This window comes from Camellia sinensis, chromosome 11 (assembly GCF_055761805.1).
Source record: "Camellia sinensis isolate YWXY chromosome 11, ASM5576180v1, whole genome shotgun sequence".
NCBI lineage: Eukaryota > Viridiplantae > Streptophyta > Magnoliopsida > Ericales > Theaceae > Camellia > Camellia sinensis.
The window spans coordinates 176084383-176156050 of record NC_138971.1 but is presented as its reverse complement, the minus strand read 5'-3'; the positions used below and the strand labels follow the sequence as shown (position 1 = coordinate 176156050).

The window sequence follows — 71668 nt, the reverse complement described above, 5'->3', positions numbered from 1 at the left end:
TTCCCCACTCCACCTGAGGGTAGTTCAAGTCAGTCAGAAAATCGGGATAGACCCCGTCATGCCATAACAGTTCCTCCTATTCCCAGCTCTGCACCTAGGAATGATCAGAAAGCCAAGGTGGCGCCTGCCAACCCTTTTGCTTGTGCGTCTAGTAAGAGCGCTCAGACTTCAAAATACCTGCCCCGAGGGCGCAGGGTCTTTCATGCTCTCCACATGCCTCTTTCTAAGGCACTTCAGATCCTTACCGAGAGGGGGCACCTTAAACCCTTGGAGCCTCGGCCTCTCCCGAAGAATCTCCCTGCCACACATGATGCTGCCCAGTACTGCGCGTACCACCAGTAGACAGGCCATGCAACTGACAATTGTTTCTGCCTCCGTCATGAGGTGCAAGATTTGATCGACAACGGGGTTATCCTCCCGCCCACCTCAGCCAAGTCCGTTACCACCCAGTTATTGGATTTTGAAGACACAGATACTGCAAGTATGTAATCAGAAAATGAACCACCTGCGGGCGGCATTCAGTATATTTTGGATGTGGCGTCTGGCACGCATTTTTGAGCATCGGTGAAACCAAGTTTTGTAAATTCTGGCTTGGGTATCGAGTCAGTCTTTTGTTTTGAGTCTGTCTCTTTGTCTTGAAGTCAGTCTTTTTACTTAAGGGTCTGTCTTGTTGTATCGAGTCAGTCCCCTTTTGTACAGAATACCAGGTGATTCTGGGGTTGTTGCCTCGAACACCGTTTTGTCTCGTAATTACCCGTTTTTGTTTTTTAGTCTGTTTCTGCCGAGGGGCCAGTTATACCAATAGATCTGAATGAAACAGCTGTGGTTATCTCATTTTCATGCTTGCTTCCAGTGTAAGTTAGTTGTGCTAGAAGATTTGAATGGACTGACAGTACATCTCGCCTACTCTCCTGCGTGCCAAATTCATTGCATTAGCCTAAGTTTTTCAAAAACCCTTTTTAAACACTGCGGTGATAAAAACAAAGAGGAAGGAATTCCTCGGGTTTTGCAAAATTTTGATCATTTTGAGAGAAAGAGAAGCATGCTAAGCCTTTTTAATGAATGAAACCATGCTTGTCAGCGTGAGTACTGGGAAGGACCCTGGGTTGATCCAGATTGGTTCCACACTATCTTCGGCATGAGCGATTCGTCGCTTTCTTAAAAACTTTCAAAAACAAATGTTTTACACGGCCCTGTGAAGACCTGTGTGGAACCGCTCTTGAGATTGTGCAGCCTAGGATCGCTCTCAGCCTCAAGATTCGATCTGTTTGTTTTGAACCTCGAACTCATCCGGAACATTCAATGGTCAACTGTCGGAGGAGGCCCGCGTGGCCAGTTCTGAAGCAGCCCTTGAGCAAGAGGCACCAAAGCCGAATCAGAAGGACTAGATCTCGCCGGAAGGAGCTTGTGGGGCAACCGGGACGGATTCTTCTACAAATCATTGCAACAGCCGTTCTCCTAGATACAGAGAGGCTTCAACTTCAGAAACCATATGACATGGACTTGTTACACTTTTACCCTTTGAGAGGCTCGCTGTGCCGAAAACCCGGAAGGGCAACCCAGACAAAAGTTAGAGCAAGAGAAAAATACAAAAAAAAAAAGCAAAAATACAAAAAAAAGAAAAGAAAAGAAAAAGCAAAAAATGCAAAAAAGAAAAGAAAAAGAAATGAACAAAAGAAAACGAATTGAAGCTCGCAAGGTCGAAAACCCGCATCGGGCACCTTGGCAAAAGTTAGAGCCTGAGAAAGTGAAGGTTAAAATACCCGAATGTACCTTAACCGGAACTACGTAAGGCTTGATTCCCATGTTTGGGATACGTAGGCAACTTCATCCTGAAGTCCAGCCCCCAACGCTTTCATAGCGTCTCGGTCCATGCAATGGTTTCGACTTCATCCCAAAGTCTAGTCGCCAACACCTTCCAAGGTGATTATGTCCATATATCTGTTATGACCGTCTTCGTCATCTCTGTGTCCAAGAGTTCGACCACCACCAACGAAGACTGTTTGCGGACTGCTGCGGCACCATCCAAACAAGGGGCAACTTTCCGTTGCCACGAGTCGCCGTGAGCCGACATTCAAACCAGGGGCAACTTTCCGTTGCTGTGCGGCGTTCTTCAAGCCAGGGGCAATTTTCCATTGCCTCCGATCCGAGGTTGCGCATCTCGAAAAGTAAGTTCCATGCTCGTTGAGCATCAGCCGTTTGCAAAAATAGTTTTTAAATTTTTTTACTGAGGTTGACTATTTTCTCGAAAACTATTTCGTTTTCCAAAACTGGACCATTTTCTTGGACCCAAAAAGGAAAATTTTCAGTGCTTGCAGCCTGACTTGCATGGTTTTCAAATCAAAAATCGAGCAAGTACATTAATCCGACTCTTATCTTGATCGAAACTGTTTTAGTTAAAAACCAAAACGAAAAATGGTCAAAGTGATGAACTAGGGGCACAGCTGAGCCAGACGTTCTGTCTTTCCCCCGTCGTCAACGTATTTGCTAGGAGGGCACTCTATCCACCAGAAGAAATAGCTGTGGGCTAATGGCATCGGGCATGAACCCGCAACTTCTTATTCATCCATTAATCACCTTGGGGAGGGACGAAAAATGAGAGAATAGAATAGAGAGGTGTAAATTGAGAGAAAAAGCGAGCCAAAGGGTTTTGAGAAAAGAACCGAGCTTGAGTGCCAGAGTGATGTGAGAATCACAAATGAGAAAAGGGTGGGAAACAATGCCCAGAGAAACTAGCTCCTCGTGATCTGAGGTCCCCCGTCTTCGTTAACGCGTCTGTAAGTCGTGTCTTTTGTTTTGTTTACCTCGACCTTTGTTCTAGGTCTCTTCCGAGCGTGTCTCGTTGTGTTTAGGTCGTGTACCTTTGTTGAGTCCCTTTCCGCTGCATCCAGTTGTAGGCTCGATACCCCGGTTAAGAAAACCCCTTTTCCGAAAGTTAATCGTTTATGCTCAGAGTGCTGTGCCATTCTCTACATTTGGGTGAACCAAAAGAAGGAAGGGAAAATTTGGGGCATCCCAGCATGTTTCAACCCTAGCTGGTTTCACCTTTGAAGGTCGTCCTGTCAGATTGGGCTGTTTTGTTTAAAGTTTGTCGTGTGGAGAATAAACCAAGTGTTGGGTTATGGGCTGTATACAGATTAATCCTCAGCAGAGTGTGGACCGTGTGTTCAGGTTAAGCAGTCGTTTGTATGGATTGCTTTGCTGTTACCTGGTTTGGTTATCTTGCTATTACAATGCAAGTGTTCAACATTCAGACCACAGATCAATTCCATTTACATTAAGGTGTAACATGATGTGATGCGATGCAATGCATGAGATATGTAAATGTAACACTAAAAAGTTTGTTCATTTCATAATCTTTTTTAAGTACAAAGTTTTGAGGAAAACAAAAATCTGCCTGCGGCAGTACAAGGTAATCTAACTACCAGCAAAAAAGAAGAAGAGAAAACAAAGGAAAAAGTACAAAAAAAGAAGAAAAGCAGCAATCTGGGTCATCCTCAGTAGTCTCGGGCCCGGGGATCTGCCCTCGCCCTCTTCCTGGACGAAGGTCTAGGAGCATCATCAGCATCGCCGTCTGAGCCTGAGTCTGAGTCATCTCCAGCCTCCTCAGATGACCCGGCCTCTGCCTCTGCCTCGGACTCATCATCGCCATCGTCATCATCATCAGGGGTCGGCGCCCGAGAACTTCTCCCGGTATGAGTACGCCCTCCCCTAGTACAGGGACGTGCAGTGTCTCCACGTCCTCCCCGAGCAGGAATAGAAGGCCTAGCTGGAGCGCCGCCCACCGGAGGGATCTGGAAGGGAGGCTGAAAATCACAAAAGGCAAATGCATCAGTATACTGTGGACAGCTTATCAGTGCAGAATGCAGTGTATGGGTACAATGTGAGAATGCTATGAGCAGTGTATCAGTGCAGAATGCAGTGTATGGGTACAGTGTGAGAATGCTGTGAGCAGTGTATCAGTGCAGAATACAGTGTATGGGTACAGTGTGAGAATGCCGTGAGCAGTTTATCAGTGCAGAATACAGTGTACAGTGTGTGAATGCCGTGGGTAGTTCATCATTACAGAGTATAGTGTATAAATGCAGTGTATCAAATACGGTGATATCAGTGTGTCAGGTGTTGTGTTATGCATCAAGTTACGTGAAGCAGTGTATGAATGGTTTGAGGCCATTGTCAGAAGAACATACCGGAATACTGTAAAGGGCCAAGAGGTCAAAGGTTCGCTGCAGCATCCCCATCATGGAGGCGTTCAACTCCACGGACTGCCGGGTGTACCCGGAGGACGCCTGCATGAGTATAAGATATATCAGTATTCCGCGAAATATCAAATAAACTGAAATAAAATGCTAGATGCAAGATGCAAAATGAAGTAATACATACCAGAGGCAAGTCGGGGATGCCGGCTAACTCATGACCAGCCGGGGGAGGAGCAAATGGGATCTGGTAGGTCGCCCCATCCTGCCCTCTATATGAAAGTACAGTGGGCAGGGTGGGCCAGCCAGTCCCCCGTCCCCCCCGAGCTCCGCTCCTGCCATGCCCTCGAGCCCTCTTTGATGTGCCCGCTCTAGCCCCAGCTCCTGCTCCGGCTACCGGCGCCGCTGGCCTCTCTCCCTCAGCTCGGCGACCACCGCTCAAGGGTCACATAATATAGGTCCGGACGTACTCTGTGTAGTCGCCCTCGCCTCTGTGATGCTCCTCACCCCAGCCGGTGGTGTACTCCCTCATCTCCCGGGCGGTGAATCTCTCTGTGTCTCTCATGTAGCCAAGAGGGGGACCCGGCACTATCTGTTCCGGTAAACCTAAGGTCTGACGTAAGAAGCGCTCACCCAGGTACCAAGCCCGACAGACCGGGCCCTCCAGCAAGATCCGACACCGGGCAGTCTCCCCTGAGCCCTCATAATGATCCCTCACCACGGCCGGCAACGGAGCCTAGGGCTGCCAGGTGATCTGAAAATGAAATGCAGTTTATTATCTATCTGTTATTGAAAACATATAGTGCTAAGCAAAGCCAAAAAAATAAACTCTAAAGTTGAACATACCTCTGCGGCGGTGATGGTGTCGAAGTATCGGCGAAAGAAAATGAGAGACTCCCGTGGTCTCCGCACGCATCGCACATCGAAGCGATGGGAGAAGGGGACGCCGAATGGGATCTCCTCATCAGGCACTGGGGCAAGCCTAGGAAAGTAGGCGTACACCCACAACTGCAGAACAGATGTCGGTATGACTATCAGATAAGGCGAAATACAGAATAAAGCAGAAATAGCAGAACCGTGTGTTGTGCAGTGTATTGTGCAGAGTGTGCAGTCAGTGTAAAGCAGAGTATATGTGTGCCGGGTGTGCAGTGTACAGTCAGTGTGGGGCAGTGTACAGTATGTGCAGTGTGCAGAATACAGAAAGCAGAAGACAGGAATGTAAAATGGGAAGAAGACGTACCTCCCAGGCTCGCCAGTAGCCACCGAGAAGCTGTCCGCTAAGGCGGGAGGAAGAACTCATGTAACCATATAATGTGGCCAGAGCGGCGCCGCCCCAGTCGTAATGGCGGATCTGCCTGACGTCCACCAGCGCGCTCAGCAGGCATAAAGGCACGGTGTTCGCCCGATCGACGAAGATAGTCGTCCCGAAGAGGAACATGATGAAGCCCCGAGCATACTGGTCCACCTCCTCTGGAGACATCTGCGCCTCCTCTGCCAAGGCCGGCTGGACCCGAAAGTGGCTCTCAAACCACGAGTACCTAACGAACCCCGCTCGAGTGAGAGGAGGCTGAGTACCGAGTAGGTACAGCTGGGCAGCGTCCCACTCGTCCATATCCGTGTCGAAGGGGATCGGATCACCCCCTACCCCAATGCCAGTAAGCATCGAGAAGTCGTAAGGGGTCATCGTCATGTCCCCTGCGACGGAGAAGTGGAAGGAATCGGTGGTATCCCACCACCTCTCTGCTAGAGCAGCGAGCAAGGGCCTACAGGTAGTCAGCCGAGAGAGCCCCCTGCAGAAGATGCCAAAGCCGGCCTCGTCGACAATGTCACGAACCGCATCTGGTAGCTCGAGGTACCAGTCCGAGCGCCGGTGTTCCCATACCCACGGATGGTATGGGAATCTCCCTGTAGTCAAAAACAACAGTTGCAAGGCAATATTCAAAATGCAATTCTAAGGAGCATATAGGTATACAGCATGTGTGCATGTTTTCAGACTCAAGTAAATACCGGGTGCCGGTGTGCTTACAGTGAACTACAACGTGTGATGTGCCAGCGTGTTTGGGTGGTTCAGGGCAGATATAGCATGCGTGCAAGTTTTAAACAGATTCAAATACCGGGTGCGGGTGTGCTTATAGTGAACTACGACGTGTGATCCGTCAGTGTATTCGAGTGGTCCAGGACAAATACGGCATGCGTACATGTTTTCAGACTCAAGCCAATACCGGGTACTAGTGTGTATGCAGTGAAATACAGTGTGCGCCGTGTGTTTGGGTGATTCGGGGCCAGTGCAGTGTATGTGCATGTGTCGGTCTCAAACAAATATCAGTTGCATGTATGTTTACAATCAACTACAGTATACAGCATATCAGGATTAAGCAGTTAGAGAGCATAACTAGCTACAGCAGTTTTGCATCCTACATTGCAGAAAGTAAAGCAGAGAAAGAAAGTTACCTCGGAAGCGCCGAAGGACAGGTGGGAGGTAGGCTCACGCAGTAGTAGCTCGGGAGGCACGTGCCTATCAAAGCTCCTGAACTGGCGTAGTCCGTCAGGGAGCATCTCGTGAACCGCGGGCCTGTAGGTCTCCGGATCGAACGGTCGGACGCGAAGTGGCAAGGGCTCGACCTCAGGGTCCATCTCGTGCTCGGGAGGGGCTCCGCCCTGTGGAAGATCATCCGCCATCTCGAAGAGGACGTGAAAATGGCCAGAAGATAAAAAACCGGGCAAGAAGCCAAAAAGTCAACAAAAAGTCAAACCCCGAGAGGGTCAGAAAAGGCCGGAAAAGCCGGAATACGAAAAAGGCACGCGAATTGAGAAAAACTCGAGGGAAACAAGCCCTGAGTGGCAAAAATCGAGAAAGAAACACCGAAACGAAGTTTCGTTCGGTTGAAAATGTCTGAAACGCGAAGGAGATCGCGAATCGAACGACAGAACGGGAGCTAGAACGCAAGAAATTGAGAGAATCAAGGGAGGAAAACACTCTAGAGAGAGAGAGGGGCAATTTTTGACCAAAGGAGAAGTGAAAAAATAGGGTTAGAAACCCTATTTTAAAAGACCCGTGCCGAAATGACAGAACTGCCCCGATACAGGAATTCTTTGCCGGTCGGCAACACTCTTTGCCGGTCGGCAAAATATTGTGCCGATGGAGTTGTATTATGGCCGGTGGACGGCTGGTGACTCATTCTGATGGCTAGTGGGAATTCGGTGGCCTCCTACAGTGATTTTGGACCCTCCTACACCCTTGTTTGAGTTATGTGTGGGGTCCAGGGCCTTTAGTGCTCAAAACAGTGCAAAGCAGTGCATTTCCGAAGCTCAACCGGCCTCTGTTTTGACCTCGGGTCGTGCCTTCTGTGCGTGGCACTCGAATTCGTGCAAGGTGTATCCTTTTCGTATCCTTTTGGCTTTTACAAAACTCAAAAGTTGCCCCATGCATATCGCATGTCAATCGCACTGTCCTGTGCGCTCGTGTAGTCTAAAACGCATCGCGCGGTTTTGCGTGTCTCATTGCATTTTGCATGCTCATTCAATTTCATAACCTGCGTAGACCACATGTTTTGCTTGTGTAGACCGCATGTTTTGATTGCGTAGACCGCATGTTTGTAATCAATTTCATTACCTGCGTAGACCGCATGTTTTGCTTGCGTAGATCGCATGTTTATTCAAATTCATTACTTGTGTAGACCGCATGTTTTGCTTGCGTAGACCGCATGATTATTCAAATTTCATTACCTGCGTAGACCACATGTTTTGCTTGCGTAGACCGCATGTTTATTCAAATTCATAACTTGCGTAGACCGCATGTTTTGATCGCGTAGACCGCATGTTTGTTCAAATTCATTACCTGCGTAGACCGCATGTTTTGCTTGCGTAGACCGCATGTTTGTTCAATTTCATAACTTGCGTAGACCGCATGTTTTGTTTGCGTAGACCGCATGCTTGTTCAATTTCATAACTTGCGTAGACCGCATGTTTTGCTTGCGTAGACCGCATTCTTACGTTCAATTTCATTACTTGCGTAGACCGCATGTATTGTTTGCGTAGACCGCATGTTTGTTCAAATTCATTGCTTGCGTAGACCGCATGTTTGCATTCAATTTCACTCGCGTAGACCGCATATTTTACTTGCGTAGACCGCATGTTCTACTTGCGTAGACCGCATGTTTGTTCAATTTCATTGCTTGCGTAGACCGCATCCTTATGATCAATTTTGTTGCTTGCGTAGACCGCGTGCTCCATTTACATATCTGTGCTTTCGCAGCATTGTTATGCTTCCCACTTGCTTCGCGTTGTCACGCATTTTCAAATACATCAATATGCATTGTACCTGTTAAGTTTGTTTTCTTTTCAGGCACGATATTGTATGTACGGTTCATTTGAGGCTGGTGCAACCAGATGAACCGGACAGGTATTGTACGGTCTAGGAGACCTTAAATCCTTGGAAGGTGTAAGACCTTTGACGGTCTAGGAGACCCTAAATCCTCTGAAGGTGCAAGTCCTTCGGTGTTTGTCGTGCCCGAACGACTGTTGGCAATGTCACGTACATTATCATGAAATCGGCGAGACCTCAAATACGCACGGTCTAGGAGACCCTAAATCCTCTGAAGGTGCAAGTCCTTCGGTGTTTGTCGTGCCCGAACGACTTTTGATAAGTTGCATCATACATGTATTTCAAGCGACTCGTGTCGTCGCATATTTCAAGTTCATGTGCATCTCAAAAGCCGCGTGTTGTCGCGCATTCCATGCATCATGCATCATCATCATTTGCATTTCAAAAAAAAAACATGCACTGTCATGCATCATCGTAAATAGTTGCATTGTCATGCATCATTGGAACATAGTGCATATTGCATTGTTATTTGCATGCATTCATTGCATCACCTTCCATCTATGGCTCACGTCTTTCCATGTTGAGCTTGGTCTGGTATGTGCCCTTACTTTTCACGTTAAAGCACAGTTCTGCATGTGTACGCGCCTATTCCAGGTTGGTATGTTGGTTTGAGGGTTGCGGCACCTTTTCTGTGTTAGACATGGCTTGTATGCGTACATGCCTTTCCTAGGCAAGATTTGGTTTGGCTTGCATGCCATGTCCATTGTATCCATTTCCATCCCATCGCATATTTGTAGATATTGCATTGTAGATTGCATGCATTCACTGCATCACCTCCGCCTATGGCTCGCGCCTTTCCATGATTGAGCTTAGTCTGGTATGCGCCCATACTTTTCACGTCGAAGCATAGTTCAGTGGACCGTTCTATGTTAGCCGCGGCTTATTTGTGTACATGCCTTTCCTAGGCGAGATTTGGTTTGGCCTGCATGCCATATCCATTGCATATTTGTAGATATTGCGTTGTAGCTTGCATGCATTCACTGCATCACCTCCGCCTATGGCTCGCGCCTTTCCATGTTGAGCTTGGTCTGGTATGTGCCCATACTTCTCGTGTCGAAGCATAGTTCAGTGGACCGTTCTATGTTAAACATGGCTTGTATGCGTGCATGCCTTGCCTAGGCAAGATTTGGTTTGGCCTGCGTGCCATATCCGTTGCCATTTCCCCAGCATTATATATTACATTGTAGTGTAATTGTCGCATCCAGCATTAGGATCGTAGTCCTTTCTCCAGCGGGTCATTTCCCCACTTATGTCATTCCCCCCCAATACTTGTTCTTGTGTCCGTCTACATTACTCATAGTTCAGTAGACCGTTCTATGGTAGACGGACTTGTTACCTCCATCAATTTATTTGACATAGGTGTGGTTTCGAACCGCTCGTGATTGGATCATGATTCAATTGCTTTGCATATAGTTTGCATTGTTTCAATTACATTGCATTTTTATTTGCATTGTTTATACATTGTTTTGTATATATTGCATATCATTTTGCATCCATTTTTGCATTGTCATGCATGTTGCTAATAACATCGTACCTGTTGAGTTGTTTTCTTTGTAGGCACGATATTGTATGTACGGTTCATTTGAGGCTGGTGAAACCAGACGAGCCGCACAGGTATTGTATCCTCCGAGTGAGACGTATCGAGAATTACAAAATTCTCTTACATCCTTTCTGCATTGTAGTGTAGTTTGATGTATGCTAGCTTAAAATCGTCGCATGTATGCTTCATTACAGCTTTCTTTGCATGATCATAAGTTATGTCCGGCTCTGTGCATTGTCTTGCATTTTGCCCCTGCCTTCGGGCGCATACCTTGTTTGTCTTGCATGTTTGTCTAAGTCTTCGGCCTTGTCAAAAATGGGTCGTCTCTGGGCTTTGACATTCACTCCCGTCATTGTTATGACTTTCGAGTTCTGTCAAAGAGGGGCAACTGTAGACACCCCATTTTTGACCGTTCTCAAGACTTGGACGTCACCGTTTGAACACCCGGTGATCATCCATGTTTGTGTTCGTTTGGAGTTCCCGGAGGTCTCGGCTACGCGCCTTACCTCAGGATCTCCGAACTCGATTGTTTAGTATCTGGTTTTTCACCAAACACTTGTGTTTTGCCTTGGAGGAGCAGAGAATGCCTTGTGAGGCATCCCTACACATCACCGGCCATGGCCATGGGCCACCGGCTGGTATTTTGTTGCCATCGGCAATGTATATTGCCGGTCGGCATTCTTTGTTGCTGGTCGGCAGTCCATTTTGCCAAAATGGCAATTTTGAGCAACCGACTATTGTTCATCTACTTTTTGTAGATATTTTGTGCCAGTTGTGATAGCTGGCACCTACTTTGCTTCGCTCCATACACGTGTATGGAGGGATTTCCCTCTAAGAAGCTTGTTTGGAAAACTTTGCAAAGGGGGACTTCTATAAGAGGAGGGCTCTTCTCCTTGTTCTAGGGTTAGACATTTTAGAGAGAAAAGTTGTGTGAGAGCTCTGGTTTTAGGTCTAGGGTTCCATACATATTCTATCTCTATACCTCTCTCTCATTTGGCCTTTGTGTGTGTCTAGGTGCATTTGTGTCTTACTATTGCACACAAACACATAGTGTTACACCTTCCCTTGGCTACTGAGGTTCCAAGAGGTTGTTCTTGAAGTCCTTGGGTGCTTTTGAGCTTGAAGAACCAGCTGGTCCACCATTTTTGAAGAAAGTTTTCAAGGGTAAGAAACTTGTCCTTTTATTCCCCATTTTTGCATTATTTTTTTGCCTATCTTAGAACTATTTTTGTACTTAGTGTATAACATAAAAAGTTCTATTTTTAGGCCCTCTAAACAGTTTGTTTAGAGTGTTTTGTGATTTGGAGGTGTTTGACCCCTCTTAGGCCTTGAAAGGCCCCATTTTGTGCTATTTTGAGTGAGCTCCGGGACCTTGGTGTTTGGGCCTCCTCACCACTGAAATCTTGAGGGATTTCAGAGGTGAGGATGGTGCCTTGAGGTCCTAGGAAGGAGAGGGCCACCCCCTCTCCTTGTTGTCCTTGAAAAGGACCATTTTTGGCCTCTTGAGGGAGCACCTAGCTAAGCTTCATGTTGACCATGCCTTAGTTATTTTTTGTGCTTATTATGTCATAATATGCCTCTGTTTTTTGTTGGTTTTGGTACACCATGCATGCTTAGCATACCTACCTTGTAATGCCATGTTTAGGCCTTAACATGCCTTAGGTTGTATACCATCGTTCGAGCATGTTTTAGGTCTAGTTTTGTGAAGCTTGTGTGCTTATTTTACCATGCTAAAGGTCTGTCCATAGTTGTTTGGGTCGGCCATGGCATGCATTGTATAGTCCCTTTGCATTTTGGCTTGTTGGCCTTAAGTGTGTGGGTGTGTAGCATGCATTACTTGCCTTATTTTAATGGTTTGGCACCATTTATAGCATCATTTCAGTCCCCTTTGCATGCTTGTATGTTTGCCTTGGATGCCCCTTTGATGCCTTATGAGCTTGTCTTGCATGCTCCATGTTTTGGTCATTGCGCATGCTTTTGAATTTGAGCCACTTAGATGCCATCTAGGTGTCCCTTGGGTGTTGTTTAGGTTTGCATTAGACCTATTTTAAGTCCTCTTAGCCTTGTGAGGCTTGGTTGATTTAGTCTTGGTTTAAGCCTCTTGGCTTGTCTTGGGTTTTTTGGCTTTGTTTGCATGCCTTGTTTGTCTTGTTTAATTGGCTTAACATCCTTTGTAACATGATTTTCAATGCTTACCTTACATGCCATTAGTCCATGTTGTGCCTCTTTCAAGTGTGCTTGAGAGTGGCCTTTTTATGCTTAAGTGTTGGTCCTTGTGTGCATGCATGTTTGCATGTCATTTAGCCCTCATTTTATAGCACTATGGCCACTGTTTTGGGCCTATTTAGAGCTGCCCAAATCATGTTTAAGTCCATCTCTTTGTTTGTTGCATGTACTCCTTGTATGTTGTAGCATATTGGTGAGTTGTTGCATAAGTGAACTTGCATGATTGAATGAAGTCACATGTTTGTTTACATGCTTAAACACCCACATTGTGCCTTGCATACTTGTTGGTTGCACTATCTCATGCCTTGCATGCTTATTTGCTTGTTTGCATAGTTTGTGTACCTAGTGTACATCACTTGCTCGTATGCTCATGTTGCATGCTAGCTCACATGATTAGGATTGCATTGTATTGGCATGCATGCTCTACCTCTTGACCAAGCCATGATGGAGGTCGAGTCCCTTTGGTTTGTTGGTTTGCATTTGCATTTGACATCAAGATGTGCACACTTGGTCCCTTGGGCCATCATGCATGGAAATGCGCGATTGGTGGTCCGAAAACCAAGGAGCATGTCCCTTTGACTCACTCACATGACAAGGAACATGTTTGGTGCATACATTGCTTGAACTGTATTGCCATGCTCTGCCTTGCCCTCTGTTGCTGTCAATTGCAGGTTCTGCAGGAACTCTTTGCCGACCGGCAGTTCTAAGTGCCGACCGGCAATTCTCCTTCGGCCGATGGCTTCACAAATGGCCGGTGACTACATACCACTGCCGGTGGCAATCCTATTCAGCCGGTGATGTCTCCCAATGCCCAGGGAAGCAATCCTGAGACTTTGGAAGCCTCCAGAGGAGTATATCAAGGAAAACAGAGGCAACCTAGGCATGGCAGTGCACTTCCGAGCAGGACTGAGCATGCATTGCATCGAGCTCTCCTCCCGAGGCGATTTATCTGTTTTCCCTAGATTAGTTAATTTGCTTAGCTAATTAGATGGTCTGCAATATTTAATTAGCTTGTAGGTTAATTATTTGTAATATTCTTTCGGTCCCTCCGAGCGAGGGCGAATCTGTAATAAGTGTGGGTGCACGTGTGTGTATGTCTTCCAACCCCCATTTCTTTCTTCCCTTTTATTTACCTGCGTATGATGGTAGATTAGGGCATATTTAAAATTAGCATACCTTATGCTATGCATGCGTGCATCCATACATTTGTCTTGCATGCACCGGGCTTGGTACATCATGCTAATTGCATTTGTACTTTAATTCCAAATTGAATACGTGCATCAATTGATTGCATTTCATATGCCACGTCTAGGTTAGCCGAGCCTACTCTAAATGCATTCTGTATGTGTTGCATTAGACATTCAAACATGGACTTGGATCATGCATTGATTGCTAACGAGTTCTTTACTTTGGCACGGAGTACGATGTAAGTATCTTCCTGCTTTAGCATATCGCATGCGTGTGAATGCTATCATGACAGTATGTTTACTATGTGGCTAGATGCTTATGTGTTAAATTGCTTGAATGCCTGTGGGTGAAGGTTGGATTGTTTGAGTTGGAAAAACCCATTAAAATCCGTATTTTAGCCTACTTGCGAGTAGTAAATTCCAAAGTGTTTTTCAAGACAAACGGATATGCAATGCTTATTTCCAAATTAGGCAATCTAGTCTATACTTATGTGCTGTGCGCATAACATAGTAATTCTAGGCTAATAAATGGAATAAGAACACATAACGTTTTCAAAACTGGATATCACGGTTAGCAGAGGCCGGTCTTCAGACCGAGCGAGAGGGGGTGCTCATAGCTGACCTTCCCCAATCGTACCCAAGCTCCCGAGCCGAGGCAACTTTGGCAATGACGGACACGTGGCCTTTGGCACCGAGTCAGAGTTTCCTAAATTCCCCCATTTTAAAATATTTAGGTAGCGACTCTATATCTGGTAAAGCAGTCCATGTTTGGCACTTCTTTTCAAAAAAATCTGTTTCTCAAAACGATTTGCCAGATTTGGACTCTTTGGTTCAGATTAAGAACCGTGACACAAATCGAGTCCGAACTGTAGCGAGGGCCCCACGCGGGGCGCGTCTACAAAATTGTTCTCAAAATTTCAACAAGTGTTAAACCAATTTTTCTTTCAAACTCCAACTCCTAAGCACCATTCTCCAGCCCTCTGCGCCCTAATGTGAACTTAAGTTCCACTTGGGTTCTCATTAAACATGTATCAATAATGTTGTCGCCGAGATCAGATTCAAACAGAGACTGGCCGAGGTCAACAATCTCAGCCTCCCTATTAATCTAACTGATATAGGTTAACTCAACTTAGTTCAACTCTATTATATGCAAGTAGAAACTCTGTCATATAATAAGTCTAAGTTATTCGTTATGTTTCAATTAGAAACATCACTAACTTAGTTCAACTCTATTATATGCAAGTAGAAACTCTGCCATATAATAAGTCTAAGTTATTCGTCATGTTTCAATTAGAAACATCGCTAACTTAGTTCAACTCTATTATATGTAAGTAGAAACTCTGCCATATAATAAGTCTAAGTTATTCGTCATGTTTCAATCAGAAACATCATCAAGTATCTGGTCAGTCATACTGCACAAGTTTTAAAAATCAAGCTAAGACTTTATTATTACTTCGGCTAATAACAAAAAACTTTAAAAACAAGAAAATCTAATGATAGAAAAACTTCAGATTGCATGTATTCCAGGGTCTTGGCACCTCTTTGCCTTCGCTGTCTTCAAGCCGATATGCCCCATTGCCTAGGACCAAGGTGATTCTATGAGGTCCCTCCCAATTCGGGCCAAGCTTACCCTCTCTGGGATCCTTCTTATTGCCGACGACCTTTCTCAGGACGAGGTCACCAACTTGGAATTCTCGTGGGTTGACCTTCTTATTATAAGCCCTGACAAGCTGTTGCTGGTATGCCCCCAGCTGAATTGTTGCTTTCTCCCTTCTTTCTTCTAGTAGATCCAGATCTCAGGCCAGGAATGTCTCATTGGTCCCATTCTCAACTCCCTGGGTTCTAATTCCTGGGATGCCGACCTCTAGTGGAATGATTGCTTCTGTGCCAAAAGCCATGGCAAATAGGGATTCCCCAGTTGATCTTCTCGGCATAGTCCGATATGTCCAGAGTACACTGGGCAATTCATCCACCCACTTTTCCTTTGTTGCTTGCAGCCTCTTCTTAATCCCATCCAAGATAACTTTGTTGGATGCTTCTGCTTGTCCATTGCTCTGAGGAAAACTTGGGATGGAATAATAATTCTTGATCTTGTATTTTGTACAGAAGTTCTTGATTAGCTTACTATCAAACTGTGTACCATTGTCAACTATCATTGCTCTTGGGATCCCAAACCTAGTGATGATGTTCTTCTATATGAAGTTCTTCACGTCAATGTCCTAAATTTTGGCAAGGGGTTCAGCTTCTACCCACTTGGTGAAGTAATCTGTTGCTACCAGCAGGTACTTCCTTTGTCCAGTTGCTTGAGGCAGTTGTCCAACAAGATCCATGCCCCATTGGGCAAATGGCCAAGGACTGGACACTGGGTTTAAGTTTGCTGCCGGTTGATGTATCAAAGGTGCAAACCTTTGGCACTTTTCACACTTCTTGACATAAGCTTCGGCATCTTTCTGCATGTAGGGCCAACAGTACTCCTGAGTAATTGCCCTATGAGCAAGTGATCTACTCCCAACGTGGCTTCCATATACTCCTTCATGTATCTCATACAGAAAGTCTTTAACCTGTGCAGGATGCACACACCTCAGAAGAGGTTCAATAAAAGATCTTCTGTAGAGATGTCCTTCTACTGTCAAACTGAATCTTGCCGCCTTCAGTCTGATCTTGTGTGCTTTTTTACAATCATCTGGCAGCTTCCCATCTCTAAGGAATACTATTATTGCATCCATCCAACTTGGTCTCATCTCCACACATATTGCTTCACGCTCTGTGTTCAGTGGGTCTATGTTTGGACCTGACAAGTAGTCAACCATTATTGTCCTTGCCTCTCTAGGCTTCATTGCACTAGCCAGGTTGGCCAGAGCATCAGCATGGCTGTTGTCATCTCGGCTAACCTGCTGTAGTCGGCAATTTTGAAATAAGGCTACCAGTCTGTCCACTTCCTTTACATAGGTCGACATCCTTTCATCTCGGGCTGCATATTTCCCTGTTGCCTGGTTGACGATAAGCTGGGAGTCACAGAAGACTATTACCTCATCAGCTTCCATTGTTACTGCCAGCTTTAATCCTGCGATCAGTGCTTCATATTCTGTCTCATTGTTTGAGGCTTTAAACCCGAAACGAATGGATTGTTCCAGTATCTGCCCATCTGGTAATACTAGCATTACTCCTGCCCCTGCTCCTTGTCGATTTGAACTCTCATAAACAAACAGCCGGAAGGAGTCGCCGATGTAAATACTGCATGGCTTGAGTTTCTCTTATTTCCTCTGTTTGGCAACCCCCAACTGGGCTTCTCCTTGTTCACCTCGGCTCAACAGAGCCTGATGAGTGATGACGCCTAGTGTGAACTCAACCACGAAGTCGGCTAAAACTTGGCTTTTGATTGATGTTCTGGGTCTGAATTCTAGGTCATATTGGCCTAACACCACTGCCCATCTGGCTATTCTGCCTGTCAGATCTCCCTGCTGCAACAGGGACTTCAAGGGGTGTTTAGTTAACACCGCAATTTTGTGGGCTTAAAAGTAATGATTCAGCTTCTTGGAAGCCATTACTAAAGCCAATGTTAACTTCTCCAAGGGTAAGTATCTGGCCTCTACCTCTGCAAGGGTTTTACTCACATAGTAAACAGCCCTCTGTTCTCCCTTTTTCTTCTCTGATTACGACTACACTTACTGCATGCTCTGAAACTGCCAAGTATAAAAACAGCTCCTCTCCAAGTACTGGATTTGAGAGAACTAGAGTCGTGGTCAAATACTTCTTCAAGTTGGCCAAGGCGACTTTGCATTCTTCAGTCCATAAGAAGTCTGTGGCTTTCTTCACTAGGCTGAAGAAAGGTTTACACTTGTCAAAGCTTCTGCTTATGAACCTATTCAGGGCTACAGCCCTTCTAGTCAACATCTGCACTTGTTTTCCTGATGTTGGGCTCTTTAATTCTAAGATGGCCTTAATCTGATCCGGGCTAGCCTCAATACCCCTTATAGTAACCAAATATCCTAAGAACTTAGCAGACCCAACTCCAAATGCACACTTCGATGCATTGAGTTGGAGCCGATATATTCTAAGGATGTTAAAACTGCCTTTAAGTCTTCTAGGTGATCCTCAGGTTCCTTGGTCTTCACGACCATGTCATTTAGGTATACCTCTACTGTTCTGCCAATTAGATGTTTGAACATCTTGGTTACCAATCTCTGGTAAGCTGCTCCTGCATTTTTTAGCCCGAAAGGCATCACTTTATAGCAATACAGTCTTTTTGGGGTGATAATGCAGCCTTTTCCTCAACTGGGAGGGTACATAGCTATCTGATGGTACCCCCTATAAGCGTCTAGGAAGCTCATCATTCCATGCCCTGAAATGGCATCCACCAATTGGTCACTGTTGGGTAATGGGAAGTTGTCTTTGGGACAAGCCTTGTTCAGGCTAGTAAAGTCCACATAGACCCTCCACTTCCCATTCTTTTTCTTCACCACCACTGTGTTTGATAACCATGTCGGGTAATTTACCTCTCAAATGGCTCTGGCCTCAAGAAGCCTATCCACTTCCTCCTCTACTGTCTCAACATGCATTAATGTCGGGCTCCTTGCTCGCTGGATGACAGGTTTGGCCGACCTATCCACATTCATTCTATGGCAAGTGACCTCGGGGTCGATGCCAGGCATCTCGTATGACGTCCATGCAAACACCTCCAGGTTTGCTCTCAAGAACGCCTCCAGTTCTTTTTCCTCTTCCTTGGCCAAGCCCGAGCCGAGAAGGAAGACGCGTTCTTCGTCCCCTTGTTGGACAAGGACTTTCTTTAGGGCGTCCTCACTCTTCTCGTCTGCCCTAGGTCTTTTTTGACGGACCTGGTACACATGCTGTAAGTGTTTTACTTTCTGAGTCTCCCCACGTATTTTGTTCTCATTGACCTTCGAGTGAATCACATTGATCACTCGAGGTTCGCCTGCCTACAGTTGTGGTGCTGGAGGAGGCGGTGCTGCCGATGCCGGAGGCGGTGCTGCCGATGCCTGAGGCAGTCTTGCCTGCTCTTCCCTTGTCTTGGGTTCGTCTACTAGGTCCCTTAAATGGCCCTGTCTTACCAGGTCTTCTAGATGTACTTTTAGGGCTCTGCACCCCTGAGTTAGATGTCCAGCTTCATTATGGTAAGCATAGTGCTTGCCAAGGCTTCTTCTCATAAATTCGCTAGGTACCCTTGTTGGTGCTCTGTAATAGGGCTGATTTCGGATTTTCTTCAAGACTTTGTAAACCGGGATCCGAAATACGGTTCTGACTGCTTGTGCAACCCTTAGTCCTGTCTCTTGCTTACTGTATCTACCATCACCTCGGCCTCGCTTCGGCGAGCCGCTTTTCTTCTCTTGTTTTGACGCCTTTGTCCCCGGTGTGTTCTCCTCGGCCTTGGCATACTTTTCTATCCTGGCCATAAGCTCCTCTATGCTTTTCGGCAATGTCTTTTTCAGTGATTTTCGAAATAGACAGTCATCTTTCAGGCCATTCTTAAACGACACAACCGCCACCTCTTGGTTGCATCCTGGTATTCGGTTGAAGGCCTCATAATACCTTTTGGCATAGGCCTTAAGGTTTTCGTCCTCGCCGATTTTCAGGGCCATCAGGGCGTCCACCCTTAATGGCTATAGCTTGTTTGTCACAAACCTGGCTACAAACATCTCGGCCAGGTCTTCCCAGGTTCTCACAGTTCCTTTTCGCAACTTGTGAAACTAGCAATTTTCCCGAAGGACGAGGGGAACACCTTGCAAATCAACGGCTCGTTTCCGGTGTATAGTGCCATAGAGTTCAGATACAAGCCGACATGAAAGTTGGGGTCCGACTTACAGTCGTATATCTGGAATCTCGGCATACTGAACCTTTTCGGGGCCTCAAATTTGTCCAACTCTATCGAGAACGGCGTTCTCGGCTTAACCGAGGAGGTTATCTCGGCATCGTGTTGCTTCCTTTGGAGGTAATCCCTTAGATCTTCCTTTGTCCGCCCAGGAGCTCGGCTATCTCCGGATTTCAGTCTTTTTGGCGCACTACTTGCGGTGTCATTGTGAGTCCTCTTAGACCTCTCTCTGTTAGTTGCGTCGAAACAGAGCTCCTTCCCTTGAATGTGCCGATGTTCTTTGGGGTCAACCTCCTTGGTACGATGCGTCCTCCGTGAATCTCCTTTCATTGACTCTCCTCGCCCGACCTCCCTTGAAAACCGGTGAGAGTGTTCCTTGGTCCTAACATGCTGGGGGGCTATAGGGACTGTTTTCTACCCTCCCTTCTGGGTATTGTTCTTGGCCGCTAGAATCGACGCGTCTTGTAACGGGAACGGTAGCTGCATGACGTTGTTCTGCATCATGAAATTGACGACCGTTTGTAGGTTCGCCAATTTGTCCGTCATTCCCTTCATCTCTTGGTCCCTCCGCAGGCATCTTTTTTTCCATACCTGGAAGTCGTCCTCGTTATAATACTCGCTTCGATCTGATTTCTTTGGGATGTCACCCTTCTAGCCGATGTCCTTTTCTCCGCGATTTTTATCACGAGTCTCTTTGTTGCAATTGTCTTCTTCGACGTCAAGGTCAATAGGTTTTCCACTCCTAGTAGGAGTGTCGTCCCCGACCTTCTCTTTCTGTCCGTTATTGGCAATTTATTCCTCTTTCCTTCCCACAGACGGCGCCAAATTGTGTGTGTCAATTTCTGACCACACTGCCAACCTAGTACTCAGCTGGTGAACACCGACAGAATAGATTGCGCTCGAACGACCTGCAACAGAAAGAAGAGATTTCGGCAGTATTTCATCCACCCGGGAGCACTCCAACGATCAAGCCAGTTATCTCTCAAAAATAGCAAAAGTGCTTAACTCATTATTCAGGATACAAAAAGCGTACCTTAGACCCATGAGTGTGCCTTTCTTTTATAGCCAACACTGACCTAATCCTATTAGAAGCCTAGCTTCAATGGACTTAGGATTACTACTAATCTTGGACTTCCAGTAGGATTAGGATAAACTTTTTAAGAGTCTTATCTTTACCCAAACTGAAGTCTCCTCCATTCTAGGACTCGTCTCTTTTCCGCTTATTCCGGATTCTAGTATTCTCGCAGATAACATCGGCCTAGCCGAGATTATCTCAACGTTATGTCCAAGACACGTGGCACATCGGCTGGCACTCCGGTACCACTTCGGCCACGTATTGTCATTCAAAAATTATATCCCCATAGTTAAAATTGCCCATTTTAAGAGTGATTCAATTTTATAATTGAGATATTTAATATAGGATTTTAAAATTAAAAAAAATAAATTAATAATATTTAGTGATCATGAGAGAATTAACGGCTTTGAAAGCTAGAAACTTTATTATGTTTGTATACTCTATTACATTTGGATGATTGTAACGTCGAAAAAAAACTGTCATGCTGTTGTGATTAACTTAACTGCCAATGTTAATCCCAATCTGTCAATTTAATTCATTAAATTTAGATAAAAGGAAAACTCAGTGAATAATGCTAGAAATCTCAAGAATTTTATCAAATATTTTATATGGGTATGGCACTCACACAATGTGGATTCCTCCGAACTCGCACAGCGGGGGAGTATAGAACCCACACCAAGTGCTGATTAGACAATTTGAGGTCCAACCTCCTAACCAACTGTGCTTCGCCCAGGAGATTGGCCCAAGGAGGAGGGAATTGAACTCATGACCTTGAGGCTTAAACCCCAAGACTTAACCACAATGCCACCCACCTTGGGTTAAAAATAGAATCTTATTATCATTAAAGTTGATCTTATTTAGATTTTAGTTTGAAATGTTTTTGTATGTATGGTACTCTAAAACTGTTATTAGGCAATCAAGTTAAACCCATAAAATTTAACATAAAACCTCCGACTCAACGACCAAAACTAACCTTGATACCCATTTTGGATGCAACTAGCTCCCTAGTTGCCATGATTGAAGCACCATGACCCAGAAAACAATTGTTGGTGGCAGACTGGTATTTCATTCTCAATTCAGCTATAATTCAGCTTGATAGTGGGGGTGTTTGGTGGAACTTTTTTAAGCCAACTTATGACTTCTGACTTTTAAAAAGTTATTTTGGACTGTTTACTTAAACTTATTTCAAACAGTTTCTGATTCTAACAACTTATTTTAAGTAAAAAAAGCTGATTCTGAGAAGTTGCTCACCCCTTGCTTCTGATTATCAATTTCTGCTGTGGACATGTTAATTCACGATTATACTCTTAGATTTTTTTATTTTTTATTTTTTTAAAAATAGAAAAAGACCCAAATGGACTATAAAATATTATTATTATTTTTTATGAAAAATGTAGACAAATAGTGAATAATAAAAAATAAAAATTAATTGAAAAAGTTACTTCACAGCTTATTTAACAAACACTGCTCACCAACTTAAATCTATAATCTAACAACTATACCAAACAGATTAACAGCTTCTGATTAAAGTCATAATCTATAATCTGTTAAACTATAATCTATAATCTGTTTTAACAGCTACACCAAACAACACCAGTCTATACAGTCATGTTTCAACTATTTCAGATCAAGTACAGAAAAACTGGTTCAACATTTTCCCTGTAATCATTTAATCAAATTCTTCCAAATTATCTTCACCATACAATAGCATATCTGCGTATTACATTTTGCACCCACAGCAAAAGATAGAACAATGAAATGTGGGTCTTGGTTACATTTACATAAGATAAAATATAGCATAGGCCAACTAGAACACCTTCAAATCTTTCTTGATAAGTTGGGAGGGAAGGCCGAAGGGAAACATGTTTCTTTTCTAATGCCAGGTAACAGCAACATATATTCGACATTCCAAGAAAGCAACTGGTTCCGTGTGATCTGTATTGAACTAGAAGTAACCAATAACTTTTGACAAAAAGTTACCTCTTGAATCTCCTTGGGCCTTGTGTTCTTCTTGCTGCAAAAATGACAAGGCATACAATCACACTAGTAAATCAGTCCACTGCACAAGTTCAAATGTCCATTCAAATAAATAAAATCTAATCTGTTGGCGCAAATGGGCAGTTCTTGATAAAGACAACAGCAATAACAATATAAAAACACACCCTGAAATTCCAAATTATCATGAGAATGAATAACCAACGGGATAGAGGAACATGAATATACAAAAAGATATGAATGAAAGCAATTTTGTAGCTCCAAGTATCAGTCCTACATGACTCAAAAGTTATTTTTTTTTGGGTGAATGAGTCACAAAATAAAACAGCAAACGGGCAAATACAAGATTACAAGAGGCATACCCAGGACCTACCAAACTATACAAAGCCACAGAAGCACACGAGCGGCTAGCTAACTAAACAAATACAAAATAAACCTAAGAGGAAGCAGAGGCTACAACATAAAACTAATTGCCCTGTTAAAAACCCCATCAAAGATAGAGAGGGCCAAGAACAGACCAAAATAGAGCAAAACAAAATCTCCAATCACCTCCTTAAGGTGCAAAATAGCAGCATTGAAACCAGACAAAGGGACTAACAAGACACTAAATAAGAGAACTGCACAACCCGCAGAAAATACATCCAAAGCAGAGGCCCACAACACATCCAAAGCAGGCTAACTGATAAATACAAATCTAAAAGAGGACATATAGTAGCCAAGAGTAAAGAAGAAACCAGAGAATGATGCAATGCATAGCAACCTAAATGACTCAAAAGTTTTTTAGGCAGAAAATGATGCAATGCATGGCAACCATTGTCAGTATGCAATTTTCAACGTATCTTAAAGCTTCCTGAAATTTATTCTGTTGAATACGTGTGATGAAATCAAAGTTTAGCACTTAGCAGAGAAATGGATTGATTATCCTGCAGATACACTAAACCCCCATATGGGTGGGGGAAAAACACCAATAACCAAAAACCAAAAAATAAAAAATAAAAATAAAAGAGGAGCACAAACAATAACCAATTAATGAATATGACTGTCGATCTGCTGGAGAATGACAACAGAAGAAAGAGTCAAAACCATCACAAAGCGGCTATTTGATATTGAATCAGAATAAAAAAAGCCGGGAGTAATTTTTCCCTTTGTCAAAGACCATAATACATATCTTGACCATTGTCCATCACCCAAAAAAAAAAAAATTAAAAAAAATAAATAAATAAAATAAACAAAAAAAAAAACTGTATTGTGGTAGCAAAGTTGTTTTTTCGTAATTTATAAAAACTTCCAGTTTGCTACAAGGCATGGATTGTCAAGTGCAAATCAAATATGATGTGCTTTCCTACACACAAAGGCTACGAAACTTCACGTGATTTTTCACACATTCCATCGTCTAAAAGGCTGGGCAAAGGTTTTTTGGGTGCTCAAAAAATCTTACACAACTCCCTTCCTTGATCCAATCATTGTGATCAAGAATGCAAGATGTTTATCCTATTTGGCTAGAAGAATAGTTGGACATAAACAATTCAACCTAGATTTGTCCTCAACTCCCTAGGCCATTAGGAAACAAATCATCATCTGAGTACCCATGTAACATTATTTAACCAATCCTCAAACATTTGAAAATAATCATTTCCACAACATACCAGGAAACAGCCAAAAATAAAAAATTAAATAAAACACGGAAGTTTGAAAATAGAAATGAACAAGGAAATCCATCTCTACCTTGATTGAGCCTCATTGTTAGTCCTTCTCCCCCCTTCCAAAGGCAACCTCATCCATGCTTTGCCCACGTCGTCGATATCTACCACCAGATGCTACAAATCCAGGACAAGGCCTGTAAGCCTTTATGGGCCACCAACCAAAGCCTGGGACTGTAGCAATCCCACCTTGAATCCTTCCCTCACCATTGCATCCCTTCTCCAATACCTCCCTCCCACATGCCTTACAACCCCTGTAGACAAATTCCATTAAATCGCCAAAAATAAGCATTCCACTCACTGAGACAATCATATCAAACCATGGCATTAGTTAAATGATCAAAGAAACGCTAGATAATATTAGCTTGAGGAAATCAACCTGACTTGCATATACAATTTGCAGCAGATATATACACATACAGGATAACAAACATTTGTTTGAAATCCTAAAATGTAGAGCAGTTGAAACTGTTTCCTAACTCTAAGGTACAAGTATTTCAAATGAATTCAAAATGGAGAAACTAAAGGGCTGTTACAATCTGTTACAAGCTTGTGATACGCCCCCGCAAGATGGAGCGCGGGAGAGAAGTCCAATCTTGGATTTGAGATCCAGAAAACGAAGACGGTGAAGAGGTTTAGTGAGGGCATCGGCAAGTTGATCTGCTGAGGAGACATGAGTAACCCGAAGGACACCATTTTGTACTTGGTCTCTGATGAAGTGATAATCGATGGCAACATGTTTCATTCTGGAGTGGAACACAGGATTGGAGCAGAGTTGGGTAGCACCAACATTATCACAATATAAAACGGGACAGCAAGGGAGTTGAACACCAAGATCAGTGAGAAGATAGCAGAGCCAGTTGAGCTCAGCTGCTGCATTAGCGACTGACCGATATTCCGCTTCAGTGGAAGATCATGCAATAGTTTTCTGTTTCTTAGAACTCCAGGAGACTGGATTACAACCAAGATAGATAACGTAAGCACTGGTTGATGAAAAATCATTCTTGTCACCTGCCCAATCGGCGTCTGCGTAAGCGTGTAAATTCAATGGGGACCGGCGATGTAGCTGGAGGCCATCATTAATAGTTCCACATAGATACCGTAAGAGACGTTTAACAAAGTTCCAATGATCGGTTGTTGGAGTGTGCATGTACTGTGAGAGCTTGGTAACCGCAAATGCAAGATCTGGTCTGGTAATCAAGAGATATTGAAGGCTGCCAACAACGGTTCGGTACTCAGTAGGATCAGGCAAAGCAGAGCCTGATTTTAACAAAGGTGGACTAGTGGGAATGGGAGTGAGCACAGGTTTGGCATCAGTCATATGAGTGCGAGCGAGAATATCCAAAATGTAACGCCGTTGAGATAATAAAATCCCATGCTGATTTGGGACGACCTCCACACCCAAAAAATAAGAGAGCTGTCCAAGATCCTTAATGGAAAACCGATGAGCAAGAACATCAACAAATGAGGTGATCATCTGAGTGTTGTCTCCAGTGATGATTAAGTCATCCACATAGACAAGTATATACATGCTATGACCAGCAGTAGTGAGAACAAATAGTGAAGTATCGGCATGAGAATTTTTGAAACCTGAGGTAAGAAGGAAAGTTCGAAGTTCATGATACCAAGCTCGCGGTGCTTGTTTGAGGCCATAGATGGCCTTTTGAAGTTTGCAGACATAAGATGGATGATCTTGATCAACAAAACCTGTGGGTTGTTGCATGTAGACATTTTCGGAGAGGTGGCCTTGGAGAAAGGCATTGTTAACATCCAGTTGACGTAAGGGCCAACCCCGAGATATGGCAAGACTGAGGACAACACGGACTGTCGTGGGTTTTACAACAGGGCTGAAAGTGTCTAGATAATCGACGCCGGGTCTTTGATGAAATCCTTTTGCGACCAAACGGGCTTTGAACCTGTCAACAGAGCCATCAGAGTTACGTTTAATTCGAAAAATCCATTTGCACCCAACTATATTCATGGTAGAATCAGGTGGGACAAGTTCCCATGTGCCGTTTCGAACTAAAGCATCACACTCATCAGACATGGCTGTACGCCAGCGTGGATCTTTAAGGGCAATAGTCACAGTAGTTGGTTCAAGGTCATCGGATTTGGAGAGTTGGGTATGAAGGTTCATTTTAGTGATGGGTTTATGAATGTGGTTCTTTGCTCGGGTGGTCATTGGGTGAGTGGGAAGGGGATGAATTTCAGGTGGGTTAGGAGGAGGCGACTCTGGGATATGTAGTGATGGAACGGTGGAGGGTGTGAATGAAGGTGAAGGTGAGTGTGAGTGGGTGGGCTGGTTTGTGGTAGTAGATGGAATCGGTACTGGAGTGTGTGTTGGAGCTGCACTTTGAGGGTGTTGAGAGACGATGACGTCAGACGGTGTATGGAGTGGCGGCTGGGAAGAGGGTGCAAGAACTGGAATTGGGGCAGGAATCCAAGTGGCGATGAGGTTGGGGAGAGGACTAGTGGACGGTCTAGACAGTGAAGAGTATGGAAAGTGGGATTCAACAAATTTGACATGTCTTGAGACATAGATTTTTGAGGTGGAAGGGTCAAGACAATAGTATGCACTTTGAGTGAGAGAGTAGCCAAGGAAAACACACGGCTTGGACCGTGATTCAAGCTTGTGTGAGGTGTAAGGTCTGAGCCAAGGGTAGCATAAGCAACCAAAGACCCTTAATTTGGAGTAGTTGGGGGCAGTCAGAAAGATTTTGTGGTAGGGTGAGGAGAGATTTAAAGTGGGAGTGGGCATTCTATTGATAAGGTAGACGGCGGTAGCAAAGGCATAAGTCCAGTAGGAGAGGGGTAAAGAAGCATGAGTGAGGAGAGCTAGACCGGTTTCGACGATATGAAGGTGTCGTCTTTCAGAGTAACCATTGTGTTCAGGTGTGTGAGGGGGAGTGGTGAGATGTGATATACCATTGGTGGAAAGAAAATTAGCTAGGGAAAGGTATTCACCACCGTTGTCTGAATAGAGTGTTTGGATGGTGGAAGTGAAGTGTTTTTCCACAATGGCTTTGAATCGTATGAAGACTTCTTTGACATCAGATTTGTGTTTGAGTGGGTAAAACCAAATATATTTACTGAAATGATCAATGAAGATTACATAATATTTAAAGCCATGAGGTGAGTAAATGGGAGAGGTCCAGACATCAGAGAATATGACTTCAAGAGGTTTAGTAGTGACAATAGTAGAATTGGAGAAAGACAATTTGTGGCTTTTATTGCAAAGACAAGCATTACAGGAAAAATCAGAAGATAAAGACGAAGATAAGCCTAAGGCATTGCGAGAAACAATATGCTTGAGAATTGGAAAAGCTGGATGTCCTAAGCGATGGTGCCAGTCAATGGTTGTTGTCTTGATGGTGGAGAGGGCAAGTAAAGGGGAGGAGGTTGGCCACTCATATACGCCATCTTTAGTCTGTCCCTGCAGCAGTGTGGCCCCGGTGTGCAATTCCTTCACAAAAAAAGTGGATGGTAAGAACTCAATGGAAACATTGTTAGAAGTGCAAAATTGTGAAATAGAGATTAGGTTCTTTTTCATAGATGGAACACACAGAACATTGTTTAATGTAAAGTTTTGGTGAGGAGTTTGGAGAGAGGTGGAACCAGTGTGGGTGATGGCAAGATTGGAGCCATCACCGATCATGATGTCATCAGTGCCAACGTAGGGAGCATGCAATGAGAGGTTGTTGAGATCAGATGTGACATGGTGTGATGCACCACTGTCCAAAAGCCAGGATGGCATGGTGGAAGGTTGGGTGGCAAGATGAGCTTGTGGTTGCCAAGGTGTGCCTTGTAGGGAAGAGCGGGATGTGGGGAAAGACTGAACTGGTACAAGACGAAATGAAGGACACCGTTTGGCAGTGTGACCCTGAAGCCTGCAAATTTGGCAGTGACCAAGGTATGGCCTGGGTGGAGGACGTGGGCCCTGTGAGGAATGAGGTCCTGTAGTGGTTGCAGCAGATGGGTGGTTGGTGGAGTTAAGGGATGGGTGCCAATTTGTGGTGGTAGTGTTTTGTGGTGGGGAAGGACGCCAATTTCGGGTGTTGGGTTTGTAGGTGGGATTTGCAGTGGCTGGGAAGTGATGTGGCTCAGGTTGGATGCTGTGAAGGGAGGCTTCAAAGTTGAGGAGTTTTTCGTGAAGTTCTTCAAAAGTGATAGAGGTATCTCTAGCTTGGACAGCTCGGACTAATTCTTTGTATTCATCACCAAGGCCATCGAGGATTTTGTCTGTGATTTCTTCTTCATCCATTGGAGCGCCAAGAAGAGCAAGGTCATCGGTTCGAGTTTTGATGGTTTGCATAAACTCAGTGATGCTAAGGGAGCCTTTGGTGGTGTTTTTGATTTGGTTTTTGATTTGTTTGATGCGGCCTCGAGAGGGTTTAGCATAAGTGTTGGCTAGAATTGTCCAGGCTTGTTTAGAGGTTTGAGCTTGAGCTATGAAAGGAATAATGGTGGGTGAAATGGAGCCAATAATAGCGTTGAGGATCAGTTGGTCCTGTCGGGTCCATAGAGTGTAACGGGGATTAGGAATGATGGTATTGGCTTGAGTTATGGTGGGTGGCGGACATGGGTTGGAGCCATCAATGTAGCCAAGAAGGTCATAGCCAATGAAGAGGGTTTGGAACTGTAGTTTCCAGGAGAGGTAAGTGGTAGAGGTGAGTTTGAGAGGGGCTTGAGCAACAACGTTGATGCTGATGAGAGTTTGGTGTGCTTCATTGGTGTTGAGGATGGTTGCAGCGGCAGAATCGGTAGTCATGAGTGCTGAAGAACAGGGGAAAAAAAAAAAAGAGGATGGAACAATGGATCAGTTTAGGCTCTTGATACCATATTAGCTTGAGGAAATCAACCTGACTTGCATATACAATTTGCAGCAGATATATACACATACAGGATAACAAACATTTGTTTGAAATCCTAAAATGTAGAGCAGTTGAAACTGTTTCCTAACTCTAAGGTACAAGTATTTCAAATGAATTCAAAATGGAGAAACTAAAGGGCTGTCACAATCTGTTACAAGCTTGTGATAGATAACCCAATGCTCCCCTCTAATTTTCCATACACCCAACTAAGTCTCACTTACTTCAGGTGACATCTCAATTCTCAACCATTCTTGAAGCAATTTCATCATCATTGACCAAGTATGACCAGTGGTGGAGCCACTATATGTCCAAGGCGGGGACGTGCCCCTCAACATTTCAAAAATTACATTTTATCCTAAGGTTTTGAAAAGGTTTTCAATTTTTTCCTCAGAAATTATGTACATGTCCCCTAAAAAATTCCCATTCTTGTTCCAATAAACATGACACAATATTGACTAGAATATGTACATAGATTGACTCCTTAAAAACTTCACAACAACTAATTTGAATGATACGATATAGAATAATTTTGAAATATTAATAATTAATTATTTACAAACTAAACTTGAGTACTAGCTTAATAATTTCTCAGCCAAATTCTGGCTCCGCCAGTGAGTATGCCCAACACCATATACATTACAAATTCAACAACAAATGGATAAACGACCTGAAATATATATATATATATACACACACATATATCATATATAAAAAATGTTTGAAAGCGAAATTGAAGTCAAATTTTACACCTGAATTGGTAAAACGAGTGGGTTGTTTAGCAGTCAATTCCGATTTCATGAATTGAGCATATTATTGAGAAGATAAGGTGAAGAAAGCGGTGATACCTGGTAGGAGGAAATGCGTTGTCAGGGTCTTGAGTGGCAAGGCCATCAGGAGAAGGAGAAGGACTCTCTTCTTCTTCTTCTACTACGACAGAACTTGACGAAGAAGAAGTAGAAGAGAGAGGGATGTGGTTGATGATGAGTGAAGATCTGGTGAAAGAGAGTGTTTGGCCATTGTAGCTTCGTTGAGATACACTATAAGGTTGGTATGGGCTTGGTACTAACAGAAAGGCTATGGTGCTAGTGCTGCTCATCCTCTCTCTCTCTCTCCACTTCGTCAGGTAAGGTAAGGGATTATAGCCACCGAATTAACCTTCCAGCAGATTTGAGAGGAGTTGCTGACAGACCCCTTCATCTTTATTATTGTATGGCTTATGTGGCGTTTGGTTGAAAAATTTAAGAAATGATTTGATAAGAAAAATGAAAAAAAAAAAAAAAGTGAAATGTGAATAAAATATAGGAAAATTTACCCATAAGTCCTAGTTTCTGAAAAGTTGAACCATTTAGTCATAAAAGTTTTCTTATGCTCCATTTAGTCCTATTTGCACATCAATTTAATGTTCGAAACATTAATCTGATGTTCGAAATCTAATGTTCGAAACATTAATCTGATGTTTGAAACATTGTAATGGGACCTTTCAGTCTATAAGAAAACTTTTAAGACTAAACAGTGTATAAGTTATTAATTTGGGATTTATTGGTGCATCCCCTAAAATATATTTATATTTTATTTAGTTTCATACACATATATATATATATATATATATTTATTTTCTAAATCTCTTAACTAAACAGCATTAATGCCCCTCACCACAAAAAATAAAATTATTACACACATTGGGCTATGGTCTAATCGGTTCGGGTTAGTTGGAGTTAGGAGTACGCGTGATGCAATTTGGATGTTTACTTTAATATTTTATTATAAGTTAAAAAATATATATGTATTAATTATAATAGAGCATAACGGTTTTAAAGATGGATAATAAATTTTTAAGTTTAAACTGCTGTTAGCGGATAGAGCAGTGCAGATTGATACAGATCAATACAATTTTAACAGATTAAGCGATATTTTGTACCGCCCAAATTAGAGTTTATGTAGAAAATTTTAAAATCTAAATAAAACCCAATCATATACTACAGATTAATTGTGTCACTTTTTTCATTGGGTGTAACTAACACAAGACTTTTACGGATTGAACAAAATTTAAGCCAGAAAAAAAGATTTTGCCAAAAATGTAAAAAGAAGGTTGTAAACCAACCAATCTACAAATTGTCTTCCTACTAAACTTTTACTGCAAAACAAACAACATCAATTACTTATCTTCTAATACTTTAATCAATTACTTATCTTCTAATACTTCAAGAACTAAAATATTAAAAAAATTAAATTAAAATTTCGACAAGTCTCACACAACTGATTCATTTTCGACCAATTTTTCTTACAATCATGGGATCATGCTTTGTTAGCATTTTAATTTGGGGAGCTCATCAAGCAATCATTGTCGCTTTTCCAGAGAAATAGGAAAAGTGGGTATTTTAGTTGACTCATGGTAGTGTCAATAGTTGGAACTTGGAAGATAGGCTCTTCACTCTTCTTGGTCTTCGGTTTTGTAACATTTAGCATAACTCAATGCGAAAACACACGGCTTAGATTCACAATTGAAGCTTTTTTATACTTTGCTCAATCCTGTGACATATAATTATTTCATCCAAAAAAACAGTGAATCAAAGCTCAAGAGAGAGACGAGATGCAAGAATATACAAAACCAAGAAGAAAAAAAAAATTTGAAATAAATGGAGGGGGAAAAAAGATGAATTAAAAAAGCAAAAATAGACAGCCTCTTCACCAGCGAACAGCCCAAAACTGAGATTGGAAAGAAAGATTACACAAGATCTTCCAAACAAAAATCATTGAAAAAATTCTGAACTCCACAGACCTAATAACAGATACGGCTATATCATTTTGTAGTAATTATAGTTATATCACTGTCATTTATCTCTTCTTTGTTCCCCCCCCCCCCCCCCCCCCCCCCTAACCCTGCACAATTTGTTGTTCGCCAACTCCATCAATTAGCATTGGAGAGCTGTGATGATGCACCATGTACCACCGACCATTATGGTACTCGAAAACATTAGTCACATTAAATGGCCCAGTCTCCATGTCAACGTAGGTTTTCATGGTAACCCAAGCCATGTCTGTCAGTACCCGTGCCCTTACATCCCGAACCTGGAAGTCAACACCTTGTTCCCAATTAAACGCAATCTGCCAGCTCTCCATTACCGCATTATAACTGCATGTAAAATCAAAATCAAAATGATAAGTCTACGGTTTATTCTGTTCAAACATGAGAAGCAAAAGCTAAGGCAAACAACAAATGCTAACAAAGTTTAAACAATAATAACATTAAAAGTAACTTTAGTATGTCATTAAAACAAAGTCCACAATATTGCAAATCGCAAAGGAAGATACTATAGACCCCGATTGAATTATCAAATATTCTCCCAAACCTCTCACATGGGAGTGGGATCCACACACATGCGATTTGTGTGAAAAGTTACAACAAAACCAAAACTAAGAAGTTTTCACTACTGCCTTTGAATACATGAAAGATCTGGTTTATGTTGTTACATCTCCAAATAGTGAATGGTTTACCAACAAATAAATGAACCGTAGAGTTTCCACAACTAAAGTCACTAATAACTTGAGTACACATTGATATGAGAACAATTCTTGGTTACTTTCTGTAGACAACAAAAATTCTCAATTTACGCTGTACAGTTCGTAAAAAGGTACTACATTAGGAAAGAGAAGATATATCCAGAATTATGTCTTTAATGTACGCTTAATCAAGACTGGCATTCCTAATTTTTAATCTAACCTTACTCATCTATATCACCATCAAACCTAAATTTGGCAATTGTAATGCAAAGGTACCTAAAGCCTCCCTCATAGAGAAGAAGTATCTTGAACTAAAGATCTCCTAAATGCAGACAGTGTGTCCTCCTCACTAAACCACCTCACATGCTTCCACTGGGAGCACGGTCATCTAGGCCTCCTCTTTTTTATGCCTGCAACCTGCCTAACATGCTTCAACCAATAGCAATGCAGCAGCCCTTAAAAGAACATGTGACCTTCCATGTACAAACCACCTATATGTATAAGAACATTCCCAGCTTTTTGCCCTCCTAGAAGTGTACTACAAACAAAGTAACACAGAAATCATACCTTTCATCAAATCCTAGTTTACGAACTCCATTTCCTCCACTACCATCAAGTAAATAATAAGTAACAAAATCAACTCAAGATTCAACTTACACGAGCAGAACTCTAGTTATCATGGAGCTGTTATTCTTTTCTCCAATTAAAGTAGAATCCTGCAAACTAGGTCCATAAATTCAATGCCTAATATTCACACTATTCATAAGTTCAGGAACCAAAAATCAGGCAATGAAAAAAATGTTATGTTCTTCAAGAAGCAAGAGGGAATAGATCTGCACTCTATTTCACAATATCAACTTCGAGGGACGGGTCTCTATTTTTATTTTATTTTATTTTTTTAAAGTATCAACAGTGGAGGCAAGCCCATAGAAGGCTTTGTACAGTTTAATTTAGCACTGAAGTTTCTTCAGATCCTCGGCTAATATCACAAGCATGTTAAATAAACTCAAACTGAATAAATGTGAAGTACGAAGCTATTCCAATCAGAAAAACTAGAAATGAAACTTTTACAGATAGCATAAACAGATAACTAGCATCATACCCTGTAAAGACCTCTCCTGAGGCATGAAAACACTTCACATAGTCTGCATTAAGCCAAAGACGACCCATTGCTTGAACTGATCTTTCTCTAATGATGGTAAAAAAATCTGCATTGAAATTCATAATAGCTCGTGTAGCAGCATAGTAAGCCTTCCATCCATTAACAGGTGTTACGTTATCCTGTTCCAATGTGAAATCCTACAGAAACATAGAGGAAAATATAAAGGTACAGTTCAACACCCAAAAGGAATATAAATAGAGGCTAATTTATGAAGCAATTTGTAACAAATGAAAGAAAAACTTATGAAGAGAGGCAGTTACAATTTTTCAATCAAATTTACAACCAAGAAGTCCAAATCCAAAAGTCAGAATAGCATGGCTCAGTATATCACCCTTAACTCAATATTATTGTGTGTGTCATGTCATCATGTGAAAACAGATGAGATGACGCACAATATGAACTGTGGATTGTGAAATCCTAAACGTCACACAACTCTTACAACAATATTTTATTTCTTTGATTACTTTACCAGTTAGCACAAACAAGATGCAAAAAATTCTCAACAGAAGCCTAATGACAAAGCATTTGACATACTATAAATCACTTATTGCACATACCAAAGATATCCAACACACATACATATTAACAAAGTTATCATGCAGGACCATTACTGGTCCCCCTTTTTCTTAACAAATTAAAATAAGAATAATACCCTCCCTCAAGTCCAAGCGCATCCCATATACTTGCCTTAAAAAAACTCCAAACCCAAATTTAATTTTTGGATTTCTTAAAAGGTTAGTTCAGCAATTTTCATGAGTCACGACTATTCAGTGACCTGGCTCAGCCTAGTGACAATGCTCAAGTTTCCAGTATTCCCAAAATTAAAGAATAACGCCCTCCCTCGGCTCCAAGCCCATCAAATATACTTCGCCTAATTTAAGTTTTAAATTTCTTAAAAGGTTTGTTCATCCATTTTCATGAATCATGAATCATGACTATTCAGTGAACTGGCTCATCCAAGTGGCAATGCTCAAGTTTCCAGTACTCTCAAAATTAAAAATTGGGCAACTTGAAAGCATTAATTAACAAAACTCAAAATAGATTAATGCATAAAACTAAAACCTTTAATTCCCAAAATGCTTCAAACATTAAGATACCTTGTGATAGAGGGCTTTCCATGCATTATCATCATTGGCAGCCTTCCTCATCAAAGAATTCGTCATTGAAAGCCGGCACAGGCTGGGATAATCCAGGTAACTGAGAGCGTGGGTTGTGATTTCCGGAACCAACTGCTCCATCATAGACGCACCTGTCTGCCGCTCCGCCGCCACCACCACCGGCGCCCTATCTAACATATCCCCTCCGCCACTATCAATACCTCCGTTCAAATATGCCTCCGCCGTTGTCGCCGCCGCCACACCACCTTTACAGGAACAGGCACAATTACAAGCTCTCTTCAATGAAGTGCCGTCTGATTGGACTGACTTGGATTTTAATCGGACGGCGAAGAGAGCGAACAAGCAACAGAGTGTGGTGATTACTAGGCAAGCGAAGAACGACGGAGATGAGAAATCGCCGGAGAAGATAGAGGCAATCTCCATTGATAAGACATGAAAACGTCGCAGAACATGAAAAACCCTAGGAATCTAGTACTATGCGTTCCACGATAACAGAATGACGATGTTCAAGTGAAAAAACAGAAGCTAGGGTTTTAGCTCTTCTTACCTCTATGCACGAGACTCTCTCTTCTTGATGTTGATGGTTTTTTGAAACCCTAACGCACTCGTCTGCGAGGGATTTGCAGAGAGAGAGAGAGAGAGAGAGAGGCGTAGTTTGTGACTTGTAACTGTTTGTGTAGAAGAACTAGTTGGGTTAAGGGGTTGTTTGGTGGAGCTTGCGAGAAAATGACAATTAAAAAATAAAAATAAATTTCTCTTAATTTTTTAAATCTATTTAAACAATTTTTATTTCATGAGAATAAACAAACATTATATTGAAGAGAAATTTTTTTTTTTTTTTTTTAACGGGAAATATTGATTTTACTAGAAGGGGACCACAATGTGGTAGCTTTTAATTGTACACACCTTTTTTTTTAGTCTACAATTAAAATTTTATCATAATTTTACTGTAATTACAATTAAAGATAAAAGTTACCAAAACTAAAAAGAAAAATATGCAACTCCCTTCTTGTAATGTCGGCACCTCTACGTGAACACCACATATACCACTTTCCCATCACGCCATCCGCCCCTCATCTCTCAATACCCTTCCTTTTCTTTTATTTCTTTATAATCTCGTTTTACTTCTTTTTTTTTTTTTTTTCTTTTTTTTTTTCCTTCTTCTATATCTTTTTTCTTTTCTTAATTTCTTTTTCTCCCTCTCTTCTTCATATGTGTGTCTTTGGCAGTCCGAATTTTAAAGAGAAGTGGTGGTAATAGTAATGGTGGCCGAGAGAAAGAGGATTGCAGGAAGGAGGGAAGTTCCATGAGAGATGATTGGACTAGCACCTCCTTAGCTCCCCATGAGCCCAAACTGCTTCCTATGTCACAGTTTGCAAATATTCACAACAATGAGAGAGAGAGAGAGAGAGAGAGAGAGAGAGAGAGAGAGAGAGAGAGAGAGAGAGAGAGAGAGATTGTTGGAAAAGATTTAGATTGAAAAACCATTTGATTAGTGATATATTTCCTTCTTGTTTGAATAATTTAGAAGAGAAAGAAAAGATGGGTGTGCTACACATTCTTCTTGTGTGGGAAAGACAAATGACCAAAAAGAAAACGAATTTTAAGTTTTGCTACGCATAAGAGAGGCAAAAACAAAATTCCCTTGCCAAAAGTCGCGGAAAACACTTGTAATTACTAATTCATATTTCCTTTTTGTCCAAATCTCTCCATTTAGAGATGCAGGAACCGAGTCATAAGGTATTTTGTTTTCTTTCCATTTTTCTCCAATCAAGCTATCCAAACAATAGATTAGTGCAAAGAGAATCTTTTTTTTTTTTTTTTCTCTCTAAATCATCCAATCCAAACGATAGATAGAAGCTTGTCAATATTCAACCTTAATAATGTAATTAAATCACATATAGCTGATACAAAAAAATCAGCTTGACATTAATTTTCTTCCAGATAGCAAATAGCCCAAATGGTTTCCCTCCTTTGAACATGTGCATGATAATAGATGAATCATCCATTCAATAAATTACAATTATGAGGCAATTTCATATCCATGAACAATTCTACTCTGATAATAATCATCTGTTCAGATTTTTCAATGCTGGTCCATGTGTCCAGAGAGCAGAACAGTGGAAATGAGATTGACATAACCTGAATCGAAATACATTCAATTTATCCTGACCTGTTTGTTCATGCTCCCAAGTCCAGACAACACGGAACAAGCTGCATATCCAAACGTTTATGCTTCATCGATGCCATGAAAATTATGTGCTGACATTCATAAGAAGTTGACCTTCTAACGCACTTCTCAAGACTCAAGTTTCCAAAATATTTTCCATACTTCATGATTCAATTACTATAAAAAAAACTGAAAGACAAACAAAATATGTATATGAACAATCACCAAAATATTTTCTCCGGTTCTTCCAAAGAAGGGCACTAACATGGCCAGTAATCAATATATCATATTAATAGCTAACAAGTAGCTCATACACAAGTTGTCCTAGAATGGATACTACCATGTCCCCAAATGTCGACGTAGAACCCAGAAACGGAACTAACTATCAAGAAGTAATTTGATCTCCTCAATCTAAATCCAACTATACAACCATATTTGCCAATTTCCGAATGGTATAATCTCTACTAACCACTAAACTGAAGTGTTGGACGTGCTCCAATTCCTATCCTATAAAAGCCATAATTACAAAGGGATGAATGCTAATAATAAAGCATCCAATTCTCATGGAGCATACATGTGCAGAGACTAGCTACAGAGTAAGGTAATGAATATGGTTATGCTGCTGCTAACAAGTATCAAAATCCAACCTCTACTTGTCCGGCATATGTTATTGGATAGAGGGGCTCCAAAAAACATCAAGACTTGTGCAGTAGCTAACTTGAGAATTGCAAGAAATCCAAAGAAAACGCTCACTGCTAGCACAACAATCTCTTTCTTTTCTAGGCTTGCTTGATCACTTACAACCTTTTCAACATCTAATCTGCAGAAACAAATTTAAAAAAAAAAAAGAAATAAAATATGGTATTTACTCAAAAAAAAAAAAGAAGGGTAAATTACACTGACACTCACTGAGGTTTGGTCCAATTACATTCCACTCACTGACGTTCTGTAAATTACATTCCCACCCCTGTAGTTAATAATCTCATTTCACAAATCCTCCTACTTATATAAAATATAAAAAGCAACAACTCCTCGTAGAAAAACAAAGTAAATTACATTGAAAAAAAAAAAAAGTAAAGCAAAGGGAAGGGAAGGGAAAAAAAACGGAAGAAGTAAAGCAAAGCAAAGCAAAGCAAAGCAAAAAAGAGAGAGAGTGCATGAGTTCAATGTTTTCATTCTATCTAAATAATTACAATGACAGGGGGTTAGTGTAATTTTTCAAACGTCAGGGGGTGATATGTATTAAACTCAAATCTTAGGAGGTATAAGTGTAATTTACCCAAAATAATTTTAAAAAAATCTGAAAATAGGGTGGGGGCGAGCCTGTGTGTTCAATTCTTAATGCAAAGGAGAAAAAGTTTAAATAATAACGAAGACGATTACGATGATGATGATGATGATGATGATTGTGTAAATAATTTGACCAAAAAAGAGAATCCACCATCTGAATTTTCCTAAATATTCCTACATATTTAAAATTTATAGTTCCTCACAAACAATTCCATCTAATCTGGTGCAACCTAGTGTCACCATATAAAAGTTCTTTCAAATTATGTCCAATTTAGATCATTTTATGCTTTCACTTGAAGCTTGCTGCATGATTCTCACTCAAACAGCTGGAAGCTCACTAAAATCTGGAGGATAAAGTGATACATGTAGGTTTAAAGAAGAGAGAGCTAGGGAATGAGGTAGACTTTATTCCCTTTTATATTACTAATACTGATTAATTACAAGAGTGCCATAAGGCATAATATATAGGTCAACCCATTACACCAATCAAGGGCATAAAGAAGAAGAAAATACAATCACATATTTCCTATTCTAACACTCCCCTTCAAGCTGGTGTGAAGATATCTCTCATGCCCAGCTTGTTGAGAATGCCATGAAATGGTTTGCTCTCTAGCCCCTTGGTGAGAACATCGGCTTGTTGGTCTCCAGTCTTCACAAATGGAATACATATAATGCCACTAGTGAGTTTTTCCTTGATAAAGTGCCTATCAATCTCCACATGCTTAGTTCTATCATGTTGAACTGGGTTATGAGCTATGTTGATTGCGGCCTTGTTGTCACAGTATAGTCTCACGGAGTCAATCTGATGTATTCTTAAGTCTCCCAACAATAGTTTAATCCATAATAACTCACATACACCCTGAGCCATAGTCCTGAATTCTGCTTCAATACTAAATCTAACCACCACATTCTGTTTCTTACTTCGTCATGTTACTAGGTTGCCACCCACAAATGTGCAGTATCTAAAAGTTGATCGTCTGTCAATGACTGATCTAGTCCAATCTGCATCAGTAAATGCCTCCACACTGAGATGGCCATATTTTGAGAAATAGAGACCCTTTCCAAGAGAAGACTTCGGGTATCTCAGGATTCTCATAACTGCCTCCAAGCGGGGGAAGTTCTAAGAGCATGCATAAACTGGCTCACCATGCTCACGGCAATGGCAATGTCTGCATGTGAGTAAGATAAGTATATGAGCTTGCCAATTAGTCTCTAGTATCTCCCCCTGTCCACTGGTCTACCTCCAAGCATTCCAGTTTTCTTTAGCAAGTCAAGTACATACTTCCTCTGGCATATGAAGATGCCATCCTTAGACCGAACTACTTCAATGCCCAAAAAATACTTCAAATAGCCTAAGTCTTTGATTTCAAACTATTTGGCTTAGTATTCTTTCAAACGAGGAATCTCCTCAACATCATCTCTTGTCAGAACAATATCATCAACATAAACAATAAGAGCTATGGTCTTACCATGTGAGGAGTGTTTCACAAACAATGTGTGATCAGCTTAACTTTGCTTGAACCCATATTTCAGCATAGCAAACCTTTCAAACCAAGCCCTAGGAGACTTCTTTAGCCCATAAAGTGACTTTCGGAGTCTACATACTTTACCGTTGGACTTAGAATCCGCAAACCCAGGAGGAATATCTATATAGACCTTTTCTGTTAGGTCTCCATAAAGGAAGGCATTCTTCACATCAAACTGATGAAGTGGCAAATCCAAATTTGCAGCAAGAGAGAGTATAACAACCCGTGCAAATGTCTCTTGATAATCCACCCCATAAGTCTGAGTGAAGCCCTTAGCAACCAGTCGTACTTTGTATCGTTCTATCGAACCATCTACTTTGTGTTTTACCATGTACACCCACTTACACCCAACTGGATTTTTGCCTCGAGGTAACTTCACTAACTCCTAAGTGCCATTCTTGCTGAAAGCTCTCATCTCTTCCATCATGGTATGTTTCCATTCAGGAATAGAGAGAGCATCCTAAAAATTGGTAGGTAAACTCACAAAAGACACTTTAGACAGAAAAACTTTATATGAGAAAGACAGATGAGAATAAGAGACATGATTACTAATAGGATGCTGAGTACATGACCTAACCCCCTTTCTATTAGCAATGGGAACATCAAGATCTAAAAAACCAAGAATAAAAGCACTGGAATCAAAATTACTTGGACTCTCAGGAGAGGTGGGTGACTCTGGACCAAGGTTCTGAAAAGCGGTTGCAGTCGCCGTAACGGTGGCAGTGACGCGGTTGCGGTTGCGGTTGCGGTTGCGGGGTGTAAAGGCCGTAGTGTAACGGTTGCGGTAACTGGAACCATGAATTTTTTTATTTTTCGCACAATTTGAAAAAAACTTACCAATACGCATATTTTTTTTCCATAATCATATTTATTGGGTTAAAAATAAATATTGATCAATTTTTGTAAATTTTTAAGTATAATCCAATATATTTCATATTTTTAAATCACTATAAATTGAGTTTTTTATATTTTATTTTAATAATTAATAACTTTATATTATACAAAAAATCAATCACTAACTATTACATATAAGATAAACAATAATAAAAGTAAGAGAATAAATAAAAGCGTAAATATATATATATATATACATATTTTAACCAAGCCAAATAGATAATGACCACACTTATTATTATTATTATTTTCGAACAATATATAAATAGACACACACAAACAAAATAGTTTAGTGATAGCAGCTGAATAGAATAGCATAGGTCTTACAACTTCAACAAATCAATAACATGTCCTTCATCTTCCCTCTACCCTATTCTCTCTCTATCTCTTGCTCCTCCATTTTCTCTCTTTATCTTCTCTCTTCTCTCTATCCCTCTTTCCCAATTTTCAGCTTTTTTTTGTATGTTTTTTCGAAACAAACAGTTTGGAAACATTACGTAACGGTGCGTTACAAGCCGTTACGGCTGTTACGTCACCGTTACGACCGCTACGGCAGCCGCTACGGCCGACACACCTGTGAATCTCAATCACACTGCAAAAGCGGCCGTAACGGGTGGCGGTAACCGCCAAAACTGTTACGTAACGGCGTTACGTAACGGTTGCGGCCGCTTTTTAAAACCTTGCTCTGGACACTCATCCGGAGAAGAAGTTGACAGTAGAGGAAGAAAAGTAATCTCTTGCATCTAGGTGGCTTGCTGTCTATCCTTGTCCCTAATATAAACTTAGCCTGCTTCCTTTTCTGCAACAACTGTTGGCTCATCATCCTCTATCTGTTCAACCATTGGCGGAAGTGGAACAGGAATCTCTTCACACCAAGGCTCCCCCTAAAGGGATGACTGTGAGAACGGGGGGGGGGGGCGGAAAATAAGGCTGAGACTCAAAGAAAGTGGCATCCATAAAGATAAACCATTTGCAAGTGGGAGGATGATAACACTTATAACCCTTTTTGGTGGCAGAATAACCCAGGAAAACACACTTAAAAGACTTAGAATCCAATTTACCACGAGTGGGTGAATGATTATGGACAAAGCAAACACAGCCAAAAGTCTTAAGAGGAATGGAGAACCCGGAAGGGGTAGACCCGAACAAAACTTGAAGAGGTGTTTGTTTTTTAAGGACTTGGGTAGAAAGACGATTAATCAAATAAGCGGCAGTGAGAACCGCTTTTCCCCAATAGGATCGAGAAACCCGCATCTCAAAGGATGGACAACAGGCGATATCAAGGAGATGACGATTTTTGCATTCTGCAACACCATTTTGTTGAGGGTATTAGTGCATAAAGTCTGGTGAATAATGTCATGAGTGACAGGCAAAGTAAGTGGCAAGATCAGAGTCAATGTATCCCCCCATTATTAGAATATAGAATTTTGACAACCGCCCTAAACTGAGTACAAACCATTTTATGGAAGTTTTGAAAATAGACCCAAGTGGCCCTGGAACAATCATCTATGAAGGTAACAAACCATTTCTGATCGATTAAAGACACAAAACGGGATGGACCCCATACATCAGAATGAATCAAAGTAAATAGAACTAAACTTTTATTAATAGAAGGAACAAAAGAAGCTCTGTGTTATTTTCCAAGTTGACAAGACTCACATTGAAAATCTGACACATTATTTTTCTCAAAAACGAAAGGAAACAAATGCTTAAGTAATAAAAAAAAGAGATGTCCTAAGCGACGGTGCCACAATCAAATGTCTTCCTTGGTGGATGGTAACTGAATAAATGAATGAGTCAGCTTGTCCATCTTATCTAGAATGTAGAGGTCGTGTTCCTCTCTACCACTGCCAATGCTCTTCTTCATGATAAGATCCTGAAAAAGACAATGATCAGGAAAAAAACGTCACGCTACAATTTAAATCACAAATAAAGGTGACTCAAAGATATAAGATTAACACTAAAATTGGAAACATGAAGGACAGAGGACAAAAGAAGGGAAGAGGTGGCATGAATTAAACATTTCCCTGACACAAACAAAATAGTACCATCAGCAACACACACTTTTTCCTGACTTGAGGAGGGGTTATACTCTAAGAATAAATTAGAGGAGCCAAACATATGATTAGAAGCACCAGAATCAATAATCCATAATACAATCGTATAAGATAGCAATGCACATGGGGAGGAAGCCAAGTTACTTGAATTGGCAAAGGAAGAAGAGGGTGCACCTGTAGCAGAAGTGGAAGCCCGATAGTTTAGCAAGTGGCGAAGAGCAATCTCAAAATTCGAGGCAGATAACCCCGAAACATCAATAGCAGGTGAGACAACTGGAGAGGAAGATGGTAGCTCCACCATGTCTGAAAAATGGACTCGAGCATTGGCCCCTCGGCCTCTAGACGAACCAGACTGCCCCCCTCGAGTACCAGGACAATCTTCGCGGCCACTAGAAAGGAGTCCCATGCAGCTTCCAACAAGTCTTTCAGGTGTAACAATGTCTACGGCAGTAGTCACAAAAAAGATTATCCTTCTCAGAGAAAAGACGAGAACCACGAGTCACACGGTCGCCATTGGGAGGGAGGGCAGAAACCAAGGCCGAGCGATCAGTAGTAGCAGAAGGAAGCTTGTTAGAGCGGTGACTCTCCTCATTCTACACAAAAGCAAAGGCTTCTTGAAGAGAAGGAAGCACATCCATGCCAAGTACTCTACTCCGAAGCGGATCATACTCCACATTTAGGCCTTCCAAGAATTTGAAGACCCATTCTTGCGCCACAAACTTCCGGTAACCAGTAAAATCAATGGGACAGATAGACTTGTAATCCTTAAGGTGATCAAGCCATTTCCACCCATTGCTAAGGAAGGTAAAATACTGGAGGATAGTTATCTCACCTTGTACCGACCTTTCAATGGAGCAACGTAACTCGAAAGCCTGTGAGAAATTTTCCTTCCTGAAGTAAGTAGTAGCTATAGCCTCTCAAATATCCTAGGTAGTGTCCAAAGACAAGTAGCCCTCTCCAATCTTAGGTACCATAGAATGGATCAACCAACCTATGATTAAGGAGTAGGTGATTTCCCACTGGTCATAACTAGGATCCGTGGTACTCGGTGTCTGTATCCGTCCATCAACATACCCCATCTTCCCTCCGCTCTTCAAAAAAATAGTCAGACTCTGCGACCAGGCTAGATAATTCTGACCATTAAATAGAGAGGTGGTGATCTTAAGACCATGGTTGGGGTTATCAGTCATAGTAGTAGGAATAATGGTACTCTCGCTCTTAGGTGGCTAAGAAGCAGTGAACTCACTAAGAGAATCTGCCATGGAGACTCTACTATTTAACCCTCAAACACAATGCCAATCACAAACCCAGAAGATAATAGTGAAAGGAAAGACACTACTACGCCTATGAAAGCATAAAGAATTAAGGTTTTTTTTTTTTTACTGCCTTTTTTTTTTTTTTCTTACTGCCCCCCTTTTTTTTTCTTTTGCTTTAAAAGGAAGAAATACAGAGAAGAACGAAAGACGAAGAAGAAAAGCACTCAAACTGATGAGGTAGTAGTCAACGAAGGCAATTGAAGGCCCCGTCGACCAACCAGGGGCGGATGACTGGCCTAGCGAGAGACAGAAAAGGCCTCCAGGTTTGCCGACAGGCCTAGGATGACAGGCTAGGACTGCCGACAGACCTAGAGGAGGACAGAGGAAGCTTCGGCTAGCCTGGGGCAGAGCCAACTAACCTTCTTCTTAACTGGGTAAGGGCAGAATGGCCAGAAACTTCCTTTAGTTGGCCTGGGTGGGGGGTCGACTGTCCCAGCCTCCCAGGCAAGGGTCTGGGCAGTCCTGCGGTGGAAGAAAGTGGATGTGCTTAGGTTTCTCCCACTAGCTCTGATACCATGTAGGTTTAACGAAGAGAAAGAGTTAAGGAATAAGGTAGACTTCATTCCCTTTCATATCACTAATACAGAGTAATTATAGGAGTGTCATAAGGCATAATATATGAGTCAACCCATTACACCAATCAAGGGAATAAAGAAGAAGAAAATACAATCACATATTTCCTATTCTAACTTGTTTCCTATTCTAACAATACATACTTCAACATATAGAGAATATCAACCTTAATTTGCATTGCAGAACAATAGAGATCATCAACAAACAATTTTTTCATTTATCTTTTCGTGCCTTTCAATTATGATACATTATACACCATTATGTTCACTTCACAACTAGCAGCATTCTATCTTCTTGACACCTCAAATGTTGTAAGGTCACGAAAACTTAAATCCTCAAACAAGGTAAACAAAGTAAAAGTGGATCAAGAAACTGTTTAATATTCCTATTACATAGGGTCACCATTGTAAACTATAAGATGTGTTTATGGGCTATTTATAAATACATAATATCTTATTAAATGGACCCTAGTTTGTATTTTTTTTTTTTTGTATAAAGAAATAGAATATAGACAGACAATCTACACAATATTAGAAATATAAAACTGAATTGTACCAAATTTCACAAGGCCTATTCAACTTTCCCTCCATGTTGACTTTAAGACCGTACATAGTATGTTATGTAGGCTCTAGAAATCTTGAACACAGTTCTTAATTTTGTTTCAAAAAACAAAAGTCATATATATCTAAACCATACAACATACATTTTTGCATTCATCCAATACATAACATAACCTATGATATGACATTTGACTTTTGGATCACACAATCTTGGATACTGCTAGAAAATCCTCATTTAATCAAGTAAATACTTTCCCTACTCATTAAAAAATCAATAGCAGCGGTAGTCTGTAATTCAACATTAGATAGTTAGAGTTGACCGTCCAAGTAAATGAAAGAAGGAAACAAAATAAACAGATACCTAATAAGTTCAACCAATCATAAGAGCAGTATTCAGGAATGAGAACTGTTGAAAATGAACAGAAAAGATGTGAACAATAATAATTATAGGTTAGACAAATTGCTGACCTCAGCATGCCATTTTCTCTGACCAATGCATCTATTTGGGATGAGACAACATCTTTCCATGACTCAAAGTCAGTAACTTCTTTCTCCTGAAAAATAAATGAATGCCAGAGTCAAGTACATTTATAAAACTCATCTCATTTGGAACAGTTCACAGATCAACATACCATATCCTCCTTCCATTCCAAGAGATTCTTGATTTCTGTTTTGGTTTTCTCTACAAGCATTGAATATCTAGATAGCTCTCTGTCAAGCTTGGGCACAACATCCCCTTGTCTTCGGTTCAGTTCTTTGATGTACTCCTCCAACACAGACAAGTTCAGCTCAAGTGACTTTACCTTCTGCATCAAGATCTTAAGAACAGCGTCAGCATGTATTCTTCCATTTGGTTGTTGTCTAACTTCCATTACTGGATCAGGAATGTTACTTGCGGTCAATGGAAGCACGTCTACATTAGGCCTTTGCCCATTGTCGATGCCTTCTATCCCTTCACTGGCAGCCTCAATCACATTTCGAACTTCACCATCTATTCTCAGGTCACTGGGACCTGGTTCTGGTATTAACAGAGGTGTTGCAATTGAATTAGGATCGGGCAAATTATTGGTTGTAGATTCCCCAGAAGTCACTATTAGATCTTCAAGCATCCGCTCGATTGCATCAATGCCATATACCTCCACAACACTCAGCGTGCAGTAAAATTCTGACCCATAATGACTTAGTAAATTCAACTTCAAGTACCTAACCCACTTGGGTTCAGGCAGTTTAAAGTTTTGAGCATGCTTAACATTTGCAGCAACAAAATTTCCAAATGGAGACCATGTCTCAGTTGGATAAATCAAACTCCCCCACAACTCAAATTCCTTGAAGTTAGAAGAATAATGCTCAAAATTTGCAATTTTGACTCCATCAACCAAGGTTTCCTCAGCAAGCTCAATGACGACAAACTTTTCCCCAACAGAACAAGGGTTCCTTAGATATTTATCATGATCCTTCCCTAATATGTTGCTTGCACCTTTTGCTTCCTTATTATGGGCCACCACCTTTGCACCCTTAGCAGCCGAGGCATAGTTGTATTCCGTCCCATCAGGCTCAAGCCGGCGTGTGATATTAACAAGCCGACTTGCTGCAGTCCCACCCTTCTCTTTCTTTGTAATATTTCGAAACTCATCTAAATTAAGGTAAGCCAAATGAGTTCTCCCATTCTGTAGTTGCTCTGCCGTCTTTTCCTTTTGTTGTTCTTGTGATTGTAATCCACACACTAATGGAGTGTAACCTAAAACACACCAGATGGCTTCCTCCAATTCACTTGTTCCCTGAAGTGTGTAAGGATTTGCATAGTGGTTACCATGAACATAAGTGTTATTTCTAGTCATAGATGCATTAAACTCTGACTGCACGCCACTTATATAACTGTTGTTTACATTTTCAACAAGTGAATAAGCAGAGTTGCACAGCTTATCCTCACAAACACTAGAGTAGTTCATGCTTCTATTATCAGCATGCAAATTCCCTGCATAAGATACATTCAAATCAACACAACATACTATAAGAACCAAATAAGGAAATTAGCCTAACTCTGAAGTTCGGGTTTACAAACACAACTCCACAAGGTTTCTTTTCTCATCCAAAAACCATTTTACATCATAACCATTGATAAATTCATTTAATTGCAGTGAATACATAATTTAACACTTACGTTAACCTACAAGTAAGGTGTTAATAACCGCAAAACAACTTAGCTAAGGGCATCTCCAATGCTTGACTCAAACCTAAATCAAATTTAAATTTGGGTAAAAATACTCAAAAACACACTCCACTCCTTGACCCAAACTTATATCAAATTGAGTTTTACTCAATTTTTTACCCAAAGCAAAGGAGACTCAAATGTTTACTCAAACATTTCAAAGCTATTAGTGAAGCTTTTAAAGGGTATGGCCTAATGAAGAAACAACAAAAAGGACAAATATGGTAGCAGAAATTCAAGAAATCAAGGAACAACTAGAAAGGAACATTTTGAGGATGATATGGCACTTGAAATCATTAAACCAGAACCAAAAGAAACAATTCACAATTACTTGAGGCTTCATAATTTATAAACAAACAAGTGTATTGTTGATTATATTACATATCATCATATTTATGAAACACAAAAAGGGTTTGCTAAAAAACCGAAATTGAGAAATGGATATGGGAAGGAAGGACCAAAAAAGCATAAATGGATGAGAAATTACCTTCATTTCCATGAGTAAGGCCGAGTTTAGAGTAGAACAAGAACACAAGACACCAAAATGAAAAAATCAAAGGCAAAGAGAGCTCAAAAAAGCCTTTTCTGTGGTTGTAGTTTCGACATTGAATACTTATGGAGTCATCGGCTCGATGTTTCTTCATCTTTCATCGTCAATAGTATGTAGAGAATGAGAAGAACTTCCCTAGAGAAATCAATCAATCAATCCTAATGAAGAACTGGGTTGCGTTTTGGGTGTTCGGCTTCGTTTTGGGTTGGGTATGGATTTTGCGAAAAATTTCTGGGTTTGGTACCAATCAAATGATCTGCTCACTCCTAATTGGGCACGGTCTCACCCCACAAATGTCATTACATTCTAATGCATGGATCGATTATTATAAGGCTGGTGTTTGGTTGGAAATTTGAGAGAGATTCAGGAGTTGATTGGATTGTCCTAAATAAGTGAACTTTTTATCTTTTTAAACTAAAAAATTAAGATTGAAAATATGGATGTTTGGGTTAATTTTTTGACTTTTTATAGAAAAATGTGTAATAAAAAATTGTAAAAATTGATTTGTAGGGAAAAATTTGAATTGGGAGTTGTGCAGCCGTAATTATTGACTTTTGATGAATAGTGTTAACTTTTTAACTTTTTGAGTAACTTTTTGACTTTTTAACTTTTTTACAAGTTCCCAAACTTAGCCTTAAAAATGAAAAAGAAAAAAATATGTGAATTTAAATGAAAATATATATATATATATTTTTTTTTTTTAATTTTTTTTTTTTTCAAACCCCTAACCAAACACAACCTAAGAATATTCTTGGTAAGAAAATAATTTGACTAACCAAGGGTAGTTGGTAACTTGGCAAAGACATGGGGTTTAAGCCCCAAGTTCTAGGTTTAAAATCTTCTTGGGTCAATCTCATAGACGTAACACAGTTGATTAGAAGGTTAGTCTCAAGCAATTTTATTACACCTAGTATGGGTTCAATATTCCATCGCTTAAGAGGTTAGCCTCAAACAATTTTATTCCACTTGGTATGGGTTTAATACTTATTAGAAGGTTAGCCTCAAGCAGTTTTATCCCACTTAGTATGGGTTTTATACTCATTAGAAGGTTAACCTCAAGTAGTTTCATCGCACTTGGTGTTGATTCAATACTCCCTTGCTTAGGAGGTTAGGCTCAAGCAGTTTCATCGCACATAGTGTTAATTCAATACTCCCTCACTTAAGAGGTTAGCCTCAAGCAGTTTCATCAGTTTTATCGCATTTGGTGTGAGTTCAATACTCCCTCACTTGGGAGGTTAGCCTCAAACAGTTTCATCAGTTTCATCGCATTTGGTGTGAGTTCAATACTCCTTCGCTGTGCGAGTCTTACCTTAAACAGAACTTATCTTAGGAGGTTGGAACAGAATAGACAACAAGACACCTTGATGATCTCTGCAAGAGGCGCTGCCTTGAACTTGTAGGCGAGTAAGAAGATTTTCCATGTAAAATATATATATATTTTTTTTTGACCTTTTTTTTTTTTTGAAGTATAGTATTATCCAGAACAACATAAAAAATTCGAGTACACAATATTTATGTCATGTATACTAAATGTAAACTTTCGAAAAGAAATCAAATGTTAGATTATTTGTGTCTCTACATTTCATAAGTATTTATAAAATGTATAACAACAGTATTGCCTCTTAATTTTTTAAAAATATTTTATTAATCTTTCACAATATGTAATTAGATGATCTCCGATTATTTCATATACTAGTTTTTTTTTAGGCGCAAACATAATACTACTTGTTGGCCAAAATGCTAGCACAACTGTTTGCAAACCCTCATATGAATAGCAATTATAAAAATATTACAATATAGTTTTTTTTTTAGGCGCAAACATATACTACTTGTTGGCCAAAATGCTAGCACAACTGTTTGCAAACCCTCATATGAATAGCAATTATAAAAATATTACAATATAACCAATAAATACTTGGCTTGATTCAAGAACACAACACAAACAATACAAAATCGACAATTTTGAATCTTTATAAAACCAAAAAATTCTATCACTACATATTTTTTTGTCAATGAAACCCCCAAAATTTGATCATATGTCACTCTATACAACTGCCTTCGGATGCTGCCTGTCTTGCACACTCACCAAAAGGGCATCTCAGAAATTACTACATGTTGGTTTGCTACAATTTTTCGCCATTACCTCAAATAAATGGTATCAATTTGGAACAGCCTCATCAAAATATCCATCACAAGCTTCAGCCTTGTCATGGAGTCAATAGGCTATACTCCAACTCTTGACTTTCTTGTTCTTGTTTGAAGAAGGGAAGGCTCCCAGGATCTTTCTCCTCCAGTATACGACTTGTGGGCGTATGCGGAGGGTAACTGTTCAGGATAAAGTCAATTTCTTCTCCACTGATCTCTTTCTGATTAAGAAGAACCTGCAAATGCAAATGAACCACAGAATTCAATCATCAGTGTCGTTACATCATCAACATTAACACCTATACCAAGGGGCACCCTCAAGTTATATTTCATTTTCTGGTAATAATCAAACACTGAGGACTTACATAATTTACAGAATCATTTTATGCAACATTAGATGCACTTAAAAGGAAGAAAAAAAAAATTTGAATATCTGACAAATGCTTGCTTTTGTTTTAGCAATTCATCCTAAGGTCTACCTGCCCTGGAGGCCAAGGAAGCAGCCTGCCTGCTGTGGCAGGACAGTTTTTTTTTTCTTTCATAATTTTAAATGCTCTACTTCATGTTAGGGTTCTAAATACTGTTACCAGATGATGATACACATTCTAGCGATTTATGTTTTCAAGCAGACATTCCCAAACATAATACACTTTCATGCCCCAATACACAGTTGTAATCTGATATGAAGTAGGAAATTTTACTGCAAATCCAGCATACCCCGTTAAACTTCCCTTAAATACAAGATTTTTTTGCCAGGAGTCTTGTTTACCTTCACAGTTTTCAGCAATGCTGCATGGTGCCGCCTCAGGAGAGCAACTGTCGTTCCATACATGTCACTCATCAATTCTTCTGTCCTTTTCGCAACTTCATCATCCAAATTGAAGTTGACTGGGGGCTCAATCAGGCCATAGTCATCATACAGTGATCCGTCAAAGTCCAGCCTCGGGCCCACAAATTTATTTCTTTTTCTCCAAGGAGGTGGTTCTCCATGTATTACCATAGGATTCTCCAAATTCCATCTGGCGGAATAAGAAAAGACTAATAATGAAACTGAAATGGTAATCTTAGAAAATTAAAATACAATGAATAAGTGAAAGACCTACATTGTGATAATTTTACGAGCAAGCCAAGAAGCATCTGCAAGGTAGTTAACTGATGCCCTTGATGTATCCCGTCCATAAATTACCTGTTCAGCAGCTCTCCCTCCAAGTAATACCTTTAGATTGCAAAGAACTCAGATGCAAAATATACAATAGAATTCAGGGAGGAAAACAAAAAAACAAAAAAGAAAAAAAGAAAGAAGAAAATAATTAACATGAAGTTTGCAAAGCTAAAGTTCACACCTGAAGACGGTGCAGCAATTGTGGTTGGCGCTCAAACATGTACGACTCATCATCAAGTCTATGAAAAACAACTTGAGACAATGTCTGCATATCATTTTAACCATTAAGAAACAAGTGATAAAGCAAACAACACTACATCATATACATGGAAAAACCCATCCACCAATCTTCCAAATGGCCAATGTTAAATCCGTTTAGATTATCCAAAATGAACATGGCAAATGATCTAACCATGAAATATATATCATTGAGTTGATATGTCCAACAAAGTGTATATTTTGTAATAGATATCCTTTAGCTGTGCCCATCAATTAGTGGTTTCCAGCACATGCGGCATCTAATTTTTGCTTGGCCAGAAGTTGGGCAATTTCCATAACATATAAGAGAAAACGAAAGATTGAAAAGAATTGGATGTAACAAAGAGGACCTGGCCACGAGGATTAATTGATATGCGATCACAACGTTCAACTTTTGCGTTCTCTAACTGCCTTAGCAGATGAGCAGTCATTGCAGTTCCCACTTCAGTAGTAGCTCGACGACATTGTCCCTGATGACCCAACTCTATCCCAACACGTTTGGGTCCTACTGTGAGTCGGTCAACTGCATCATCCACATCTGACTGAAGAATTGAATTATGCCCCCTCCTTACCGCCACAAGAGCAGCCTCTTGGAGCAGCTGAGCCAACTTTGCTCCCGTCCATCCTGATAAATGAGTACATGATAGTTCAGACATTGAAATAACACATTCAAATACAATCTCTATAAATGCCTATATAATTCACAAAAACCTGGAAGAACCATAAAGATTTTCCATCTTAATGCGAACTCATCAAGGACATCACCGATCATTGATCACACATAAAAGGCCAAACTCACATGTTCAGTGTAACTTGATGAATGAGCCATCAATTAGAGTGGAAAACATTATACACAATTACACGTAAGTGGTATTTGAGATTGTTTGAAGAAATTATATTTTGGCCAATGCCATGGATATAAAGAGCATTACATTGCAAAAAACAGATCAACAAAAACTGCATACCTGGCAAGTTCTGGGCATAAATGGACAAATCAACAGAATCTGACAATTTTACTTTGCGTGCATGAACTTTCAAAATTTCCAATCTCCCTTTTGCATTAGGAGGACGAATTCTTATCTACAGGAGAAAGTGAGAAATGATCATAAACACCAATGCATTATTTAACAAAGCTGAAACACAGCTCAGCTAATTATGTGTTGATTAAGAGATACAAACCTTACGATCAAAACGACCTGGTCGAAGAAGTGCAGGATCTAACAAATCCATACGATTTGTAGCACCCAAAAAGATAACACCTTTTCCTGTATCAAACCCATCCAGCTCTATCAACAGCTGGTTCAGTGTAGTCTCCCTTTCTTGAGTAGCAGCATTGTATAGGTCGTTGGTGGATCCACTGAATATTCCTTGACGCCTAATAATAAGAAAAAGATAAACTGAAGTCATTCTTGTTATCCATATGCAGAGTGTTAAAACAGTGCTCAGAAATGAGTATACGCCAAGTGTGCTGGATAAAACCATGTTGCAATTTAAAACTTAAAACAAAAAGCAAGAAATGATAATAAAATATCATAAGTTAAAAAAAAACTAGGAAGATCAAGTATCCTGAAGTAATCAACATGAATCCATTTTGTTATTTACCTGATTAGAGGAAAACTTTCCATTCAATGAGTCAGAGCCACGATTATTTTCTTGATTCTTCCTAACTCAACGCATAACCCTTTACCATTTCTTCTCTTTTAGAATTCCAAAAACCCATACCATGTTACTCTGTTAATGGCATAGTGAATACGCTATCTTGCACATACTAAACTTTCTCAGCCAAAAGTATCACAGGTTATTCTCAAATGGTAAGGCCACCAACATCTCAAGAATATATTCATTTCTTATTCTCTTGTTTCTTGTCCAGCCTCTCATCCACTTTACCAATTTTATTCTAAATACTTGTATATAAAACACATGTTTATTGACTGCCATAATTTTCTGTCACTAATGCCAAACAAATGTTGTAACTGAATCATACAAATTAACTTCAATTTTGAAAGTACATGTCAGTCAGATAACACACTGAAAAAACTGTTAGAATTTACCATCACCTACCACCACTACCACCTCACCTACTCCACTAAACCTAATAATAATACATACAATTTATTCTCTCTTTCTCTATACATTATTTCTAACTTGGTATCAGAGCAGGTTTAGAACCTACTATTTTTGCTTCCCCGGCGGGCGGCAACCTCACCTTAGCCGTCCGCCGGACCTCAACCTAGTCCGCCGGACCTCTACACATACCTTCACTCCGCTGCCTCAAACACACACATCTGAAACAAGCATTGTTTCTTTCTTTCTTTTTTGGTTTCTCTTCCCCAAAGCAAGACCGGAACTAAAGCTTGCCGGTGTTGATGCCCGGAGATCGGCTGCCAAAGTTCATAGCGCTGCCGTGTCCTTGCGAGCCTCCACGGGCAGGAAAGATTGCACAGAAATTTGAACCCACAAAGGTTATACCGCAAGCTAATAGAGCTCCGACGTAAGTGCTTATGAGGTGGAAGGCACTGCTTTTGTAAAGATGGAAGGCACTACTTTTATATATTATATATATATTATATATATATATATATAAAAGCAGTGCTTATGAGGTGGAAGGCACTACTTTTTTAAAAAATGATAGAGAAATTCACATTCAAGTCATGATCAGCTGAGCAAATCATGTGACTGGCACAGTTCTTTTCTGAGCTTTTGAGAGAAAAGCTTGCAAGCATCGATGCTTAGATCAACGGCCGCTGACAATGCCACAAATACAGCTGCATCCTCCGTGCAACTCACGTGTTGCACACTCACCTCCACTGCCGGTTTACTGCACTTGCTTTCTTCTCCTTCCACGCTTGCCGACATCACTGCTTTTGTACAGATGGAAGGCATTGCTTTTATATATTATATATATCTAATATATATATATATATATATATATATATATTTTTTTTTTTTATTTTAATATCTTTCCACCCATGTCTTCCACCACCCTCTAAAATAACATTTCTTCACACCCTCCCACTTTGACCCATTCTTTGTATTATTATTATTATTATTATTATTATTATTATATATATATATATATATATATCTTTCCAAAAACAAAAAGAAAAAAAAAAAAAAAAAACAATTTACCAATTTACACAACAAACCATATTTTATTCCTCTCTGGGATCAACCCCGATCCCAATTTTACACAAAAAAAAAAAAAAAAAAAACAACAACAACAACAACAACAAAAAAAACAACAACAAAAACAAACAACACATCCACAGGCGGGATTGTTTCTTATCTACTCTGCCGCCGGTCTTTTCTTCTTGCCTCCGTCCTGGACGGTCCTTGCCGGTGTTGCCTCCGTATTTCCCACTCCACTGGGCATGATCACTACTCCCTGCTCCTCCACTGCAGCATATGGCGGACCTCCAAAACGGAACATCACGGTGGCCTTCCGCTTCAGCTCCTTATTTTCCGCCTTTAGCACACTTATCTCTGCTCGCGCATCCTTATACATGCGTTGGAGCAGAGCCAGCTGGGAGTTTAATTGCTGCACCTCATTTGCCCTACTCTGCAGCCGGTTCGACAAATTTGTAACCGCAGTCATGGTTTCCACACATGACTTCAAAGTATACTGATTGGCCTCCACATCCGACTGCACTGCCATTCTTTGCTCCACCGACCGCATCGGAAAGTTCAACGGAGCAAACTCCGGGGCGCTTGGTTGAGGTTCCAGTGCCACCGCACCAGTTCTCTCTCTTGTTGACTCGTTGAGGTCGGGAAAGAAGGTGAGCAGTCCACGGGAAGACGAGGACGAGGCCGAGGCCATTTTCTGGGCAACAAAGTGTTACAAAGTATCTTTCTCAGCAAAACGACGACTTTTTTTCAGAGATTTCTCTCAGTTTTTTTGTCTCAGCTTCTGCCTCAGCTTCTGCCTTCGTCTTGGTTAAATAGCCAAGGCAGCCACGCGTATTGCGCGCCACTTGACGCCAGACGACAAACGGGCACGCCAACCAAGCCACTCACGTGCCTCGCCATCATGTCCGGCACATCTTTTTATGACTTGGGCTCGCCTTTTGATGGCACGCCTTTTTATGGATTGGGCACGCCTTTTGAAAAATTGGGCACACCTTTTGAGGGTGCGACTTTTTAAGGGTCCGACAAGACTCTGTAAACTGTCCCGACATTGATTCCGGTTAGCTCCTTCCAGGGTCCGACAAGACTCTGTAAACTGTCCCGACATTGATTCCGGTTAGCTCCTTCATGGGTCCGACAAGACTCTGTAAACTGTCCCGACATTGATTCCGGTTAGTTTCTACAAGGGTCCAGCAAGACTCCGTAAACTGTCACAACTTTGTCTGCTACAACGGTCCGACATGACCCCATAAACTGTCTTCTACATCGTTATGACACCACCATACAGTGTCCTCTACCACGTTATGACACCCCCATACAGTGTCATCTACAACGTTATGACACCACCATACAGTGTCTTCACCAACGGTCTGACACGACCATACAGTGTCTCCTATCCTTTTTTTTTTTTTTTTTATGTATTTTCGTGTTTTGTTCCTCTCTTCAAACTCAAGTTGGTTAGTTTCTATCCTCCTTGAGTTTGCGGGGGGCTGTTAGAATTTACCATCACCTACCACCACTACCACCTCACCTACTCCACTAAACCTAACCCACTACACCACTACCACCTCACCTACTCCACTAAACCTAACCCACTACACCACTATCACCATCCACTACACACCATCCACTACACCTACATCTATATAAGGAACCATTTGTAATAGACAGAAAATATCAATATATATCAATCAATAATAATACATACAATTTATTCTCTCTTTCTCTATACATTATTTCTAACCTACCACCACTACCACCTCACCTACTCCACTAAACCTAACCCACTACACCACTACCACCTCACCTACTCCACTAAACCTAACCCACTACACCACTATCACCATCCACTACACACCATCCACTATCAGAGTGGCGCAGCGGAAGCGTGGTGGGCCCATAACCCACAGGTCCCAGGATCTAAACCTGCTCTGATACCAAGTTAGAAATAATGTATAGAGAAAGAGAGAATAAATTGTATGTATTATTATTAGGTTTAGTGGAGTAGGTGAGGTGGTAGTGGTGGTAGGTGATGGTAAATTCTAACAAAAACCACTCCATATCATCCATCCTCTGATTGCTTGTATTAGACAAGTGCAAAGAAGCCAATATTTGATGTCTTAAGATGAGTTCGTCAAAAGGGGGTATTGGACATATGGCCAAGTCTTTAGGGTTTAGCAAATGTTTATAAATTTAAGGATATGCAATAAGGGCAGAAAGAAATAATTAGATGGAACTTTGAATGTGTGTGTAGAAGCATATTTCCTAGGAAACATATTTGCTTCTACATGTGTGTGTGTATACAAATAATATCCTTAATACATGGAAATGATGGACTTGAGAAATCAATTAAGAAACAAGATCACATATCAATATTAAGTAGAGATGTAGAAGATACTGACAGGAACACCCATACCTTGTAGCTAATGCATCAATTTCATCAATAAAAATTACTGATGGTTTGTTTACCTGCAAGGGAAATCTAGGTAATCTTAAATAATGACTTCAAAATTAAGTATATCAATTACCGAACAGATTATGCATCAAAGAATTCTAATAATCTCCTTATATCTCATTTAAATGTAGATAGAAGGGAAAAATAATATAGGTATTCTTTTTCTTAGATAATCTACTGTTGACAAAAAGACCACAAAATGGAAAATGACTGGAACATAGTTAATGGGCAATCAAACAGAGTTAATTAAAAGCAATTTAAACAATCTATCATATGAATAAGATTTGGAGGATAACAAGAAGTCCAAGTGCACAGTTTAAACTCCCATACCATACTTATCAGCGATCATTCACCATGAAAAATATCGGGGCTACATTTAAAACCCCCGAACAAACCTTTCAACCAAAGTAAAAAATGTACGCCCAGTTCAGTACCCATTGGATGGGGGTTAGGGACGGGTAGATTGGATACAGACTTAACTTTTGGCATTATTTGCACAAAGTGTCTGACCTTAACTTTGAGCCCACAACCTCAACTGTGACATGCTGAATTTTAACCCTTGATCCGAAGTAATAATCTTATATGCCTTAATTTCAATACCATATTGTTACAACTCCATATTAAAAAATAACCTTTCTTCTTTGGGATCCAAATGAGAGAACACCTTTCTCTAGATTTGTAATATCATTTGGAAGCCATGCACAAGGAGACATATATGAGGAAACAAGTGCTATGAACAAGTTCAAGGGAATAACAAACTTTATTTCATTTGATATTTGAGAAAGTTTGAACCAGATTTCATAGAAACTAATAAGTAATGTGTGTCTACTTGTGTTGTTTACAAAATTTCTAACAATAAGAATTACCGTTTACATTTTTCTACGCACATTTAATTTAAACCCAAACAATTGGAAATACATAAAAGTTTCAATACTTCATGCATCAGATGTTCTTTGTAAACAGTTTTCAACCACAGAACAGAATAGCAATGAAAGCCTATTCAACAATATGATATGTTTAGGACAATGCAGAAGCTAAACTTTTTTCACTGGTTAGGAGAAAACAATACAGCCATATGAAGTACATATATATAATTAAAAGAGCAACATTTTTATTTTTTATTCATAAATATAAGTATAGTTAAACATGAGCATTTACCCAACTAAAAATAGAAACATTTCTTACCCAATGATGTCAAATTCACTATAGGGAGTGCCAATGTTGTCAAATGCATGGTACTCTACAAATTAATGCAAGACTTACTCTTGGTGCACAAAATGCGGACCAAATTAGTAAATCGCCATTTGCGATAATGAGTCATGATAATTATCAAACCCACAGTTAAAGCAAACTATGCAGGGAGTATTATCACCTTAGCTCTCTTGAACAAATCCCTGATACGAGCAGAACCAACACCCACTAAAACTTCAACAAATTCTGATCCGGCCATTTGGTAAAATGGAACACCAGCTTCACCAGCTATGGCCTTCGCAACCAAGGTCTAAAAAAGCAGCACTTTTAGTTTCAACACTCAAAAAAATTTTTACTGCCAAAATTTTGCAGTACTCATTCAAGAATATTACCAACCTTCCCACATCCAGGAGAGCCCTCCAGTAAGACTCCATGTGGAGGCTTTATCCCCATTTTATCAAATAGCTCTGGATTCTTCAAATATTTCACCAACTAATTGGCAGAATGTAATGAGAAATTAATTAGCTTTACAAGGTTGATAGAGTGGAAACTCCAAAACCAGGCACAAGAGCAAATGTCATTCATGAAAATAAAATTGAAGCATTAGAAAAGATGAATAGCTAAAGACTTCAACACAAAAAAATTATCAATACAAGAAAAGAATATATACGACGATAAAAGCAATGGGTAGAGAAATAACACTTAAAATCAACATGATCCAAGAAGCCTTTGACAATGCTCCAACAGGTAGTAAATTAATTCTTCAACCTTCTATAATGTATACATAGTAGAACTAAAATGTTGCCCATGAACTGTCCAGTAGCTTGACATGAACGGAAAATAAATTTTTTTTCTTTAAATGGCTTTCAAAACAGACGCTGAAGATTTTTATTGCTTTAAAAGAAAAACAACAAACATTACATCTCTTTGCGCACTAATCAAATCAAACATACATAAGATGCAAGGAAACATAAACTCAAGACAAATTAAAACTAAAAAATAAAAAAATCTAACCTCTTGGAGCTCTTCTACTGCTTCCTCAATCCCTGCCACATCATTAAATGTAACTCCAGTTGAACCCTGAAGAAACATCACAAAATAAAAACAAAAACTGAAGAGCATAATCGAAGAATGTCATCTATAGCTGGAAGAAGATTGAAGAAGTAAGTACACTAAGTAATACTTATCGGGGGGGTGGGGGGGGGGGGTGGGGCAGGGGGGGTGTGGGTACAACAAGCAATGAATAGAGACTAACATCAACACGAGCTTGTGGTTTAGATTGAGAGAATTCGATGCCTTGCCATATATCCTGCATAATGAATAAAACATATAGCAACTGCTAGAAATACTCGAGCCCATAACACATTACAATAAGATTAAATTTATAGGGAGTAAAGCTCACCCATTTCCTGAAGTTCTTAGGTCTTCTTGAAAGAGTAAAACGGACAAGAAGAACCATAGTCAAAAATACCAGCATGATTGGTTTTAGCATTTCAAGACTGGAAGACACACCGCCAAAAGTGTAGACTTCATACAATTTGGAGAAAATCCCTCCATCGCTGAAAATTTCAACAAAATTATCCCAGACTCTTTCTAAAACACTGAAGATGAGACCAAGAAAAAGCTTAAGAAATGGTTTGGCCATGGGCCATACAACATATACAGCCATTGCAAAGACGAAACTCGTCATGGCAAACACCGCTGAAGCCAGAAGGCCTCCAACAACAACAGCAGCTGTAGCCATCACAGCAGTCAGCATTCCAAGTTCCACCATCATTCTGCTTGATATTGAAGATGCCACTGGATGAGGATACTCAGGCAATTTTCCCACCCAAGACTGCAGACAAGATTCAGCTGTAAGAGAAACGGGAAATCCAACTCCACTAGGGCAAGTCTCAAAGAGTGTTACAACTCTTCTAATGACAAGTGCAAAAGTTCTAAACATTTGTGTAATAAATTAAAACATGCAATACAAATAATTTACAAAGTAGCTAAGGAGATAAAGGGCACAAATTATATTTTTTTTAGAACATTATCTAACTTTTGATTCGTAGCTAACATGAGAATGCATAGATCCTGGTAACATCAATATTGACACTCCTGTTTGGCTTTCCTCTTGTGTCTTCAGAACCTTCAACTTAGTAAAATATCTCCTTTACTTGTGCACTCATTGGTCATTGTTGCATATCGCAGAACCATCGTACTCAACTTACCCTTACTCTGTCCATAATCAGTGCCATGCCTAGATTCTTGTACATGTATTCATTTATTATCTTAGTTTTCCCGTATTGCAACCCATCCGTGTAAACATCCTCCTACTACGACATTGCACATGTTTTCTAAAGAAACTAGGAAAAGCAAAACAAAGAACATAAATGAATACCATAGTTTGCTTCTCTATTTCTTTTCGCAGCCCTGTATACTCCTCCAAAACAGCTTGTGCTTGGCTCACATCCAACTTCATCGCCCTACCGAGATATTCAAAAACATCAAAGAACTACATAAAAAAATAAAAATTCACTATGAATATTAAAAAAATAAATCAGACAACTGCATATTCACCATTTGGTTCTCTGCAAGTTCTTGCCACCTGGAATTTCTTTCAATTCCACAATGAAATCCCTAAAACCATATGGCACACCAGTGTCCTCCTTCAGAGTCAACAACTTAACCTTATCACTCTTCATGTACTTTTGAAAATCTTCCAAGTTCAACTTCGGCAAGCTCTCGAAATCCCTATCAAATTCCTCTTCTTCGGACAAATTGGCCGCGAAAATTTGCTCAGGAACATACAGCTTCCCTCTATGCTCCCTCAAAATATCCTTCAAATACACATCCTCAGACTTCACTCCACTCTCAACTCCTCCCTCTTCCCTCTTCTTCTCCTTCCCCACCATCAATCTCAACTTCTTCAAAATCTCAGCAATCCCAGCATCAGAACTTTTCTTCTCCAAATCCTCTTTCTCTTTCAGTGTATACAGTTTATTGCCAATCAAGAACTTGGGTTCTACTTGACTAGGGTTTTCTTTCAAAACCCTAGTAACAAAATCGTTTTCAGTGTCAGTACTACTAGCATTATCAGATTGAGAAGAAGACTTGGAATCCGATTTTTGAAAAATCGCATAGGATCGATGAATGAGAGGTGGGTTTTTCCTGATGATTCGAGTGAAATTCAAGCGATTTGAATGGGTACGAAAGGGGAATGAGATGGAATGTGAATAACTACGGCGACTAATGGAGGAATGAGGATGAAAACTCCGAGGTGATATGAAAACATCGACTCTGCTCGTCGTTGATAATGAATACATGTTTGCAGAGACTAGGGTTTATCGAGTTAGGGTTTTTTTAGATGAATTGTGCGTGATAATAGTTTGCCATTGAATGAAGGTTTTGGTGATGATTATTACACTGCAATCTGCTTGAAACAAGAGAGAGAGAGAGAGAGAAATCCAGGAATTTTTATTCCATTGTTAAATATGCAAAATTGAAAAGAGTACTGTTCACCCAGAGATAGAGAAATTTCACTTCTAATGAAAATTAATACAGTGAAATTTTATTTTATTTTTTAAATTTTACAACGAATAATGTATGAAAGATTTCCACTAAACCATTCAAAACAAATTTGTGAAAGTCATCAAATTTTAAAAATTTTAAATGATTAAAAAAATTTTGGTAATATAATATTATAATTCTTATACTAATAAAAACTTGTAATGAAAGAACTTAGTAAAATAAATGGCTCTAGTGGTTCAATTTCATATAATTCTATTTATGTTTGTAAATAATTTTTTAGGATTAACAAAAAAAATGATATTTAAATTTAAAATGTTAGTTACAACCCAAAAAATATTAGTAATGAGCTTAAAAATAAAATGTAAGTTGTGCAAGTGTATTAGACTAGATTAGAAAATGCTTTATTTTTTCTTTCAAATTATCTAAATCAAATTCCCTTCTTTGCAAACATTGAAAAAATCTCATCAGAAGTACCCTAATTGTCATTCCTAACACAGTAGGGTTTATTTCAGGGGAAGGACCTCTAGCATTTCCAAGATTCAGAACTAGTTTCTTGAAAGTATCTGCAGCTGCAGATGTTATCATTTTTGTTTTTCTCGAAAAAGTATTAAAAAACATCAAAAATTAGCGTCTGGATCCTCTAGAGTGATCTTTTATAACGCAACACATGTCCCATTAATGGAACTAATGGTTGAATTAATCCCTTATCAAAACATCATTTTGGTGAGCCAGACCCAAAAAAAAATTGTAAAAAAAATAAAAAATTACAGAGTTTGCGAATTGAAAGGGAGGAGGAGAAGAGAGAGCTGAGGAAGAAGAAAGAAGTCGTCGTCGCCCAACGCCGCCCCACCGCCACTAGACGCCGCCGATTCATATTGGCTACAACTCTTACCTTGATTTTGTAGCTTTGGTATTTGTTGTTTGTTCTCGCACAGAATCATCCCCAAAATTCTTATGTTCAAAGAGGTTTACACTTTAAACTTTGATCTGGGTTTTCTTTCTTCTTGAATCCAAAAAAATGCTTGTTTGAGTCAAATTTAACAGACATTTGCTTTCTATGGCATAGATTATTGGTGAAACAGTAGGAGAGAGTTGTAGATGAGTGTTGATTTGCATTAATTGTACATGGACTTCAAATTTCAATCCTATTTCATTTTTCAATTTGTTTTTTATTTTTTATTTTTTGGGTGAATAAGTTTTTCAATTTCTATTTGTTCATTGTTTTTCGTTTTTTTGCTGTGTTGGGTTAATGGACTTCGGCAAAATATTGTGGTGCATCAGTGAGCTGTATGCACAAGCTAGTCTCTTCCATTCACAAAGCCCAAACCTCATTGTGCATCAACGGCAACCCACATCTTCAAGAAATTCAAATTCAAACCCACGTCCAACGTTCCTTCAATGTCCACCACTTTTTTATCCAAAACCACCTCATCCTAGTACGTAGCCTCCAGATCTAGAGACCACACAATCGAGAAACTCATGGACAAGTACTATGGATCAAGCTCCGCAAAAAAATTACAGAGAAAAATTTTCCTCGGCTCTCTCTCGATTTGCAAACTTTGCAATTATTTATTTTTTATTTTTTGGGCCTGGCTCCCCAAAACAACGTCGTTTTAGAGAGGGATCATCTCAGCCATTGATTCCATTAATAGGACACGTGTCGCACCATAAAGAATCACTTTAGAGGATCACTTCATAGGATCACTCTAGAGGATTCGGATGCCAAGAATTAAACTTGCCTTTGGAGATTTTGTTATAACTTCTGCACTTCAAGGTAGCACAATGTCCATTTTTAATTGTTGCCAAAAACAAACAAAAATATGATAATGTAAAATATATATATATATACACACATGCAATAACTATTATTAGATCGTCAGCTGGAAAGACAAGTGAATTTTCAATTATTGTGAGATTACTCCAAGGATCAATTTTAAATCTTTATCTTTTTGCTTTGGTTATAGATGAGTTAATGAGAAATATTCAAGATGATGTGTCATGGTATATATTTTTTGCAGATGATATCGCGTTAGTAGATGAGATTAGAGAAGGACTTAACATTAAGTTGAAGATTTTGAGAGAAGTACTTGAATCTAATGGATTTAAGATAAGCAGAATTAAGACATAGTACATGAAATGTAATTTTAGTAATAGTAACAATGGAAACAGAGGATCGGTGAAGATTGAAAATCCAAAACTACCTACGAGTGAACCTTTTCATTATTTAAGATAGATTATCACAACGGCTAGTGTAACAACCCCGACCCATGATTAGTGCTAATCCATGCTTAAGTATGCCTAACAAGTAATTAAGAAGGAATCCTGAGTTAATTACATGTGCATTGCATTATTTTGTGTTTATATCTGTTTAACGTAGAAAGACATGTTCATGTTTTTATTCGGTTTGCGAATTGAAGGCTTTATTGGCATCTCATTTAGAAATTGACTTGATATATGTGTTATTTGGAATTTTTAGGAATTTATGGTAAGTTCAATTTGAAATTGATTCAAAATCAAATAATTAGAATAAAATAATTCCAATTGATTAAGCTTGAATTAATTAAGCCCCACTAATTAGCCTATATAAAGCCACTACCAAGCCCAAGACTTCCTTTATCTTTATCCATTTTGAGCTCAAACGTGTAGAAGAAGGAAAATAGAGAGATTGAAGCCAGACATTTAAGGAAGAAGAGAATTAAGAAGGAATTAGGAGAGATTAAAGGGAATTGAAGAAGTTTAGCTTCAACATTAGCTAACTCAAGACTTGAGGTAGGAAATTTAACTCTTTAATTATGAAATTGAATTACTTAGTGCAAGAATTCAAGGGAATTAGAGGTTTGAGCATGAGAATTAAATTAAAAATGTAGAATGAAAAAGTAATTCATGCATGCATGCATAATTCATGCATTTTGAGTTTAAATTCCAAGAATGCCCTCATGCATGTCTTGAATTCACCCTAATTTTGGGAAATCATCAAGTTTCATGTTGTTTTGTAACATTTGATCATGTTTTGAGAAGATTGAGTTCAAAGGAATTCATTCATGTCATGTTCATAGAATATTCATAAATTTTAAGTTGAATTTTTGCACAATTGGCAAGCTATTGGGCCATGATTTCTTGAAAGGATCATTAATTCATGATGTTTTATAAGTTTCTCAATGTTTCCTCAAGTTTTGGCTCAGAAAAATCAAGCTTTGATGTTTTAAGATTGAGTTTTGAAGCTTGGAAGCAATTCTGGAAATTCTAGAATTCTGCTTCCACGGTCGAGCGACGAATTCCATGTTCGAGCGACCACTCTGTGTCTCACACTTCCTCTCGAGTAACCAAAGGCTGGCTCAAGCGTGAAATGCATGCTCCCAGAAGTTCTTATGTTTTGTAGCACGCTCGAGTAAAAAAAGGTGCGCTTGAGCAAGGGCATGTCTCTTACGTTCGAGCGAGTGTCGAGCGGGAAAAACAAGCAACCAGTACTTTTTCAAAGTTTGCAGACCGCTCGAGCGAAGGAAGTTGTGCTCGAGCGGACCCTCACATTTTGCATGTCCACTCGAGCGAGGAAAGCCACGCTCGAGCGTAGACCCTGTTTCTAGAAAGTTTTGAAAAATGTTTTCAAGTACATTTTTGCATCCTTATTCTATCCTAGGCATTCTTAGGCCAAGATTAAAACACTATAATAAAAATAAGGGCTAGAAATACACTAAGGACAAATGAAATAAGTTACGTATAATCCGAGCGTTTGTTTCAATGTATGTATCTGTCATGTTATGTAGGTCACGCACCTCAAGTTAAGTGAATTGCCTACTCTACTTGTCTATTTGGAGCCACTGGTTATTTATGAGTAATAACTTAGTAAAGTTATGTTTAAGTTAAATTATTTTCTGTATATGGAATAAGATCTGTTCTATGAAATGCTATGTTTTGTACTATGAATGATTGTCCAACTCTGATAAATATTTGTGGTATTTATGCTGTGATTCAAGTATACTATCTGTACCGGGACCGGAGTTCCTTAATTGAACTAACAAGTTATCTGTGCTCGGCTGGAGGTTCCTTTATGGAACTAACAAGTTATCCGTACCCAATCCGGAAGTTCCTTTATGGAACTGGCAAGTTATCTGTACCCGACTGGAGGTTCCTTTATGGAACTGACAAGTTATCCGTACCCAGTCTGGAGGTTCCTTTATGGAACTGGCAAGTTATTCGTACCCGGCCGGAGGTTCCTCTATGGAGCTGACAAGTATGATCTATGATATTTCGTATATGTGTAGACGCGCCCGCGTGAGGCCTTCGTGCTATAGTTCGGACTTCCCTTTTGTCACGGTTCTTAATCTGAACCAAAGAGTCCAAATCCGGCAAATCGTTTTGAGAAAACAGATTTTTAGAAAAGAAGTGCCAAACATGGACTGCTTTGCCAGATACAGAGTTGCCACCTAAATATTTTTTAATGGGGGAATTTAGGAAACCCTGACTCAGTGCCAAAGGCCACATGTCCGTCATCACCAAAGTTGCCTCGGCTCGGGAACTTGGGTACGATTGGGGAAGGTCAGCTATGAGCACCCCCTCTCGCCCGATCCGAAGATCGGCCTTTACTAACCATGATACCCGATTTTGAAAACATTATGAGTTCTTATTCCGGTTAATTAGCTAGAATTTACTAGGTGATGCGCACAACACACAAGTATAGACTAGATCGTCTAATTTGGAACAAAGCATTGCATATCCGTTTGTTTCGAAAAATGTTTTGAGGTTTGCTACTCGCAAGTAGGTTAAAATACGGATTTCGTCGAGTTGTTCCAACTCAAACAATCCAACCTTCACCCATAGGCATTCAGACAGTTTATAACACATAAGCATCTAGCCACATGGTAAGCATGCCGTCATGTTAACATTCATACGCATGCGAAATGCTAAAGCATATATACTTACAATGTACTCCGAGCCAAAACAAGAACGTGTTAGCAATCAATGTATGATCCAAGTCCATGTTAAGTGCCTAATGCATCGCATACAGAATGTCACTAAAATAGGCTCGGCTAATCTAAGGATGACATGTGAAATGCACAGATAGCATGTATTCAAGTTAGATCTGAAATACTATGCAGTTAGCATGATGCGCCGAGCCCGGTGCATGCAATACTGATGAATGATGCACGCATGCATTGCATAAGGCATGCTAAATTAAACGTGTCCTAATATTAACCATCAAAGCAGGTAAGTAAAAGGGAGAAAGAAGTGGGGGTTGGATGACATGCACACACGCACTCACACTTATTACAAATTAGCCCTCGCTCGGAGGGACCAAAAGAATAATACAATTAACTAACTATCAAGCTAATTAATTATTACAGACAATTCACTAGCTAAGCAAATTAACTAAGCTAATTAAGTAATAAAATCAGCCTCGGGAAGAGGGTCCAATGCAATGCGTGCTCGGTTCTGCTCGGAAATCCGCCACCATGCACAAGTTGCCTCTGTTTTTCCTGCTCTACTCCTCTGAAAATTGTACAAGTCCCAGGATATGCTCTCTGCACACTGTGGAACACCACCGGCTGAGGGGAATGGCCACTGGACAAGGAAAATGATCACTGGCCACAAAATTGATCCATCGGCCAACAATGATGGCCAGTCGGCACTGCAGATGGCCGGCCGGCCAAATCTTCCTGCAGAATCTATGTTTGACAGCAGCAGAGGGCAAAACATGGCATGTCAATGCATTTCAAGCAAATGTATGCACCAACACATCCCTTATCAAGTTTAAGACTCCAAGGGACATGGTCCTTGGTTCTCGGACCGCCAATCGTGCATTTCAATGCGTGATGGCCCAAGAAACCAAGTATGCAATTTCAATTTCAAATGAAATGCAAACCAAATGAACACACAAGGAGCTCAACCTCTTTCATACTCAATTCAAGAGGCAAAGCATGCATGCTAAGATGATGCAACCTAGGCATAAGTGCTAAATATGCAACATGAGATGCAAACAAATAAGCATGCAAGGCATATGACATCAATGCTAAGGTATGCAAGGTATGAAGCAAGGTAACCAACAAGTATGCAAGACACAATGTGGGTGTTCAAGCATGCAAGCAAGCCTGTGACTTCATTCAATCATGCAACTTCAATCATGCAACAACACACCAAATATGCGACAACATACAAGGTGAGCACGCAATAATCATGCAAAGGAGGGACTTACACTAATTGGACAGCCCTAAACTAGGTCCAAAACAGTGGCCAAGATGCTCAACCATGGAAGCCAAAACACATACAAATAGGCATACATGCAAGGTCCAATACTTAGGCACATAAAGGCAACTTCCAAGCACACTTAAAAGAAGCTAACATAGGCAAATGACATGCAATATAAGCTCTGAATATGCATGAAATAGAGGTGCCAAACCAACTAATTAACACAAGCAATGCATGCTAGCATGGCCAAAACTCAAGGCAAGCTAAACGGGTATTGGACCACACTTAGGAGGACCAAACATGGCATGAATTAAATGACCAAAAACAGAGTTTTAGCATATTAAAACAAAGCCTAAAGATCACTTAGATGACATCTAAATGACTTAAATTCAAGAGCATGCACAATGACCAAACATGGAGCATAGGGCACAACCTTTTAAGGCATCAAAGAAGCACCAAAGGCAAGCATGCAAGCATGTCATGAGGACTAAAATGATGCTATAAGTGGTGCCAAACCACTGAAATAGATCAAACAATGCATGCTCAACACTTCACACACTTAAAGCCTACAAGCTAACAATGCAAAGGGGCTATGCAATACATGGCAAACATGGCTAAAACAACCAAGGGCAGACCTTAACCATGGAAAAACAAGTATAAAAGTTTCACAAAGCTAGGCCTAAAACATGCTTGAACAAGGGTTAAAACCTAGATGCATGTTAAGGCTAAAAGATGGCATTGCAAGATATGTATGCAAGGCATGCAAGGTGTGTCTAAACCAACTCAACACAATGCTATTTCATGGAAAAATAAGCATAAATATCAGTTAAGGCATGGTCAACATGAACCTAAACTAGATGCTCCCTCAAAAGGCAAAATGGCCCTTTTCAAGGACAACAAGGAGAGGGGGTGGCCCTCTCCTTCTTGGGACCTCAAGGCACCATCCTCACCACTGAAATCCCTCAATATTTCAGTGGTGAGGGGGCCCAAACAGTATGGTCCCGGAGCTCACCAAAAAAGGCACAAAATGGGGCTAAACAAGCCTTAAGAGGGGTCAAACAACCTCAAACACCAAAACACTCTTAAATAACTATTTAGAGAAAGCAAAAACAAAACTTTTATATATTATACACCAAGTCTAAAAACAGTTTTAAGGTTGTCAAAGGAGCTATGCAAAAATGGGGTAAAAAGGGACAAGTTTCTTACCCTTGTAGACCCTCTTCACAAATGAAGCTCCAGCAGCTTCTTTGATTCCAAACCAGCTCCAAGAACTCCAAGAACACTTCTCTGGCCCTCAGCAACCAAGAAAAGGTGTGATACTATGTGTTTGTGTGCAATAATAAGACTAAACACACACTTAGAGCTAAAGAGAGGGAGAAATAGAGATAGGATGGATACAACACTCAAACCCTAAAACTCAAAGCTCTCTGAAAATGTTGTCTAACCTAGAGGAGGGAGAAGAGCCTCCCTCTTATAGGAGTTCCCTCTTGTAAGGCTTCCAAAACAAGCTATCCAAGAGGAAAATCCGATACACGTGTATGGAGGGAAGCAGAGTGGGTGCCAGTTATCACAGCTGGCACAAAAATATCTGCAAAAGCAGATGAACAGTAGTCGGCCAGCCAAAAATGCAATTTGACCAAAATAGATGGCCGGTCGACCACCCATAGTGCCGGTCGGCCAAATATTTGGCCGGTGGCAACAAAACACAGCCGGTGGCTTCAAGCCATGAACGGTGGAGTGTGGGGATGACCAACAAGCCATTTGCAGCCCTCCAAAGCAAAAACACAAGTGGTTGGTGCAAAATCAGACACAAAACAGTCGAGTTGAGAGATCCTAAGACAAGGCGCGTAGCCGAGACCTTCGGGAACTCAAGACGAACACAGACAAGGATGATCACTGAGTGTTCAATCAGTGAGGTCCAAGTCTTGAGGACGGTCAAAAATGGGGTGTCTATAGTTGCCCCTCTTTGATAGAACTTGAAAGTCATAAGAATGACGGGAGTGAGTGTCAAAGTACAGAGACGACCCATTTTTGGCAAGGCCAAAGACTTAGACAAGCACGCAAGACAAATAAGATATGCGCCCGAAGGCAGGGGCAAAAATGCAACTGACAATGCACAAAGCCTGGCATAACTTATGATCATGCAAAGAAAGCTGTAACGAAGCATAACATGCAACAGTTTTAAGCTAGCACACATCAATCCAACTACATTACAATACAGAAAGGATGCAAGAGAATTATGCAATTCTCGATACGTCTCACTCGGAGAATACAACACCTGTGCAGTCCGTCTGGTTGCACCAGCTTCGAATGAACCGTACATACAATATCGTGCCTGAAAGAGACAGAAAACTCAACAAGTACAATATTGTTAGCAACATGCATGACAATGCAAAATGAATGCAGAATGGTATGCAATATATACAAAACTATGTATAAATAATGCAAATGATAATGCAATGCAATTGAAACAATGCAAATGATATGCAATGTAATTGAATCATGATCAAATCATGAGCAGTTCAAAACCACACAAATGTCAAATAGATAATGGAGGCGACAAGTTTGTCTACCATAGAAAAGGTGCCGCAACCCTCAAACCAACATACCACCGTGGAAGAGGCGCGTACACATGCAGAACTATGAGTGATGTAGACGGACACAAGAACAAGTAATTGGGTGGAATGACATAAGTGAGGTAACAACCTGCTGAGGAAAGACCAATGATCCTAATGCTGGATGCAAAAATTACACTACAATGTAATATATACAATGGATATGGCATGCAGCCAAACCGTATATTGCCTAGGAAAGGCATGGACACAAACAAGCCATGTCTAACACAAAACGGTCATACAGAACTGTGCTTCGACGTGAAAAGTATGGGCACATACCAGACCAAAGTCAACATGGAAAGGTGCAAGCCATAGATGGAGGTGATGCAGTGAATGCATGCAAGCTACAATGCAATATATACAATATGCAATGGAATAGATGGGATACAATGGAATGCATGACATATGCACTATTTACAACGATGCATGACAATGCAATATATACAACGTATGCATGACAATTCAGTATTTACAATGCATGACAAATGCATGTTTTTTTTTGTTGAAATGCATGACGATGCATGATTTCTTTTTGTTTGAATGCAAATGATGCATGTCTTTTTGTTTTTTTTGGAATACAGATGATGCATGGTTTTGAAATGAAGATGCATGAAGATGCATTTTTTTAAATGCGCATGATGCATGAAAAGGTACATGATGCATGTTTTTTTTTTGTTTGTTTTTTTGAAATGCAGATGATGCATGATTTTGAAATGCGCGACGGCGCGCGTCGCTTGAGATGCATGGAGATGCATGTTTTTTTTGTTTGTTTTTTTGAAATGCAGATGATGCATGATTTTGAAATGCGCGACGGCGCGCGTCGCTTGAGATGCATGAAGATGCATGTGTTTTTTTTTTGTTTTTTTTTTAAATGCAGATGATGCATGGTTTTGAAATGAAGATGCATGAAGATGCATGTTTTTTGAAATGCGCAACAGCGCGCGTCGCTTCGGGATGCATGACAATGCATGAAACCTACCACAAGTCGTTCAGGCACGACAAACACCGAAGGGCTTCCACCTTCAAAGGATTTAAGGTCTCCTAGACCGTCTGCTGGGGAAATGCATAACAATGCAAGTGAACTTAAAATGCGCGA

General features: G+C 40.3%; 4 protein-coding genes across 12 annotated transcripts; all 4 read right to left on the bottom strand.

Moving 5' to 3' along the window:
• Nucleotides 1–22078: 22078 nt before the first annotated feature.
• LOC114264773 (uncharacterized) lies at nt 22079–30194 on the bottom strand. The gene is made up of 3 exons (XM_082896195.1): nt 29847–30194; nt 24156–24384; nt 22079–22449 (listed from the first exon to the last, which is right to left on the bottom strand). The coding sequence occupies exons 1-2, from the start codon at nt 30095–30097 to the stop codon at nt 24174–24176; spliced, it is 462 nt and encodes a 153-aa protein (XP_082752321.1). The 5' UTR covers nt 30098–30194; the 3' UTR covers nt 22079–22449; nt 24156–24173.
• Nucleotides 30195–31685: 1491 nt separating this feature from the next.
• LOC114264772 (Nuclear transport factor 2 (NTF2) family protein) lies at nt 31686–36337 on the bottom strand. Its single transcript, XM_028205468.2, has 3 exons — nt 34762–36337; nt 33605–33801; nt 31686–32134 (listed from the first exon to the last, which is right to left on the bottom strand). The coding sequence occupies exons 1-3, from the start codon at nt 35203–35205 to the stop codon at nt 31876–31878; spliced, it is 900 nt and encodes a 299-aa protein (XP_028061269.2). The 5' UTR covers nt 35206–36337; the 3' UTR covers nt 31686–31875.
• Nucleotides 36338–36687: 350 nt separating this feature from the next.
• Nucleotides 36688–48283, bottom strand: LOC114264771 (Galactose-binding protein). Of its 9 annotated transcripts, XR_014345026.1 has the most exons (6): nt 47865–48250; nt 45801–47143; nt 45637–45722; nt 37862–37919; nt 37600–37772; nt 37198–37459 (listed from the first exon to the last, which is right to left on the bottom strand). XR_014345026.1 is itself a non-coding variant. In XM_028205462.2 (5 exons), the coding sequence occupies exons 1-5, from the start codon at nt 48019–48021 to the stop codon at nt 37455–37457; spliced, it is 1764 nt and encodes a 587-aa protein (XP_028061263.2). In that variant the 5' UTR covers nt 48022–48283; the 3' UTR covers nt 37198–37454. The 9 variants fall into 9 exon arrangements, 7 of the variants coding, with proteins under 7 accessions (XP_028061264.2, XP_028061263.2, XP_028061262.2 ...); XM_028205462.2 differs by lacking the exon at nt 37862–37919 and having other exon boundaries at nt 47865–48283; XM_082896193.1 differs by lacking the exon at nt 37198–37459 and having other exon boundaries at nt 37709–37772; nt 37856–37919.
• A 1498-nt stretch (nt 48284–49781) lies between these two features.
• On the bottom strand, nt 49782–61824 carry FTSHI1 (FtsH extracellular protease family). Its single transcript, XM_028205460.2, has 15 exons — nt 60824–61824; nt 60645–60729; nt 59664–60098; nt 59517–59570; nt 59276–59341; nt 58658–58753; nt 58443–58571; nt 57032–57084; nt 52672–52867; nt 52458–52572; nt 51843–52117; nt 51416–51499; nt 51176–51288; nt 50842–51091; nt 49782–50308 (listed from the first exon to the last, which is right to left on the bottom strand). The coding sequence occupies exons 1-15, from the start codon at nt 61567–61569 to the stop codon at nt 50135–50137; spliced, it is 2871 nt and encodes a 956-aa protein (XP_028061261.2). The 5' UTR covers nt 61570–61824; the 3' UTR covers nt 49782–50134.
• Between the last annotated feature and the right edge of the window lie 9844 nt (nt 61825–71668).

Excerpts from the sequence above, each read along its gene's own strand:
- LOC114264771 (XM_028205461.2), bottom strand. The coding sequence starts at position 48,021 with ATGAAGAAACATCGAGCCGATGACTCCATAAGTATTCAATGTCGAAAC. Across the intron at positions 47,144-47,864 it reads CCTTACTCATGGAAATGAAG|GGAATTTGCATGCTGATAAT; the intron begins GTAATTTCTCAT and ends TATCTTATGCAG. Across the intron at positions 45,723-45,800 it reads TGGAATGGAAGGAGGATATG|GAGAAAGAAGTTACTGACTT; the intron begins GTATGTTGATCT and ends TTTATTTTTCAG.
- LOC114264772 (XM_028205468.2), bottom strand. The coding sequence starts at position 35,205 with ATGGAGATTGCCTCTATCTTCTCCGGCGATTTCTCATCTCCGTCGTTC. Across the intron at positions 33,802-34,761 it reads GGAAAGCCCTCTATCACAAG|GATTTCACATTGGAACAGGA; the intron begins GTATCTTAATGT and ends ATGTTTCTGTAG. Across the intron at positions 32,135-33,604 it reads TCAGGAGAGGTCTTTACAGG|TTATAATGCGGTAATGGAGA; the intron begins GTATGATGCTAG and ends TTTTACATGCAG.
- LOC114264773 (XM_082896195.1), bottom strand. The coding sequence starts at position 30,097 with ATGAGCAGCACTAGCACCATAGCCTTTCTGTTAGTACCAAGCCCATAC. Across the intron at positions 24,385-29,846 it reads AACGCATTTCCTCCTACCAG|GGGTTGTAAGGCATGTGGGA; the intron begins GTATCACCGCTT and ends ATTTGTCTACAG.
- FTSHI1 (XM_028205460.2), bottom strand. The coding sequence starts at position 61,569 with ATGTATTCATTATCAACGACGAGCAGAGTCGATGTTTTCATATCACCT. Across the intron at positions 58,572-58,657 it reads GCTCTCCTGGATGTGGGAAG|ACCTTGGTTGCGAAGGCCAT; the intron begins GTTGGTAATATT and ends CTGCTTTTTTAG. Across the intron at positions 52,868-57,031 it reads ATTGATGCATTAGCTACAAG|GCGTCAAGGAATATTCAGTG; the intron begins GTATGGGTGTTC and ends TCTTATTATTAG.